Below are 72,089 nucleotides of genomic sequence, written 5' to 3'. Positions count from 1 at the left end.
CAGTTTGGGCCAGTATTATGGAGTAGGAGGATAGTATTATGGAGTGATATGGTGTTTTTCAGTACAGATGATCAGTTTCTCAAATCTCTGGTAGTCTTAGGAGTGGTATGTAAGGGCATCCCAAAATATCTCATCACTCCAAAAGAGGAAAGGATGCCAGAGAGACAGCCTGTGGGCCTAGGGCAAGGAAAGCAGGGTGCACTATCAGCTGGAGGCTGATGAAAACTCAGACATCAGCAGTGAGTGGCTAAACCAAAGAGCAATGTGAGCCAAAAACCAGAAGTCTCTCTCCTGCCCTCACTCCCAGTAGCCTAGCTGTGATACAGGTTTCCCAGAACTTGAATTAGCTCTGGGGAGAATGGTGAAGGGGAAATCCTGGAATGTCAGAAAGCACCAGTTTGACAAAAATTAAGTTCTCTGATACTAGGTAAAATGGGCTTAAAGTAGAGTTTAGGTTGAATAGTAGAAAAGTAAAATGACATTTTCTTTTTTTGCATATCTAAATTCTGAGAAATGTGTACCCACTACATAAGCAGAATAAATAAATCCAATGTCATATTAGAAACTAAAATTAGTAATGAATGAACATTATTCAACTGTATTGAATAACTTTGTTTGTATGGCACTTGAGAGTTGACAAGTGGTTTTGTGTACTTAATCTTATTTGGTCCACTCAATAGCCTGCAAGGTAAGCAAGTCAAAGACCTTTCCTTTACTTGAAAATATAGACAGCTATGAAATACCATCCCTGAATATTCATTGATTCAATTCATCCAAGAAATCAGTGAAATGCCATATACTTACCACCTACTTGACATTTCATTTTCCCTGGAGTGCATTTCCAAGAGGCTGTGAGGGATATAGAGCAGGGTCACAAAAGCATCATGAGAGGTAGGAATGTAGTAAGACCAAAGGGTGGCAATGCCTATAAACAGAAATGGGCATAGAGGTAATAAGGATAAAACAATGAGTTCTTGACATTTTATGTCACTGTTGCAGAAAGGAAGGCAATATGGTTTGGCTGTGTCCCTACCCAAAATCTCATCGTGAATTGTAACTCGAATTATAATCCCCACGTATTGGGGGAAGAACCTCATAGGAGGTGATTAGATCATGGGGGTAGTTCCCCCATGCTGTTCTCATGATTCTCAAGATAGTGAGTTTTCACAAGATTTGGTGGTTTTATAAGAGGTTTTTCCCTGCTTCGCTCTGTACTTCTCCTCCCTGCCATCGCATGAAGAAGGACATATTTACTTCTCTGTCTGCCATGGGTTGTAAGTTTCCTGAGGCGTCCCCAGCCATGCAGAACTGTGAGTCAATTAAACCTCTTTCCTTTATAAATTACCCAGTCTTGGGCAGTTCTTTACAACAGCATGAGAACGGACTAATACAGAAGGGAAACTCTAGTGATATCCTAGTATCTGCTGGTGGTGATTTAGATGGTGTGGAGAAGCAGCAAAAGGTTCACAGGGGAATAGTCTTAGTTATCTGACTGCTGAGCCAGTGGAGGCATCAGTAACCCTGCCAGGTGGTGAGGAAGACGCTGGACAAGGTAAGAAAGGGGCTTGGAGAAATAAAACTGGTTTCAGAGACTGGTCCTTGCATACAAGATGCAAAGAGGTGTGGTGTTCTTGAGCTTGTCCTGTATCTGAATAAGTCCAGACATGCAGATCTGCAGTTATTATCCAGGGAGCAGGTGATACCAAAGCATGGTGGCTGGTCAGTTCCTTCACAGCCAAGACCCAGCCGCTGGCCAGGATATGGAGATTCATTCAAGCAGCTCAGAGATGAGAACAGAGTTTCAATTCCAGCTGCAACTGGAGTCCTGGAGGGAAATCAAGGTTGTAATCCTGACTGCGGTCTAGGGCAAAAGAGAGGAGAGCAGAGAAAGAAATAGTGGAGATGAAATCAATGGCAGCAGGGCCCCTCTCCTGCCACTGTGGGCTGAACTGCTGCTGACCTTCTGACAGGGTCAGGATGAATGTGAACTCAAGGGACCTACACTACAGATGAAGGTCTTCCATGGTGCCAGTGGTGTATAGAGAAGACAGAGATTGAACATCACAGCACCCATACAGGGTAGGTTTTGAGCCAGACTGGAAATCCCAGTCTGACAAAGTACACTAGTCATCAATTTGGCACACTGCTGAGATGTGAAACAGGTAGCTGGAAAACAATACCTTGACTGGTAGGCCATTTATTTAAAGAAAATAAAAAATAATTTTAACCAGATGGCTAAATAATTTTGATAGTAATTTGTAATTTTAACAGGGTTTAGGACATGGGAAAATTTTCCTAGATAAATAGTAAGAAATGTTCCAAGCTGGACTCAAGAATTAAATGAACAGTAAAATAATTCCTGACTACCTCTGTCATATATAGAAGCCCATTCGACTTAACTGTTCATCTGACCAGCCTAGTCTTGTAGAAAACTGGCCAGGCCAGTCCCGTAATTTCTATTTCTCTCTGAAGTCCTTATGTCCTGTCAGTCAATTTTGACAGGATCCTGAGAGAGGCATTTAAGAATACTCAGATTTTTTTTTTTTTTTTTTTGCTTATTTTTTGTTGTGGTTCTATATTTCTGTTTACTTGAAGAGCTTCCATTCTCCATGCACACAGACAAAAAAAGTATAAATCCTGGAATAATAGGAGCAAGCTCTTATACACCTATAACACCTACACTATCTAGTAGAGTTACTACATGGCATTAGAAGCACCCAATGTACCATGTAATTGATCTTTAATTTTATTTATTCCATTTTGTTAGAGAATTTTGAACTAAGATTTCTTTATAAGTGCCTAGTTTTTCCTATGTAGCAGAAATAATAATGATGATAAGAGAAGAATGAACACCTATAGAATGTGTACTGTGTCCTAGGTATCCTTTGAGTTGCTTTGCCAGGATTATCTTATCTGTCTTCACAAACTTATGAGGTAGGTACTGTTATTACCTCCATCTTCCTGGAATCCACAGGATTTTAGATCTGAAAGATAAACATGTTAGCAAAGATGTTGCCTTGTTTTCCAGTTAGCTCTTATGCCATACCAGTGTCTCACACAAATAAGAATGAATTAGACACCAGTGTCTTGCACAAATAAGATGCTGAGGTCCAGACCACTTAAGTCAGTTGCCTAAGGGCTTGCTTTTGTTATATGACAGGCCTGGAATAAATGCAGATCATTTCATGTTCATTTATCTTTCAACTATACCATGCCTTCTCTTAATTATAATTTTAAGAAGTATCTTCTCTTAGAAATACAAATGTATGAAACAGATGAGGTCTGGTCTAATTACCAGAAGTAATTAAATGAAATTCTATGTGAGCTTATTATATATATTTATATATAATGCTGCCTTTAACAAAATATCAGCAAGGAAATAAAAGAATACATAGAGATTTCAAATCTTTGAAAGCTCACCAGACTTCCTGATAACCAAGTTTGTGTCAATGGTCTGGAGCCACTTTCATCTGAGCTTCTACAAAAGATCCAAAGAAGGCACCTATTAAAATTTCATAGGTCATAATTAATGATCCTGCTCATAAATTGCTGCTATTATCTCTGACTCTAGATAGATGGTTTACCTGCAGGGAGAATTTTCTTTGCAGCAACACATGGAAGACCATAAATTGGCCTGGTTCATTAATTTAGTGGGTCTTGGAAAGCTAAAACCTCTTTCTTTCTAAATTAATGATTTCAAAATAAGTTTACTGCAACAAGACATGGAGAGCTTGCTATATATACCCACTTTCTAAATCTACCACCATGGCCTGAGGTTGTGAAAATTTGAGGAAACTTTTGATTTTCAACTCTTATTGCGGTTTCCCCATGTTCATGTCCTTGTGTCTGCAGGGCACGCATCCACAGCTCTGTGGTACACATTGCGAGCACAAGAAAAATCTGCTTCTTTTGTGACCTCTGCTGTATGCAGTACAGTGTGAGGAACAAGGTGTAATTCCGCATTTGTTGAGCCATTGAGACTTTTCTTTTCACCTACTTTGTCCTCTTCCTCTACTGTTTCTTCCTCTCTTTCTTTTCTCCCATCTCAACCGTTACCCCTCTGAAAGATTCTCCCTAAAACAATTTCTTAATTATCAGTGTACAATTGAGCCAAGAAAGCATTTTGTTACCACACTGGCTTCCTCCAACCTCCCCGCCAGAGTGTTTGGTTTTTCCTCCACTGTTAGAGGAAATGAGCTATAGGGATAATACCTTGACTTGAGTGTGCTTCTCAAATGCTTATCAAATTTAATACTTGTTCTTTTGTTGAATTAAAAAAAAATGTAGAGATGGGGTTTTGCCATGTTGGCTGGTCTCAAATTCTTGAGCTCAAGTGATCCACCCACCTTGGCCTCCCAAAGTGCTGGGATTACAGGTGTGAGCCACTGCACTCTAATACTTGTTCTTGAAATGTATAATTATAACGATAAATCTACCAAGGGTAAAAAAGTATTACACTTTAATTTAAACAGTATGACCAATTGTTCCATTTGGCATTTTGGATTATCTGCACCTTCAGGGATTACTGTCTGAACCTAGCATTTTATCTGCAACAGTTTTACATCCTTCACAGACTTGAAATGCAATAAAAGTCATTAGTTGGCAGGAAAGAGCGCTATTAAATTTACTTTAAATAATAGACCCAAGTGACATATCAAAAATGTTGACTTGGTTTTCTAGACCTCATGGAAACAGACTAAACGGGGAGGGAGGAGGGGTGTTGAGTACAAGGGTGAAGATATAATTTACAGTTGGTTATTAACTTAACCAATGTTGTCAATAGTGTATTTCCTTTTGCCTTGGGGCTAGCTGGAAATGGTAAAATTATCTCCAGTCCAATCAACTGGCATCTGCCATTCACGGTGTGAATAATACCACACTTAGAACTTGATAGAACAACCCATCTCATGTAGACTTTGAAACGTCACCACTTGGAAATTGCATCTCAAGAAACCAGAATCAAATATGACACATCGACCTAAAGTGAGGAGGGTCAATAGTCCATTAGCAGTTCCCCAGAGAATTTGTGTTATAAGTGACCTTCCCTTTCTGCTCCCACTCTCATCCAGCTGCATCAAAGCTGCTTGGGGAAGAGACAAACTAATCACTTGCATATACTAAATTTGCTGCAGGCCATTGTATGATAAATTGTCCAATTTCACTAAGCAAGGTAGCTTTGAAAAAGAAAATTCAGTGTCACAGAATATAACATCATTGTGCGGTCAGGTCTTCAGCTGTAATACAGGACTAAAAATATCTACATTTTCTGTAAACTTCTCCCATTGTGCTGGGTGTGTGTGTGGTGCATAGAGGGTGTGACTGTTACAAAACAGTCACCAGATGAGTCTCCTTGGCTAGAAGAACTCGATTTTTTTAAAAATATGTCACCTCATTGATTTGAAGATTGCATTTTTATAATTTTGTTCTTGTAAGAAAGTAAAGCATGAAGTATGAAACCTAAGAGGTCAATTTGGAGTACACTTACATGATGAATCAACTTGACAGCCTCTGAAACAACTTTCAATGGCTTTAAAAATATGAATAATAGTTTGAGTTATAGCAATTTGGGTATTGAGAATGATGACATCATAAATTCTACCGCTTGATTTAAGGATTAGGTAGCTTGGGGGAATTTTGTTTTGCTGCAAAACACACTTATGTTTAACTGTTGTTGCTAATCTTGTCCCAACGTTTCTAGGCAGTAATGTCAGGAATACCAGTTTTTCTGTTGGCCAATTCTGGGCAGGTGGTAGGTGGGACGTTAAGTGGGGCTAAAAAATGGGGTGGCCGTATCTCTTGTCTCTACAAATTGTTCTTGGTCCTCGTTTACTACACTGTTCTATCTCAAATGTTAGTTTCTTTCATTTATGGAGTACCTCAAACGGGATTTGCCAAAGGATATACCTCACAAAACTGGTTATACAGCAAGAAGATAGATGCTACTCCAAAAATGATAGTAAGTTATCATTTAAACTTACTAATAAGTTTAATAAATTGTTTAAAATTATTTAAACAATAAAATAGGTGCTTTTCTCAGAGCTTTAACTTACTAATGTGCATTGTGGCTAACCAAAAGGGATAGATAATAGGTGGCATTTACCAAACTTATTTGTCCAACTATTTATTTCAATCTAGGGGAATTTTGTGGGAGTGACGTTCTGTGGTGCATACTTGGCCAAACACTTAAATTGCTCAATTTCAAATGAAAGCAGTCCTTAAAAATGATCTGCAATACCTACCATATGAACCTACTATAAAATAGAACTATAATAGAGATGGCAGCAGTATAGAAAAATAACAATTCAATGTGAACTGACACTATGAATAGTTTTGAAAAACGCTCAGACTAGCGTACAGAAATTCAAGGGAGAACAGGGGATAACTGCCTCCACCTGCCCTCCTGCAGGTTGCCTGGTCAGTTTTTGAGGGTGACGAGAGATTAAGAGATGCTCCCACATTGTGAAAATTGTGAGGAGCATGAAGGTCTTAGAAGTTTTATTCTCCTGTGACAAAGCAGCTTTGAGAATTGTGACTTGGCTTGGATGGGCAGTTCACCAGGGAAGAAATGTGGCCACAGAGGCATCCATCCCGTTTAGATGGCATGTTACCCTGCAGGAGAGCACAGACCTCTTCTCTCTGGGGCATGCTTAATGAGACTCCCTTTCCCTCTGGAACCAGATACATCCATTACCAATCAGAATTCTCATTGATGTGGTTTATCTTGGTATAGGAAACATGCCTATAAATTGTACTTCTTTATCATTTGTTGATTAAGCTGAATAACTTGAAAAGCCATGTAATTAAAATGCTTAATAGAACAATATAAACTATTTTACTCATTTATTTAAATATTTATAATTTTATTTATTTTTAAAGCCTCTTTTAACAATTACTGTATCAGCTATCTTCTAATCCTTGACCCCTTTCTTTCCACATTTTCTGTTCCTAGCCTTTCCCTGATTTTCCTGCTCCTGCTTCCAGCTCCTGACACATAGCATCAATTGATTTGTAACAATTGTATCTAATATCTTCACAGCAACAAGAATGCAGATAAATCTCCAACCAAAGAAAATGAATAGAACTTCATTCAAGTCAATGAATGAACTTGTAGATCATCTTTGCCCCAAATTTAAGAGTCTATCTATATAACCTGCCACTTCAAAACATCTAATGTTTTTAAAGCCAGAAGCATTTTGTGTATTCAACATTTCTCACCAAATATAAGAACTGCCACAGAAATGCCTAGCTTTTAAAATTCTGTGGCAGAATTAAACAATCTCAAGACTAAGCGGAAAATCAGAATACCGAAGCTAGAAGAAGAAAAGTGAACATAGATTAGTTTGTTTCTGCTGACAAGCCAGTTTGTAGTTCTCTCTTTAGGTCAGTGTTCCTACAAAGCTGGAGGCTTCCAGCGGTTACACTGGAATCTCCAGACTCAGTCGCTGAACTGTTGCAGATCTGAGCACCCCTGCCTTGTCTAAATCACCAGGGAAATCTCAGCTATCCTTCTCTTTGAACATCTGAGGCAGCTCATGGGTCGTCATGGTGAACAGCCAATAAGCTAAAGCCAATACCTCATCATTCCACGATAGAGGGCAATGAAGCCAGGTTGTGGGGATGATTGCCCAAGGTTGCAGAATCACAATTTGTTTTCAGGTCCCTGACATCTAGATTAATAGTTATGTTCAGGCTTCTTTGTGATGCCTCTCAAAACTCTGTAGAAGGTATTAATCCTGCTGTTTTTCAGAAGACAGTTCTTGCTATCTCTATTCAAAATACCTGACCAAATGATCTTAACGTGTTTCATGAAGAAATCGCCTCAAAATGTTTAGGATGTGGGTGATGAGAGGAAGCATAGAGAAGTTGTCTCTTGCCTCATAACAGAGGAGCTGGGAATAGTGCCCAAGCCTGAAAAGAAAGATCTCCAGTGCAGCAGGGCTTGCTAAGGCTTGCAAAGGTCTTAGGGAGATCAACGATGTTTCAAGAACAACAGTTATTTCCAAAGGCAACTTCCTTAAGAAGTACGGCTTCTTGACAACTCTTTCTGATAAAGCCATCTTAGATTTAGAGACTACCACGCAAGTTCCAGATGGTCTAGATTAAGCTTGAGATACCAGTTTCAGAAGAAGAAACTAGTCAAGAATAAAGAATTTTTCTGAAAGAAAAAAAAACTTTCTAGGTCAATTTAAAATGTTCATTATATGTTGGTAATTTTTAAATAATTTCTCTTTGATGCCATTCTGCTAACGTTTTTGGTGTCTAGAAAGAAGCACGATTTTATTAGATCCAATATGTGAGTAGCTTTGGCTGCCTTAACACCTAAAAGATTCTCATTATTATTATAATTATTATTTAGAGATGGCAACTCATTTTAATACGATTGCTTTCTACCATTCTGTGAAGAAACCTCTGGAGTCATGAACTTTTTGAGCAGAAGAAAGTGAGGTCTGATGAGCTCAGTGATTTATCCTCAGAATCAAAATTGAGTCCTTGACTGGGCTGGGATAAACCACAGGTTCTTACTCACATGAAGTATTTATACTTCTTAAAGATTTTAAATAAAATTTTTTGCTTCTCTCCACAATATTCATTAGTTCTGATCATATTATGGTCCCAATGTAGCTATTTTAAAGTGAAATTAAAATGCAGCCCAGCTTTGGAGGGTAAGAGTTATTGAAAGAGGTGTCTGGAGAGCCATTTAAAATTTTCAAGAAAAAAAAGAGAGTGTGTGTGTGTATGTGTGTGAGAGTGAGCTGTTCTTTTCCTTTTAAAAATTAAGAAATCAAATATAGAAATAGTCTAATTTACATTAATGATCTGCAATCCATGAGACAATTTTTAACCATTTTAAAGTGAAAGGCTAGTGATTATGTGGGTGAGTAGATGGCGATAATAACCATAAATCTTTGAAAAGATGTGCTAGGTAATAGTATATAAAAATGAGGTTGGCTGGGTTTCCGGCCTGTGTGAGAACTTTATTTTTCTTTTCTTTCTTTTTTTTTTTTGAAACGGAGTTTTGCTCTTGTTGCCCAGGCTGGAGAGTGCAATGGCACAGTCTCAGCTCACTGCTACCTCTGCCTCCAGGGTTCAAGTGATTCTCCTGCCTCAGCCTCCCCAGTAGCTGGGATTACAGTCACCTGCCATCAAGCCTGGCTAGTTTTTGTATTTTTAGTGGAGATGGGGTTTCACCATGTTGGCCAAGCTGGACTCGAACTCCCAACCGCAGGTGATCCACCCACCTTGGCCTCCCAAAGTGCTGGGATTACAGGCATGAGCCACCATAAGGAAAGCCTAAGCCATTATTCTGAGCCCTTGAGAGGTTGAAACTTACTATTTCTACTTGTCCTTATACTTGAAGGGTTAGCCTTTTCCTTTCTGGCATCTTCTCCACCCCTATGGACACTGTGTAGGATACAGTTAGGTCTACAAGTGAGCACTGGCTCTCCTTAACCCCCATCTCAGGGAGAGTAGGGCTAAGAGCAGTTCAGGAAGTGGGAATACTGGCTGTGCAAAATAAAATACCTGCAGAGTGGCAACTAGCCCAGGTGGACTCCATGGAATTCCCCACGGGTGTTGCTGGGAATCAGCATTCTTTCTCCTAACTTGTATCACGAAAGCATGTTGTGCGTCGACTGCTGAAATTCTGTTCTCTTTACTGCTAGGCCCAGTCCCTCTTAGAGAAATAAACATTATTGCTTCATAGGGGGGGTGGGTGTGGATAAGGGACTGAGGATGGAGGGTGAAGACATGAAAGATGGAGGTGGAAAGGCAGATTTGTCTGAACCTATCAATGAGATGAATGAACCTCAGCTCACATGCAGAGGGAAGATGAGAGTCCATGAGACGGTTCTACTAGGAAACAGAGGCAGTCATGACATGCGCAAATTGCCCAGATGTGCAGATTGAACCGGAGACTTGTTTGAAAATAGAGTCTACTTGCCCTGTTTCCCAGTTCTAGGCCCCACATCATCACTGGGAAAGAACACATCATGGAAATCCACATGTAAATCACAGTCAGAAACAAACTGTGCATTGATGTGGGTATGATTTTAAACATACTCAGTGATACTTTCAAATATGTCATGAACACAGTTTTAAAGAATTCCCCTTTACCACTTAAAACATGTAAGTGCAATGAAAAGTATGCTTGACTGCACTGCAATAAATAGTACGTTTCTTAATAATTTTAATAACTATACCCCCAAGTCTCTTAAGATAAACAGTTAATGGTAATTATTTGTAAATGTTATACTTTAAGGGAAGTCTATTGCATGAATTCGGTTTTATATGACAGGCCAATACTATGAAAAGGATTTCAAAATTTAACCTTATTTTGAGAGACAAAAATGGATTTTTAAAAAATGCCTGTGGAGAATTGGCTCTAGCAATGCCATTATGTGTTATACATGTTAGAGAAGGGGGCATGGCATGGACTCAGAGAGTTTTAGAGGAAATTAGAATGCTACAAATGATTCCCTTTCTTGAACCCTAAAAAATTCCACTTTGATTTAGCACTGGTGGAATTGTTAATAAAAACTTCTTTGCACATGGTGTATAAACAGCACAGCCCAGCCTGTATCAACTTTATGCTCCAATAAACAAGACAATAATGACAAATTATCAAAGCAGGCCTCAGATGTGACCCTCAATTGGGAGAGCAGCAATTTAATGAAGACAAAAGCTAGGTGAAAGCTGCTAATATCATTTACTGATAAACAGATTTTCTCGAGAGGCTCCTAGCTGAATCCCCCAAGGACCCATAAACCTGCATGATTCCATTTAAAATATTGTGCAATTCACTAAATTAGTCTTTGAACATCCTTACTATCCAATTACGAAGCCCCAGCATGGACAGAATAATGAAATTTTTCAAACTGTGGAATGCATGTGGTCTTAACAAACTTATGACAAACACCAAAATTAGCTTTCAATTTTGAGGCCAATGCAGCTCCCTTTAATACCTCAAGTCAGAGAGTGGCAACAATAAAACACTATTGCAGGGCTAAGCAGGACAGAAGAAAAATAAATCTTGACTTACTCAGAATTCTGAACACGGTCTACCTTCAGGAAAAAAAATCATACGAAATTGAATGATGTTTTGCATTTGCAAGCTATTTGGTCGCTTAAAATCTAGTAAAAGCTTTACTGAATAAAGGGTACAAAATACCTCCTGGACAGTTCTATCTTCCAGGCAGGCAGAAAAAGCCGAGAGTTTGAGGAAGTGAAATTTATTTCTGTTCGAGCATTGCAAGCTGCATTATTAAAGTCATTTGTCATGGTTTGAATATTTCTGCCTGATTCACCATTAAATTGGCCTTCTAATTACCAACTTTGTCATGAAAAGTGGTCTGGCTGTTTCATTCACCAGAAAACTTTAATTCTTTAATCGTCACTTGCCACATGAAAATAAAAGAAAAAGAAAAAAAAAAACAGAAAACAACAAACCATATATTTTATCCTAAAATCTTAAAAGAAATGATGTCAACAAAATTATGCTTAAATTATCACATAGCTACACATTTAAAAGATGGTGATAAGTATTTAGGAAGTTAGTTCTTTCATCTTTGTAAAGAAACTTTGTCAACATAAACCTATCATCTGGTTACGTAACTCAGTCTTGCTGTTTGACCGTATAACCTCGTGTGATGGTTTCAAAACCAACGCACACCAACTGTAAACATAGTGTGCCAGGTGAGTTATTTCTCCTTTTCACATTTTCTAGGTTCTTGGCTTTTTAAATGCTATATTTAACTCTATCAATAGGAAAATATCTGGAATCCATGGCTTCTCTCAGCGGCCTGGTGAGGTCATAAAGTTAACTGCTTGTTCCCACTGTAAGGTAGGCAGGGGTAGGGAAGTGTGGCAAGAATCACAGTATCTTTCCTTTTACATTAATTACTGTTGGTTGTGATCAAGTTACAACATGCACTAATATTTTAAACTATGCAGCATAGTTTCTTTCAATGTTGGGGGAAAGAAGATGAACCTATCAACATGACTCCAATAAAGGCTTAGTAATACAACCATATTTGGGAAATATTCATATAGCAAAACAGAGATTGGCAAAAAAAATGTAAAACACCAAATTATGAGAAATTGTAGATAGAGAAACTAAAGCATAGAGGGTTTTGTAAGTTTCCCAGAGGTCATGCAGGTAATAAGAGGCATAATCATAATTTGAATCACTGTCAACCAAATCTTCTGGAGTTCATGAATGGAACCATCTCCCTGGGTGTACGGGAAGCACTTAACACAGTGGCTGGGATGGGTGCATGCATCAGATCTCTGAATGAGCTAATTTTTATGTTTAGGCTGTCTTTAAAAAGAAGTATATGCTTTAGACATTTTCATTTCTAGGCTCCAAATAAAGAGATCAATATTTTAGCTACTGCAAAGGCAACTGGCAATAAACCCAAAGAACTTAAAAGTTACATCACTGGGATTGACATATTAGCATCTTATGATCACCTTTATAGATGCCATGTATTATGAGAGGAATCTTTGGATAAGCATTTTCTGCTGACCTATATGAGAAGCAAAAATGAGTAGAACATCTGAATAAAGTTTATGAATGTTGAAAACTTATTTTTACATATTTTTGTCTTATTTCATTACTAACTTTACTCGAAGGAAACTTGCATCTGCTAATGAGAAGTTTACTCCCAGCATGATTATCTCATAGCTACAAGATAATCATGTATATTTTCTAATTCATTTCCCAGAATTTATCTAAATTGAATCATTGGTTTCATCATGTTTTTTCACATTGAACCAAAATGAGGAAATTTGATTAAGAATCTTGAACATCATAAAATATGAGATTAGTATACACCGTTTAGAAATAAAGAGGACACTTTTGAGAATAAAAGGAGTGTTACTTACAATTATGTCCAAACACTAGAGCTAAACCAAGACTGTTCAAATAAACTGGGACATCTTTTCACTCTAACATTAGAGTATGTATATTCTGTAACTCTCTCTTGAATTATTTCCTACTTTTTCTGAATTATGTAACCTGCAGTGGGTCCCTAAAAAAAAAAAAAGGTAATGGTAGGTAACATTTTTGGAGTCCTAATATGTTTAAATATATATTTATTCTACTCTCAGACCCCACTGAGAATGCTAAATAATACAAAATTTAGGGTTTATGGTCATTTTGCCTTAGAATTTTGAAAGCAATTTTTCCTCTTCTTCTAGTCTCCAATATTGCTTTTGGGAAATTCAATGCCATTCTAATTCTTTATTCTCTATATGCGATCTATTGTTTTGTCCTAGGTTTTTTTCTTATCCCTTTTTTTTCTTTCCTTTCTTTCTTTCTTGAAGTATTTAAGATATTGTGTTTATCCTCAGTGTTCTGAAAATTCATGATAATGTGCCTTGGTAATGCATTGGTTTGGTCTCTCTTTTTTATTAATTGGGCTGGGTACTTGCAATATTCTTATAACCAGGAGACAAATGTCTTGTCTTTCAGTTCTGAATGTTTTTCCTGTTATTTCTTAGGTACTTTCATTTGCTCTATTTCTCTTAATCTCTCTAGACCTTCTATTAATAAAATATGGTGTCTTCTCATTTGACTAATTTTTAAAATTTGTACACTTTCCATTTCTTTGTGTTTTTTTGATATACTTTGAGGACTTTTTCTTACCTTTATCAACCTTTCTGTCAAATTGTCATTTTGCCTTTCTTATTCTTAATTTATAATAGCTCTTTGTGATTCTCTGATAGTTTCTTTTCACAGCACCCCGTTCTTGTTTTATGAACACAATACCTGTTGTTAACTCTCCAAAGATATTTTTAATTCTTCTGTTCTCTGTGTTGTCTTTCTGCTCTGAATTCTTTTCTTGTATTATTGTTTTATAATATTTTCATAATGGAGGCTTTAACCCAATGCCCAGTGATCCCTCGTTGCTTGTTAAGGTTTATGAATGAGGCATTAAAAGCAGATTGGAGGCTCCAAATTTGTGGATGGGACTTGTGCACCTAAGGGCTTGACTGTGGGCTCAACAGGAAGCAACATGACCCTTTCACTGGAAGATCTCTAAAAGTCAGACCAGTTCCACTACAGAAGACTCCTTCAGCTTCCTGCTGGTTGGTGGGGGTATTCTACGAGCCTGCTTTCTCTTAAAGGAATTATTCTGTTATCAGCTCCACACCCCAATCCTGACCGCCTTTGTTTCTATTCTACCTGAATCTGGGAACACTCTGCCCAGTTTCTCCCAGAAAATAAAACTCCAATCTCCTTGGGAGATTCTATGACCATACGTACAATTTTAGCCCAAGCATGTCTTTTTGGCTTTGTACCCATCAGATACCTGATGTTTCCAGTGCAGAATCTCTCAGGGGTTTATTGGGCAATCTAGCTCATCTGTGTTGCTGCCCGCCCTGTGCCAGCAGGTATGTTCTACTTCTACTCTGCTCTACCCTACTCTACTTCCACTCTGGTAAGTCTGTTACCCCGTGGGTTAAATCCATTACCCTCCATCTACTTCCTATCTTTAAAAAATATGATAAAATCTCTCTTCACATTTTTATAATTTCAATATCAGTGGGTAATATGCTCTAAAAATCAGGTCTTGCTCTGATTACTAAATTCAGTGGATGAACAATGCAATGGGTTGGATATCTGCTGATGGCCAAATTTCAGCCATTGTTTCAAGACAACTGAAAACACGGAGTTCAGGCAAAAATTCAGATCTGAGATCTGAAACCAAATACTTTTAACTTCACAAGATCCTTGCTGACGTATCAAAGCAGGCAGCTCCGGCAAACAGGATGTTGCGTATCTTGAATCAGAAAAGAAATTGGAAAAGAGGTGGTGAGTTTGCAGAGAAAAAAAACTAAGTAAAATACAGACCTGCAGTGTTAGCAATTGACATTTAAAAAAAAAAACTTAAATGATGAGCTTGTAGTTTTAATATCACTGCTCTATCCAACCCTCTGAATCTTTTTATCATACCTAAAGAATTGTTCATTTATCTTTCAGGAATACATTAGAGTAGGAGACTTTTCCCATAGGCAAAACCATTATACATATTTGCAAATGTCTTACATAATGATGCAAATACTATGCACAGAGATGTTTTGATGAAAGGTAGAAACAATGCAGCAATTTTCATTTCATTTCATTAGCTATCATAGCTCCAAGTAAAGAGAGTTTTCTTTGTTGTTTATGCTTTTTCAAATGTTAAAAACGCGGATATTTAGAATTCATGGCACTGCCTGTAAAGAGAAAATCAAGTTATCTGATGGAAAATATTTGTTTCTGATCTGATGGAAAATAGATGTTTCATCTCATACTCATATTTGTGGTTACTATTTCTAGTAACTTTATTTAAAATATCTGCTTATTCAGAAATTATAGCTAGGTTTTTATTGGATTTCAAAACTATTTCCAATATATTGTAGAGAGAAAAATATGTATATGTCAGCTGCAGATACAAAATAAAGAGTTGTCTTCTTATTTCTCTTATTTTGGTCAACTCAGGTTTAAACTTTTATTTTTGCAGCAGAAGCTTAAATACAATTACTTACATTGGACCTTAGCTGTCAATGTGAAAAAATAAACAAAAGTCCCAGCCATTTAGTGCCTGCTTTGCATCTACATAAGAATTCCCCTTTCAATACACCCCTGCTCCTGGCAGCTTATTATGGCCATTGTTTAATTTGTGCTCTGTTTTTACAGATGACACTTGTACAGGTCCCTTGGGGCAGCTGATAGAAGTCAGGCTCATCTCTTTCCCTTGTGTCAATTCTTTTGTGAACCTTTATAATTAGCCACTTAACAAATTGAGGGAAATGAACCTTCAGCTGCAAAGTATATTCTGAAGTTAAGTCAACCATATGACAGGCAAAACCGATACACGAAAATCTCCTTAACTCAATTGTTGAGTTGCCTCAAGGGTTAAGAGGGATTCTACCAGTAATAGCCTAAAAGAGAGGCATTAGGAGCAATGTTTTTGATGGTTCTCTACCTAAATGCCTCTTAGCCTTCTCAAGAAACAGCACATATTAGAAAAAGGGACGTATTTAAAAGCATTTTGGCTACTTCTTTTTTAAATCTTTTGTTTGGCAGGAGAAAAATGTCAAAAGCCTGATTTTTGAAAGAAACAAGATCTCTAGGCTTCAACCTTACAGGTTAAATGCAAATAAATAAAGTTTACATCTTCTGGGCTGAAGTATTTGCGTACTGAAAATGATATAATGTAGATTAAGATATTAATGAATTTGTTTTCAGAATCTGTAATAGGGACCCTAAGAGCAGGGTGCTATCATTACAAACTCTTCCCTTTTTATTACTAATTAGACTTCTAAATGTGAGTGTAAATGTACCTCAGAGAGTATGTATTAAAAAGTTGCATATGCATAAGAGATCATTTCAAATTCATTTTCCAACAAAAACTTCAACTTTGATATTTTCTCATGTTCCCATTTATATCACATTAACGTAATCTTTTGTATTTAATTTATAAATTCCGTTGTGATCATTCAATCAAGGTATTTACTTTGGGGAACTATCTGATATCTTAATCCCCAGTTCAACAACCAACAGTCAAGTATTATCTATTTAATGTATCCAATTATTTATCAGTGATTCTTTTTCAAGTTATACGTGTATTTTCTCAAAAGTGTATAATAAAATATATCTGGTTTAGTGGCATACCCAAATCAAAAATATATATGGTACCTTTTATGCAGAGCTGGGGAGATATAAGTGAGGGTTTAGAGTATTAGAAGATCAAAAATTTTAATATGCTGTGTAACATTAAGATACTAGAATTCTTTGTATCTTGAGAATAATAAAACAGAGCACAATAATATTTTTGTATTGGTCAGTGAGATTAAGAAAAAAAGACAAAGTTTCACTTCACATAAGCTCAGAGTGTTACTGTAAACAAAACCTTTATTTTTATTATGATATAGATCTCAAATATCTTAATTATAGCTTATAGCAACCTGTCATTTGTTTTGTAGACTATCAAATTGTCTGTAGTCTATTGAAGTTATGTTTGATATTGCTCAATGAAGGCTGCATCTATAGTAGGACTGTTAATTTATGCATGTCTATCTTTTTAATAGATGATATGATGAGAAGAACCCCTTATTATATAATCGACAGTATGTCAGGCACTGTTCTAGGCACTTTACACGTATTAATTCATGCATTCCTCATTGAAACCCTATTGAGGGTATGTGATACGGTTTAGCTGTGTCTCCATCCACATCTCATCTTGAATTCCCATGTGTTGTGGGAGGGACCAGTGGGAAGTAATTGAATCATGGGGCAAGTCTTTCTCATGCTGTTCTTGTGATAGTGAATAAGTCTCACAAGATCTGATGGTTTTAAAAGGAGGAGTTCTCCTGTGCAAGCTCTCTCTCTTTGCCTGCTGCCATCTATGTAAGACACGACTGGCTCTTCCTTGCCTTCCAGAATGATTGTGAGGCTTCCCCAGCCACGTGGAACTTTAAGTCCAATTAAACCTCTTCCTCTTGTAGATTGCCCAGTATGTCTTCATCAGCAGCGTGAAAACAGACTAATACAGTGAATTGGTACTGAGAGTGGGGCATTGCTGAAAAGATACCCGAGAACGTGGAAGCAACTTTGGAACTGGATAATAGGCAGAGGTTGGAACAGTTTGGAGGGCTCAGAAGAAGACAGAAAAATGTTGGAAAGTTTGGAACTTACTAGAGACTTGTTGAATGGCTTTGACAAAAATGCTGATAGTGATATGAACAGTAAGGTCCCAGCTGAGGTCGTCCCAGATGGAGATGAGGAACTTGTTGGGAACTGGAGCAAAGGTGACTCTTGTTACATTTTAGCAAAGAGACTGGTGGCATTTTGCCCCTGCCCTAGAGATTTGTGGAACTTTGAACTTGGGAGAGATGATTTAGGGTGTCTGGTGACAGAAATTTCTAAGTAGCAAAGTATTCAAGAGGTGACTTGGATGCTGTTAAAAGTATTCAGTTTTATAAGGGAAACAGAGCATAAAAGTTTGGAAAATTTGAAGCCTGAAAATGCGATAGAAAAGAAAATCCCTTTTTCTGAGAAGCAATTCAAACTGGCAGCAGATATTTACTTAAGTAACGAGGAGTCAAATGTTGATCCCCAAGACAACAGGGAAAATGTCTCTAGGGCATGTCAGAGGTCTTCATGTTAGCCCCTCCCTTCACAGGCCCAAGGCCTAGGAGGAAAAAGTGGTTTCATCGGCTGCATCCAGGTTCCCCATGCTGTGTGCAGCCTAGGGACTTGGTGCCCTGCGTCCCAGCTGCTCCAACTGTGGCTGAAAGGGGCCACTTCAAGTCCAATTAAACCTCTTCTTTTGTAAGTTGCTCAGTCTTGGGTATGTCTTTATTAGCAATGTGAAAATGGACTGATACAGTATGAGATAGGTACTCTTATCATTCCCACTTTACAGATGAGGAAACTGAGACTAGGGAGGACAAGGTCACATGAGCAGAAAGTGGCAGCACTGGAATGTGAACCTGAGAGCCTGGCCCCAGAGTCTGTGCTCTCGACCACTGGGCTATGGTAATTCATTTCCCTGATGTATTAATAGCTCTGCTGATCAAACTGTGTTTAGTATCACATAATTAGCTCCAGAAACCCCTATAGCAGTTCTCCTTGGTTAGAAACATTTTAACCTATCAGAAGCCTTCCTTCCCAAATAGTTGATAAGAATAGATAGCTATTATCCAAGGGTGAAGTCAGCTAGTAGTAATGTGACCATATAATTTATTGTGTCAGCGGGGCACTTTTAAGAAGAAAGTAAGGTGCTGTTAATAATTACACACCTGGGCAACTGACAAAAACTGGGACTGTCCTGATCAAATCTGGGCATATAATCAGCCTAGTAGCATACCTCAAAGTCAGAAGCTCAGCTTTCTTATAATGCAGACAGAAGGACAGGTGGCAATCCTGCCAATTCTCCTGATGGCCTTACAAAATAAGTGCAAATACTATATGAAGATAGAGTCACCTCACTGACCTTCTACTTTGTACATCACAATTCTATTTTAAATTTAGCTTGAGAGTCCTAGGTAGGCCTACCTCTTAGAAATTGTCAAAATGAGCCAGCACTCTGGCCACCCTTAAAAGAAGTCTTAGTCTCTCAGTTTACCAGTGGGAAAACATTTAACAATCTTTGCAGGGTGAGGGGCTCAGGAGGGGGTAGTTATTTGGTCAGTGAATGTCCCCTGCTATCTCCTTGTTAGTATCATCTACCACTCACTGGTCATAGCCTTGGATGATTATCTTAGTCCATTAACTATCATCATAGTCACTAGGTGATAAGGGATACTAAGTACCATTCCCCTCAACTCACTGGAGCTGCTGATGGCTTCGCAGAAAGCAGGATACCTAGTACTTGTTTAACCCTGATTGCTGATTATGCATGCATAAATGAATGAATAAACATGGGGAAAAGACTATTGCCTCCTTGACATTATTAGTAGCAGTAACACACTGAGCTGCTAACAGGATTATAGGTGGTGCTTTCATAGCCTTTCATGTTTAAGGAAATAGGTTATAAAATATTTGAACTGAAAGTCAAGTTGCCCATATAAAATAGAAAATCTACAATATTTATGCCTATGTGGCCTATGTGGCCTATTAGAATAAATTAATTTTGGTGGTAAGGCTGCTAAGACACCTATAATTTGATGATAATATTCCTTATGTTCAAAATGTTGTTCCAACTTTGATGGCTTGAAGAAGGAAAAGTCCAATTCCACAAACAGTGAGCGTGCCTAAAATGTTTCCACCTCTGGACTTTTGTTGGTTCCTCCCTGCTTAGAATGTCTTTGCTGACTTTCCTTGGGACTCAGGTTCAAGTTTAACTTCTTTTGTGGTTGTTTCCTCCATTACCACAATCCATGATAAATTCTCATCCACTGGAATCCTGTAACATATTTTGTCTGTTCCACAGTAAAAGACACAATATGTGCTGCTTGAATTGGTAGGCACATATTTATTTGTATAATAAGTTCTATAATGAGGTTTTCACAGAACAGGTTATGTGTGTGTGTGTGTTCCTGCTTACTGATAGATATTGAGAAGTGTTGCAGGATTAATTATTGCTTTCATTGTAACAAATCATCAGATAGCAATGGTGAGGGAGAAAAATTTTAGCTTACACCTACCTCTAACTATTAGAAGCTTTGTGTATCTACCTAGAAGAACTTAGTAATTGCAAATGCCTAAATGGGCTCAGATAAGTAACAAGACTATTACTAAAAGACACAGGGACTTAGTGTTATAATTTTTATTAATAATGCTATGTGATTGCTCGGTTTATATGTGAGTGCTAGATTTATATAGTTTATTTCTATTAATGGCTGACAGAACATATGCATAAATTATATATATTTACAGCATTTATTATATAAATAAATGCAATCTTTTATAGTAATTCAAGGCAGCATATGTGTTGTTAATCAGAACGACGTGGATAATAGGAAATATAGGAGTGCAGATAAGTGATAGATTACTATGAAGTTTAAAGTTCTTTTCTGCTACTAAAGCAACCTCTAAGGATATAAGAATACCCACTTAATATGAGGGTGAATAATTAATATGAGCTAATAATTTTATACTAATTATAGTGCTAAATATAGCCCTCGGGCTCTAAAAGGATTAAAGGATCTCTATGTGAGTCCAATATACACCAGTACTCAAGTGAAATAATCTGTTTGTTTGTTTGGTTTTTTTTCCCCTTGGCTCTCCAGTTATGCTAGGTAAGAAAGAATAAAAGGATAAACTGAGGCACAAGGATGTGTGTTACTTTCAAAAGGGAAACAGAGAGAGGGTTCCTGATTCCCAGGGCAGTGGTGTTTTTTTTTTTTTTTTTTTTTTTGAGGATGTTGCATAATGCATTTAAATATTTTAATGGGCAAAGTTCACAGAGGACATTGGCAGGAGGATGTACCCCCATGTTTCCCCCTTGGGCCCCTCGATGCTAACTGTCCCTAAGGGGTGATAGTTGAATTTAAAATAGTATAATGATATTGTGTGTTATTAGTTTTTCTTGTAACAACTCCACAATACTTTTCACATACAGATACTCAATAAATATTTTCTGGTGCTGCTTATGAAGAATTAATATTCAAAAGAAAAGTGATTTGGTGAGGCATGAATGAAAACCATGCTCTTCTTCTCTAATAACTTCTTTTCTGAATGGTGCTGCAGGGGACAGTGAGAAATTTTTCAGCCTAGGCACAGAGACAGTCTCTTTTGTGTTGGTAAATACACAATATAGTGTACAGGTGTGCTGTTCCAACAAATTAATACAAATGAATAATACATCCAAGGTATTACATTGTCCATGGTAAACCAGGAGGCAAGAACATGTATCTTTTACAAATATTATGCCCATATAGAAATTCTAGAAATTCTTTCGCTAATTTTACATATCATTCTTCACAGTGACAAGTTGAGATTTTAAGCATATTGTTCTTAACTATGTGATCATGATGAATAGAAACAAATTACACATATTACTCTATGTAGCAGGCAGTATTGACCTATTCTAAAATGCATTATTGGACCAATTTTAAAACAGAAGAATCAAAGTAATTGGTGGTGGTGGGATTGTTCTCCCATCAATATTTACGTGTATTTTGAATTCTCTATATGCAGTTAAGCAAACCTAACTGAAGTCACATACACATGATTGTTGATGCAACAAAAATAGAAAAAATATTCTGAAGGAAAAATTTTAAAGCTACATCTCTTTACTATTTTATTCAAATAAAAATTAAAAGTCCTTGCTGACATTAGTATAAAATAATTTTTTATCTTTGAAAATAATTTGTAAAGTAGGCTATTTCTCACCTTGAGAAAATTTTAGAAAAATTTCCAAAGTGAGTTTTGAATAAGAATAACAAATATGTAAGACCAATTTTAGACAGCCAGAACTTTAAGAATGTAAAAGAAGAATGTAAGAATGCAAAATTTAAGGATGTAGAATTTTGAATGATAATTTTGTTAATCTCTACAAGAATCACTACTTTAATTCCAGCTTTTATATAAAATATGCTAAATAAATACATATTTATTGTTTCTACTGCTTTTTCATTTAGCATATCCTGACATATTATGGTATCTATACCTTAATTTCCTTATAATGTTCAAGTTACTTTTGCTAAAAGTGTCACAAAGAGCAAGCAAATGATTTCTTTTCATTCAGCTGAAACCAACCAAAGGGAAAGTCAAGACACATCTACTTGCATATGTCCAGTCCTTAATGCCCTTGCATACAAAACAGCCATGAGGCAGATTGAGAAATGAAATCAAGCTTCACATGAATTGCAGAGAAAATTCTCCTTTAATGAAAATTCACTGATTACTGTCATGGATGCCTTGCTTTTCAATTGCCCCTTGTATTGCTTTCATGGTTGAGAGATACTCATTTTTCTTAAGCAAATTTGGGGGTCTACTAAGCACATAGCAACATAATTGACTAATATAAGTCTATTTGTTGATCTCTTAAAGCTCAGTGCACACTGATGGAAGTAATCCAAACTATTTTTCTCCACCCTTCACTTAACAAGCATAATAATAAATGAATATTTAAAGTAGCAGCAAATATATTAACGGGAAACAAATAGCTTTTATTTGTAACAAGTGCACACAGGTTAATTAACAAGAAGGAGGTTTTGTGTTGAAACAAGGCTCCCGGATGCTGTTCGGGCAGGTGCCGTTAAGGGCCAATTGAGCTCTATAGGATAATTATGAAGTACCAGTGTGTTCTTCCGTTTGTTAACAAAGTGCTGCCCACAATTTGCCTAAACCTATAAACCATCATCTGTGATCCTTGGTAGCAATTAAATGACAAACATCTCCTCATCAGAGACTTGGGGAAACAAAAAGAGACATGATTGCATTTAAGTAGCCAGATGGATTTTTTTGAACACTAATTTTGAAGACCTCTTTTCAATAACAGAATATTAGATGAAAACATATTTAGTACTATGTGAAAGAGGAAACTCCATGGTATTCTTTATGGGAAATTAAAGTGGGCATATTGAATAATTGAAGCAGTGCATATTTGAATAGCTTTGGTTTTAAAATCCTGGAGTGTTCAGCAAACTTAATAGAAGATGGAAACCTAACTCATCTCCTCAAAGCACCATTGAAACACTTTGCTCTTACTATTCTAGCTGCTCACTTACATTTGAGGAGGGGCTATGAAGAACATAGTAAAACTTCTCAGGCAGCATGATGGTGAAAGTCTAACCAATCTCATGCACTTTCTCTAGGATATGAGTTACTAATTAGTTCTTTTTTATAAAAAAAATAGCTTATTACTGAAATCCTCTATCAGCACAAAAAAAGTAATTTTAGACCTAAAGATCGCCTTCTATCACAAACTAACTGATCTAGAAGTTTTAAGGATGTAACATTTAAAATGCTTCTGGAAGCGTAGCAATAGTTCCAGGAGCTATAAACCTTATAAAGGCTCTGCTGAGTTAGTTAAATTAATTGTCTGATTGGAAGAATCTCCAAAACTTGCAGTAGCTCTTGTTTTTATAGTTAAGGATCTTCCAGGCATTTAGTTGCTTACATTAAACAATGTTGTCTAACTGGTTTGCATAATTGATAGAGCTAAATGGCTATTCTATAACATTAAAAAATACAATTATAAATGTATGAGTTTCCCTCAGTCAGAAGGTGATGATTTTTTTTCCAATGCCAAAATAACAGTATTTACAAATGTTTTCATGAACCATGAGAAGCTACTGCTCAGTGTGTTTTAATGTAGTAGTAGGTCAACAGCTCTCTTGAAAGAACAAAACCAACCTAGGGCCAAACAGGCAGACAGGCCTAATTAAGCACTCCAGAGTAAGAAAACCTCTCAGAGAACTACAACTAACTCGACCCCTGCTTTGTACTTCACCAGGTTTCTCTATACCTTTGCCACTTTCCTCTGGATTTATTTTTTATGAATTATTTAAACATGGCCATTTCACATCCACAATTAATTTTCAAAGAAAAGGCAACAAGAGAAAATAATCACAAGTTAAAACAGTTTGAGAACGACTCTAGTTTTGGCAGAACGTAAAAGGCCTGAGTCTCTGTTTCAGAGCCTGCCTTTGGAGGTGGCCTCCCAAATCCTCGTTTGTTTAAGTCCCTAAGATTCAGTCTACCTGACAGCCCAAACCCCTATTTCCACCAGGGAGGAAAAGCAAATTCAAGAGAGTCTCTTTTCTAGGTTACGTGCCTGTGTTTCTTTTATTTAAATGAATGGGAATTAATGATTATAATTTGAATAGTGGAAAAAAATAGCCTACAAAGAATGATAAATTTTTCATTATCATTAAGGAGTAACAATCCATTGAAAAATGGAAGTATTTGCGCAGCTAACCAATTGCAAAAATGAAAGTGCTTGACAATTGTTTTATTCTAGTTATCCTTTCCCATCAGCACATGATACTCTGTCCTGTTATAGCAGGGAATGGCCTCCAAAAATGATGGTATCTTGATACCTTATTCTCCATTACAGAACCATTCAATTGGAATAGAAATCAAGGGATCATTAAATTCATCCTTCTGCATTCAGGTATGGCTACACTCTGCTGGAACTCATCATATTAAAATATAATATAAATATGACATGATATGATATAATATGAAATAATTTCATCTAAAAACTTGTCCAGTGTAGGAGCTGAGGCTCAGTCATTTGCTATTACCAGAATACCCCTAACATGGTATATCCCTAAAATGTCTGTACAGAAAGAAATTAAATCTCTAAACATGCAAAATATATATTTCTTTTGGAGAAAAGAAAAACCTTTGAGAAAAAAACAGACTTTAAAATTCACTTGCCCATTTTTTTCTGGCCATTTTGATGTTTCATAATACCCGCTCTGGCGGTGTTCTTTACAGCTAAAAAAAAAGCATCAGTTTCCATTTTATTGTTATAGGCCAGTGAAGAAATTATCTTGAAAATAAATTTTTCTAAAATGTTAATAGACTCAATAGTGCCGTTTGTATTTAAAATTGAAAAAAGTCATTAATTTATTATATGGCTTAAAACCAAATTGCTAAAATACATGACTAGAAATAGTTCTATTTGATATAACATTAAAACTATTTAAGATTATAAGTGGCATTTATTAAAGAGCCAACATTTGCCAGGTCCTCAATAAAAGATTATTACTAAAACTCAACACTATTACAAAGTAAGTTTTGTCATTCCCAACTGACAAGTGTGGAAGCTAAAGCTCAGGGAGGCTAGGTAACTGTCCCAAGGTCACGCAGCAAGGAAGGAGAGTAGAGGGGCCAGCGTCCTGAGGCTACACCACATGCTGGTTGTCTGACTCGAGGTTGGACCACTGAAACCAATTTCTTCTCTGTGACTAAGTAAGCCCTGAATTAGGGATTGGACTTTTCTTCTCTAATTTAGAGGCCCATATCCACAAGTAGTTAATGACCATGGCCAAGTTAACTGGAATGGGAAGGGTAGCACCAGTCCCAAAGTGGCTCACACCATTTCACCTATAATACAGTAGCATGCCATGCACACTATGTCAGGGTATCACAAACACCAACATGACATGCACAAGATCCCAGGATACATGTGTCTCCCATGAAGAGAGCTCAACAGGACCCTCTCTCTTCATTGCTTCGGGAATGACTTGCAACCACGGCAAGAAAGGTGATGTTCTGTTCCTACCATCTGCCAACATGGAGCCAGCACATGAGGCAGTGCGGTTCCTTCTCCAACTTTTTCCTCCTGGTGACAAATCTTTAGTCAATCCCCTGCTCAATAGTATTTACACGAGATGAGGTAACAGGAGAGGAGAAAAAAATCCAAATAGGCACAATTTAAAGTTTTTCTGTTTGCTAGTAAAGCATCTCTGATGAAAGTGATGTAGCCAAAACTTGGATTTTAAAACCAATTGCTTATTTAAAAATTTCATGGAATACTAGTCATAACATAAATGTCATTATTTTATGCACTGACAATTGGGGCAGAAATCTGATATGTTAGCAGAACCTATTTTAAAGTGATTGCTAGAATATCTACAATTCTAAATGACATTTCAAGAAGACCAGAGGCTTCTGGGTTTTGGATTAAAGGGGAAGGAAAATTCCATGGACTGCCACACTCACAAGAAGCCAGAGCTGCAGCAAGGACAGTGTATTCCCTTTTCTTCAACTTTTAAAATCTCTGTTGTTTTCTGAGCCTAGGGGTGAATAGAAGAAGATCAAGAGGCAGTGATGTGTCATTATGATCTCCATTTCATACACAAAGAACGGAGCTTCACAGTGGTTAAGTAACTTGGCTGAACTTACACCAGCATGAAGATTCAAATTCCAGTCCAAAACTTATGGAAATATCTATTAGAGAAGCCTGTATTAGTTCTCTACCAGATATATTTTCCTAGGTAAGCCACCTTTTTTCTTACCTCTCTCTCTCTTTCTTCAGTGTCCTCTGAGAGCTCCTAACTAAATGTTTTATACACAGTGCATGCTTTGGTTGAGTGAAATAATGTTTTTTTGAGAAAATCAAAACCATAGTTATGTGTCGCTTAATGACAGCGATATGTTATGGGAAATGCATTGTTAGGTGATTTCATTGTTCTCATATCATACAGTGGACTTAAACAAACCTAGATGTTATAGCCTACTACACCCCAAGCTATAGGGTATAGCCTATTGCTCCTGGGCTACAAACCTATACAGCATGTTACTATGCTCAATACCGTATGTGTGAATCTAAACATATCTAAACACAGAAAAGGTAATGCATTGCACTATAACATTATGACAACTCATATTCCTGTCACTAAGTGATAGGAATTTTCCTGCTCTATTGTAATCTTATGGTACCACTATCAGATAGGTAGTCCTTCATTGACCAAAACGTCATTATGTGGTCCATGACTGTACCTGATTATGAGTATTTCCTCCTTGCTGACCCTTATAATAAAAATATACCTTAAAAAATAATGCTAATATGTGAATTTATACTGTGAAAATTATATTCCATACAAGATAGCTGTCAAACATTATGAAATAAAATACTACAGAACTTAGAACCAGAGGCTACTAACCTAATTAGTATACTAAGCAGGAAATATAAATGCTTATGCTATATTGTGAAAAAATAATTGAAAATAATGGCTAGCCACATTTTAGAATTCTACAAATGATAAAATTATTTTATCTGATAAATGTTAAGGTGACAGGAATATTGTTAAGCAAATGAATTAAAAAGATGAATTTTAGGGAATTCTATAATTTCAATATTACCTGCTAGAATTGAGCATAAAGCTTTGAGTATAGTTTAAATTAGCTACTTTAGGGTTGACTAGGAAAGGCAAAGTTTGCCTTATACTGCACAGTAGTTTGTTCCAAGTATGTTCTTCTTGTAGCTTAATAAAGACAGCAAGTTTAGGAGTCCTAGGGAGAGGTTAAGAGGCGCAAATAAATAAAAGGGCAGACCAACTACAACTTGCAGTGGTCTTTAAATGTGGCCCAATTTTGAGTGTTAGAAACAATAGGAAACAAACAAAAAAGCCACAGAGACCCCAGAATGAGAATGTTGTATAAAGACAGAAACCACATCTTTTGGTCATATGTGCCTCAAACTTGTGCAGCATCTGACCTAAAGCAGTCATTTAGTGAGGAAACAGTCAATAAATCAAAGAACTAGACAGGGAGGCTGAGCAGCATAGAACCTTCTAATAAACCTAAGCACATCACAGTCTTGCTTAAAACCTTCACGGTTTCCCATCACCAAGTAACAGAATTCAAATTCTATAGTTGGGCAAACAGTTTCTGACATAGCGCCTACCTCCTCTGCCGTTGCATCCCTGACCACTGCCCCAGTGCTCCAGCAATAGTGGGTCACTGGGAGATCCCTCCATAAACTGCCCACCTGCTACCCCCCAGTGTTTTCAATCTCCCCACCAACTTCTGCCTGCATAATATACTTCTGTTCCTTTGCCAAGACTCCTCCTATTTTTCCCCCTCCGTTTTTCTACCTTTGTTACACTTATGAAACATACATACTCTCCTAGAATTAGCTATGTATGTTTTCGCCTGGGAGCTGAGTCTGACTTATCTTTGAATGCCCAGAAATTCACAGGGTCTGGTTGCAAATGGGGCACAATAAAAGATTTTTGAATAAAAGAATAAAGTGCTGGAAAGAAAAGAGAAAATGTGAGACTCAAACAGGAAAGGAACTGATGTACAGCTGGATATGCAAAGAGGGTACTCTGAAAAGACATGATTTCCCAATTCTGTCTTCAGTGTTTCAAGTTGAGTCTGCATAAGACTAAAACAACTTGCTTTTTAAATAAAAAATTAGTTACCTGTTATTTGGCAAAGGAACAGGTACTCATTATGAGCCAAAAGATGTGGCAGTGTCATCCTGTTTTTACTGATTATTTTCTTTTACTTTTTGAAAATGTTAGACTTGTAGAAAAGTTGCAAGAATAATACAAATAATTCTCATATCCTAATATTAACATTTATCATGTATTTTTATAAATAATGTAAGAATTGTAGGGATGAAAACTCCTTCCCTTTAAATACTTCAGTTTGCAATTCTTAAAAACAGAAAATGCTCTTATCTAACTACAATACAATTAATAAAGTCAGGAGACTAACACTGAGACAATACAATTACCTAAACAACCAACTTATATTCAGATTTTGCTAATTGACTTGATGTCTTTTATAAGAAAAAAAACACAAAGTCACACTTAACCATCGGGTCTCTTTAGTCTTTTAAAATCTAGAACAGTATTTACTATTTCTTTGTGGCTCATGACAGGGACATTTTATAAGCCAATTATAAGGTTGGTCTAATGTTTCTTCATGATGTTAGATTTAGGATTTGGGCTTTTGGTAGGAATAACACAAAAGCAATACTTAATTATCAGTGCTTTCTCTCAGGAAGCACAAACTAGATTTGTGCATTTGTTGGTGATGTTAACTTTGAGCACTTGGTTAAAGGGAGATTTACCACGATCCTCTACTTTCAAGTCTTTAAAAGTGGAGAGAAACTATGATATTATATCAATAATTCTTCTCAAAATTTATCCACTGGTTGTAGTCCATTAATGATACTTTCCTGAGTCAATTATTATTATTAGGGCTGCCAAATGGTGGTTTTTCTAATTTCATAATTTCTTTAACATTTATTACAAATGTTGCCTTCCTATTGTTAGAAAACTTCCTTCTCATTCATATGTTTGTTTATATGTTTATATTAACATGAACTCATGGAGTTTTACCCTATCCAGTGGGTACAAACTTTTACTGTCATTATTTATTTTGATTCTAAATGGTCCCAGACTTGTCTGGTGGGGGCCCCTCAAGCTGGCTCCTAAATTTCATTTATTTCATTTTATTTTGAGACAGAGTCTCACTGTGTCACCCAGGCTGGAGTGCAGTGGCAAGATCTCGGCTCACTGCAGTCTCTGCCTCCTGGGTTCAAGCAATTCTCCTGTCTCAGCCTCCCAAGTAGCTGGGATTACAGGCGCCTGCCACCATGCCCAGATAATTTTTGTATTTTTAGTAGAGACGGGGTTTCACTGCATTGGCCAGGCTGGTCTCAAACTCCTGTCTTCAGGTGATCCACCTGCCTTGGCCTCCCAAAGTGCTGGGATTCAGGTGTGAACCACCATGCCTGGACAAATTTCACTGATATTTAATCAATTTTCAAGTGGTTTTCTTTGCATCTTATATTCACATCCCTACCAACCTCACACTTTGATCTTGTTGTTCTTTTAGTTTTGTAAACACTGCAAAGCAGCCATGTATACCCTTCAATGAAGAAGGATAAGTAATCACAAATTAGGATACTCTTAAAAAACTTGTCTTTGAAGACTTTATTCTTCATAATCAAATTTTACATAAAGCCAATCCCAATATCAATTTAGGGTGATAATGTAGGACAGTAACAGCAGCTGAATTTTGTGTTTTAAAGCAAACCTGCATTTTGATTTTTTTCCGATTATTTCATTCTCGATCACTTTATTTGCAGATTCAGAAAAGCCTGAATTTGCAAAAAGTTTGTTTCGATCATCATAGGCAAGGTGAAATAGAAAGTCGAAGAAATCATCTCGGTCATTACGGTAAAGTACCACTTCTTTCTGTGGGTAAAAGTATTCTTGGTTTTCTGTTTGTTTTCAGGGCTGAGAGTGTATGTGTGGGTGCAGAGGGTGGGCAGTGTGGGCGTCAGATGGAATAGGGGAAGAGGGAGAAGGTAGTGTGGGAGAGGGCCACCTACCCTACCCAAGAAACTTAGCAGGCTACAATGATAAAGTGTAAAGAACAATTACTCAATTAAGATTACTCTGTCTCTGTAAATCTACTTGCCTCTTTAGACACATTTAAAATATTATAGGATTTTAAGGTTTCCAGGGCTAATTTTAAGACACAAACCCCTAAGCAATGCACATGAAAAAAACAATACCTTTCCTTTGGGACTACCTTTTCAAACTCCAGTGTTTCAAATACAAATTACAGCAGATACATTTATGAAATGAGTGGCCATGGATCCTCTAGAAGTCCTTCAGCTAGGATGCTCAGCTTGGTGGCAAAGGTATGTTAGCATCCAGCCAGGACTCCAAAAGCCGTGATCCCATAATTGATCCGACTGAGACTGTGGAGGAATTTAAGCATAACATAATCCCTCAAATCATCTTTTGGCCCCAATTGCATGTTAACAGTTGCACAGAAATTAGGCTACACGTGTATTTATTATTTTGCAGCTTTGCAGACACAACAGTATATTCCCCCATCTGATTTATTTGATTGACAGAGGCCTTGTTTCGGTTGCTGGAGCTCCATTTCTCTGGCTCTAAGAAATTCAGAAAGTGGCAACCAGGGAAAAGACAAGCAACCAAATCTCCTGCTTTCACAACTGCAGTGCTGTCTGAGCTTGTGTCTGGACTATCATATACCATTACAGTTGATCAAGCTTAAAAAGCAAACTCAGATTTTCAAGCAAAGCAGTCACTGGAGTACATTTATGGATCGTGTTCTCATTCCAATACAGTCCCCAGGGGAGAAAGTGAACAGCACCAGGAATGGATCTGCTGTTTCCCTTCAATATAAGTTTTGCATAATACAGAAATGCTAGTCTGTAAACAATATGAACACCTGTCATACACATGACAACCAGAAGGTGGCACAGTCTTAACATTGACCAAGTTCTGTCAGCTCTACTGTTGAATCCAAGCAGATTTGTGATAACTGCTGATTGCACTATATACATTCATTTATGCATTTGTGTCTGTCCTCAACTACATATAAACAAACCTCTTCCTATGCCTGAAAACTGAGAACTCTTTGCTTGTTTCCATTTTCTTTTTATCCCCTCTCCCCTCCCCACCTATACAATTAATATTGTTTTGGTTTAAGCTTCAGAGGACTTGAATATTGCTCTGTATTTATCTTCCTGTTAGAAGCACTTGGTTCATGAAACCTAAATGGAGCCTCATGATTTGCATCTTTCTTATGTCTTATTTGTAACCGATTGCCATCATGAGAAGATCTTAATTTTATATTCATTCATTAGTAGAGTTTCATTCAAATAGTAATTAACTCTTTGATCAAAACTAACAAAATGAATTACTAGTATTGAGTGGTGTGCATTCATATAATTCAAAAGGAAATTATAAATTTCTGATGCGTTAAACATTAGATTTATATTGCAGGTTCCATTATAAAGAAAAGGCCATGAATTCACTAGTATTTTTCTTTCTTTAAGAGAAAAGAGAGCATGCCTTTGTATTTTATGAAACTGGATTTATTAAGATTCATGAGAGGCCTTAATGGTAAAAATGAACAGTGTGTAAAAAAGTTGGCAACATTTCATCACAACCTGTGAGTGCTGGCAATTGGCATCATTTTTATACCCAAAACGTACACTTCTCATGGCCACCAAGTAAACTCTTTAAAATTAGTTACCCTTCAATTGTGAATAAAACCAATTTCCCTGATGTGAATTCTTGTATTTATTATTTCTTGTTCATTTAGGTGGAAGGTCTAGATTGAAAATGGACCTCCTGTTTTCCAATATTTGGGACAGCTCCCTTCCACATTATCCCTCCATGCTTCCATGCTCACACCTCTCCACAAATGGGGGAGTTCCCTGTAAATTGTTCCTTTCACTTGGCCTTCTATGCATTCTCTCCTTCTGCCTCTGCCATCTGGCAGCCTTCCTGCCCCCACATGATGTCCTCTGTCCTTAGTCCAATATGCCTGTCAGAATGCTTATTGGGAGGGCAACCCTCTCCAACTGGGAAGCATACTTAGCCCCTACGTATAGGCGGCATCTAACATTGGTTGAACTAAACCATCACTTAGTCATGGGGAGTTCAAATAGCAACACAGAGAAAAGTCTATATTTACTTTTTAATAAGCATAAATCCTGAAGCGATGACTCATTCCTATGAGCACCCTTCCCTACTAAGTCCCCCTTAAAAAAAAAGGCACCACTTAAAAACCAGATTCTAGATATTTCTCTTTACAGAATATGAAGAAAGTAGGCTTAAGTGAAGCCAAGTGGGTAATATATACAAATATACATCTTTTTCCTTGTTGGACATTTTTGAAGGCTATTTTACAGGTATAAATAGGTCACACCTCAGAGAACCTAAACGTTTTATCTTATATGCCCTAACCTCAACCTTCTAGGCTTTAGAATCAATAATGGCATTTTTTTGTCCCCTCCGGTTCCATTTCTACTTAAGCCATAAACCACAGAAATGGAAGCTTAACCTCATACTGGCTGTGTGACATTTTGACTCTCCCCTCAGGGTCCTGAAATATCCCAGCATATGCCCATTCTGGCATAAATCAGAGAACGGCAAGCTCAGGGGACACCATATGGCCAAACGCCTGCATGTTACATTGGGGCATGCTGAGGCTTCAGGTACGCCCAGCTAGGCTTAGATCTGGTGTTGGTCTCATGGGCCAGAATTGAATTCTAAGAAGTCCTCTGGGGAGGACAGTCCAGCCTATGGAGGGCTGAGAATAGCTACTTCAACCTGGAAATGTTTCAAGAATCTACGCTAATTGAGATTGAATTGTCATCCTCTCATGTGAATCATCAACTACAGTCCTCTTCTGCTCAAGGATAAGTGGTGAAGTGAAGATTTACTTCTATAGGGGCCAAGTGGAGACAGTGCTCCACTCCTCCCTGACATAGCCTGGGTGCTTTAGGAACCAGGAGGTTTTCCTCCTCTCCAACTGAATAACACCATAGTAGGTCTAACAGATAAACGATAAAGCCTCAGGATTCTCATGCCAGTATACAGTAGGTGCTAAATAATGTTAAAGCGAACAAATAAGCTCTCAGGTTCCATGAAATTAAACGTAGGTGGTAGAAATAAATCTTGAAACTTTCCTTCTGCTCCCTCTTCTCTCTTCCCTGTGTCTTATAGATTCTGATTTTCTATTTAGCTCCAGAGTCTACATCAGAAGTTGTAGATTTCTTTTTGTGGAGATGTTGTTGAGGGTGTGATAAAGAAGGCTGGCTTGCAACAAAAGTCAGGAGAGCCCTTATGCTGTTTCCTTAATAAAGTATAATAATTCAAATCAATTAAATTTAAACTTCTTAGTAGTATAATATAATCAATTATGTACGTGAAAAATGAGGAAGACAAAGTAGATACAGAAAGGAGAATTTGGGGCCAGGTGCGGCAGCTCACACCTGTAATCCCAGCACTTTGGGAGGCCAAGGTGGCAGGATCACTTGAGGTCAGGAGTTCAAGACCAGCCTGGCCAACATGGTGAAATCCCATCGCTTCTAAAAAATACAAAAGTTAGCTGAGTGTGGTGGCATGTGCCTGTAATCCCAGCTATTCAGGAGGCTGAGGCAGGAGAATCGCTTGAACCCTGAAGCCAGAGGTTGCAGTGAACTGAGATCGCACCACTGCACTCCCACCTGGGTGACAGAGTGAGACTGTCTCATAAAAAAAGGAGAATTTGGAAAGGAATGGAAAAATAGAAAAAAATGTGAGGATGAGAAAGTGGGAAAGAGGTAGAGAGTAGGCTGTGATAATGTGTACCAAAGAAAAACAAACACGCAATTAGTTAGGCCAGTGATGTTTTTGAAGGATTGCTTTCCTCACTGTGCTTGAGTGCCCTCATTTGTAAATGTGTACTTTCTTCTGAAAACTGTTGTGGAGATAATATGAGTTTGGTGGTGAAAATACCTGGTATTGGCACATGGCATATGGCAAGCCCTCACAAAACTTAGCCATTATTTTTCTTTCCTTATGGGTAAATCAATATGATAAGGATGGCACATCTTTACAATTTAATTTTTAGATTTAAGGAAATTACAACAAAGATCCCAGTGGGTTTGGAGTGGAGGGAGATAATACAAGTATTAAATTCATTCAAAAGAATAAAACAAATAATTAAGAACCCTTCAAAAAATAAAAAGGATTCAGGTGTTTGTTTTTTGAGACAAAATGTCTCGCTCTGTCACTCAGTCTGGAATGCAGTGGCGGGATCTCCGCTCACTGCAAGCTCTGCCTCCCGGGTTCAAGTGATTCTCCTGCCTCAGCCTCCTGAGTAGCTGGGATTACAGGTGTGCACCACCATGCCCAGCTAATTTTTGTATTTTTAGTAGAGATGGGGTTGCACCATGTTGGCCAGGCTGGTCTTCAGGGGACTTCTTTTACTTGTTATAAAACAGACTAATAAAACTGCAGCAGTGGAGGAAGAATTACAGAAAAATCAGCAAATTGAAGATATAGTCTTTCAGCAGACCTAGGATAACTTCTTTTCTAATAAGAAAGTATCACATACCAAATGATGTTTAAAAACAATTGTTTGGAAAGACCTCAGTGTCCTTTTATGTCACTCACTATTATGTGAAGCATTTTATGAAGTCTCATTTCTTCCCCACTGTCAGGTAGTCGTATCTTTTGGTTTGCAGGTGAGGAGATGGAACTTCACTCGTGTGATACTCCCTCTACTGTTTGAGGTCCCTCCTTATTTTACTCTCAGTTAGCCTTTCCTTTTACAGATGAAATCATTTTAGTTAATACTCAACTGGCACTATGAGCCACAATAAGTATAAAATAAATTGGTGACTTAAATGTAAAACCTGAAACCAAAACAAGCTAAGAAAATACAGTGACTATTTAATTGATCTCAAGTATGTAAAGGACTTTTAAGCACAAAAGGAAGGAAAAGGAAAATAGATATTTTAAGTGAAAAAAATTAACTCTTGTATGTAAAAGAGTCATAAAAAATAAAAAGACCGTTGGCAAATTGGGAGAAATACTTGCAGTGAATGTAACAGACACAGAACTACCATCCTAAATGAATAAGAAATATTTGAGGCTAGTTAGAAAATCCTCAATGTGCCAATAGAAAAGTAGGCAACAACTATTAACAATTAAGAAACAAAATAGTTAATATAATGGACAATAAAGATATAAAAATTACTCAGTAGTAATCAAATAAAGTTAAAATGATTTTTTCAATTACTTGTTATTAAAGATTTTTCAATTTCATAATGAACGTGGGACAGCCCTGTGTTCTAATGTTCAGCAGATAAGAATGCAACATAAATAGACTTTCTTTTCTGTTATTGTTATTTGTTTTGAGATGGAGTCTTGCTCTGTCTCCCAGGCTGGAGTGCAGTGGTGTGATCTCGGCTCACTGCAACCTCTGCCTCCTAGGTTCAAGTGATTCTTTTGCCTCAGCCTCCTGAGTAGCTGAGACTACAGGTGTGCACCATCACGCCTGGCTAATTTTTTTTTTTTGTATTTGTAGTAGAGACGGGGTTTCACCACGTTGGCCTGACTGGTCTTGAACTCATGACCTCAGATGATCCTCCTGCCTTGGCCTCCCAAAGTGCTGGGATTACAGGTGTGAGCCACCACCCCAGGCCAGAAATGGACTTTCTAAAAGCTGTTTGGCAATACATGTTGTCAGATGTATTTTTAATATTCTTAATTTTTGAGCCAGTAATTTCACTTTGAGAAACAAACTCCAGAGAATTAATTACATTTTGGGGCAAAGACTTTTTTTTATAAAATGAAAAATAAGCTAGATATAATTTCAATGTTTATACATGGAATAAATACATTAATATGTGGAATATTATATTTGAACTAAAAATAATGTTTTCAAATAATTTTGAAAAAATGATAATAAGATAAGGTTAATAGAAGAGTGTGCAACATGATTTCTGTTATGAAACATATAATCACAAAGAAAAGCTAGAGAGAGGACTGGATCATTTTGATTTTCTGTTACTTTTTTTTGAAAATTCTATAAGAAATTTATTTTACTTTCATAATTTAAAAAGGCGTTGATTTTTTTGTTGTGGTCTTACTTTTTCTAACTCCACACACTTAAGACACAAGAAACATGCAGAGATAAAAAAATAAAAGTGAATAAGATTGAATATTAGGATGATGAGAAAATTACTGGAGATCATTTGCATGAATAGGGCAGAAATACATTTAATTATGAAGCATGGGAGGGAAAAGAGAAGAGTTAGGAACAAAAGAGAAGAAGATACAGAGGCAGACTGAGACACTGAAGGCTTTAATGTAAGTAATTTTCCAGAGTCATACCCCAAAATTTACTGAGACCCTGGACTTCACAAGGCATCTGCATTAAAAAGTGACTAGGTTACCACTTTGCTCTCTTGTTATTTAAATCCTTACAGTTAAGCTGAACTCTGAGTAGATTTTTCAGAGTAGCAGAGAGGGTGCAAAGTATGCTCTGGTTTGAAGCAGCCATACCAAAGCTACCTCACCCTGGAGGCGAGAAGAAGCTAGTTCAGGGCTTCCCTGGCCAGAGGGTCCAGCTATGTCAACATTCATTTTCATCTTTGGTCTGAAAATCAGAAGACTGCTCCATCCTGAAACCACTCACCTGAAAATTGTTCCCAAGAGGCCATCATGTTTAGGTGCTATTCTGATGGCTTATGAGCTGTACATGCCATTTGTGGCAAACTGTGGTAAACTAATGAGAACTGGACCCATGGTGTCCATTTCAAAGATGGCGGCCATTACTAAGCTCCAGCAGCTGCTTCCATGTTGAAAGGTGAACTCAGCGTTGCCTAATCTCCTAATTGCTGTTCTGTTTGTTTGTTAAATATTGAGCTAGGATTCTGGATTTCGAAAAATGATAAGTCTGTCAATTCTTAAATTTGGCAATTATTTGAAAATATTAAAGCCCTGTGCTGGGCAATTTTTCGTGGGTTGAACAGAATATGCCTGCTGGTCCCAAAGACTGCAATTTGAGACTTCTGTTCTATAATGTTGAGTGTGACTTAACGGGCTCTATTCTAAAAATAATGCATGAGACTCTGAACAACCAGAGGTGGAAAGATGGAAAAAACACATTTTCTGCCCTTAGGGAGTTTCATGTCTTGTGTAGGAGAAAGACCTTTAAGAGGGCAGGTCACAGTACAGCAGTGTGGTATTATTATAGAAAACAGAACAAAGTACTGTCTAATGTAAGGAGGTAGTTTTGTCCCAGGGAATAAAGAGAGGCTTAATGAGGGAGGTGTCACTAGAGCTGGTGTGTTCCGTGATTCCCAAACATAAAGGACCCTACAAAGTTTGGTTTGCTTCCTGAGGGAAAGAGGTCATTTGAACTGAAGCCAAAAGCCAACTGTTTTCTGATCAATGGCAGTTTTCTTAGGGGAGAAAAATAGTTCAATCCTCTAAGTAAAAACAGGAATTAAGGAATAATAGACCAAAAAAAAAAAAAAGAAAAAAGAAATGGACAGTGTTGATATGACGGATAATAATAATAATAGAAAATATAAAAGAAAAAGAAGCTCCAGGACGCTGAACATGTGCATCAGAAGAAATTTAGAAAATGACAAGTGAGCTTATAATGACTTTTAGAAATGCCTTAAATCGCTGGGATTATTTGACATTTGGTTCCTTGCAGAGGAAAGGTGAGCATTGTGGTTAATGAAGGGTGACTCAGAGTCAACTTCCTACTTTTTCTAGCAAGGAGGAACTGATGATCAAAAATACATGTCTGTATAAATATATGTATAAATTATATATAAAATACATGTCTGTATAAATATACACACACACATATATACACACACACACATATACACACACACACACATATACATGTAAAATACCTATATAGCTTTCTCGCAGGATATAGACTGTATACAATTAGTGGTTCATTGCAAACTCTAAATGCATAGTAAGCATAATTATAATGCTATCATGTTTCCCATATTGAGTTATTTGGGGGATAAACTTTTTACTTAATGTCTTACTTATGAAACCCCAATAAAATATCTGTGGCATGTATCCTTTTGATCACTCTACAAGTCTTCCAGAAGGTATATTATCCCTGACTGGATCAGCCTGTGTGCTACACACTCAGCAGAGAGAAAAGAAGAGTTATGAATAAAAGTGGTTACATTATTCTTGCACACAATTAGCTCATAATTATCCTTCAAAGCAAATATGATTACCCTTTTCATTCCACACATAATTCTTATGTTGAATATCGCCAAATTGGGACTTTGAATTCCATTTCAAGGCTTCCCTTGATGCTAATTTTAACCTGAATTCATTTAGATAAAAATGTCCGTGGGACAAGAAAGGGACATGCAGCATGATTTGCCCTGAACATCACTCTTCTAGAAAAGAAATAATACCAGTACCCAAGGACATTATACTGGTTAGGATAGGCTAAGTTATGTTGCAGTAACAAATAATCCTAAGACATCAGTGCCTTAATATAACAAAAGTTTATTTCTCACATTTTATATGACAAATTTTTCATTCACACATCCTTCCTTAATCACTGCAGCAAGAGGAAGGGGATGGGTCAAATTATGAACTATTTTTTAAAGCTTCTGTCCAGAGGTCATCCAATCCTTTCTATTTCATTAACTGAATCAAGTCATGCCCACCTAACTTTGAAATGGGTAAGGAAGTGTAATCCTACAATACACCTGAAAAGAGAGAAGAACTGTAATATTTATGAACAATTCTGGGGGTTATTATAGGTATAATCCTTTGTGAGAGAAATTTTCTCTTTAGATTATTTCAGAGTATAAGTTAATAGCTACCAGCCAATGAGATGAGCTGCTTGACTCACGTCTTTACTCATGACTCAAGAGGACACACGCATGACTTAGAAGTACAAAGATGAAAAGATTATCCTTTTTCTCAAGAATCTTGCAGGCCAGTGATGAGGAAAGAGGTAATGATATGCATGTGAGGAGAGGCAATGTCTCAAAATAATTTCTGAGTTGGAGGGAAGCACCAGAAGCAATGGGATTATGGGAAAGAGGAAAGACTTAAGAGATATAGAGAGGATAGAACTTAAAGCACTTGATGACCAATTAGTTACTGGGCACAATACAAAAGTCTTTGATGCTTCCTAGACTTCTGATTTGGTTAATTGTAAAGACATTAGTATATTATTCAAGAAAGGAATGGCAGAGTCAAGGACAATCTTGAGCAATAGAAAGGAAAATATAGGAATTTAATTTTATCCAAGTCCTTAAGTACTGATGGGCGGATTTAAACAGTGGCGTCCAGTAGATGTCTAAAAGCACAGAGGTCTGGGCTAACAGCTATTTATGTTTAGTTGAACAACTATTTATTGAGTGACCACTGTATGAAGTACTTTGCAAGGTGCTTTGGCTACAAAGTTAGATAAAATATAACCCATGCCACTGAAGAATTACGTTTAGTGGAAGTACAACAGATATCAATCAGGTAATGATCCTGCAAGGTGTCCTCTATTATAAGATGCGCAGGGTAGTCTGGGAGACCAGTAGAGAGGCCTCTAACTGAGCTTAGAAGGGTGATTGTCTTTATTATTCAAGGATGTTTTCTTTTTTCCTTTTTTTTTTTTTTTTTTTTTTTTTTTGAGATGGAGTCTCGCTCTGTCACCCAGGCTGGAGTGCAGTGGCGCGATCTCGGCTCACTGCAAGCTCTGCCTCCTGGGTTCAAGCCATTCTCCTGCCTCAGCCTCCCGAGTAGCTGGGACTACAGGTGCCCACCACCACGCCTGGCTAGTTTTTTTTTTTTTATTTTTAGTAGAGACAGGGTCTCACTGTGTTAGCCAGGATGGGCTCAGTCTCCTGACCTCGTGATCTGCCCGCCTCAGTCTCCCAAAGAGCTGGGATTACAGGCATGAGCCACCATGCCCGGTCTATTCAAAGATGTTTTCTTAAAGGTGATTTCTGAGCTGAGTGTGGAAAGTTGGATAGAAGATCTTTGGATACTATAAAGTATGGTAATTTGCAGTTTCTGGAGTTATAATGTCTGGTTTAGGTTTTGGGCTTATTATTTTCTTTTGTAAGTCACTTAAACTTTTCTGTTCCTTGGTTTTCTCATCTCTAAAATGGTGATTATAGTAGTTCTACAATACCTATCTCAACGTAGTTCTGAGGATTAAATGCAAGGGTCCCTATCAAGACAAAGCTATTGCTAGACATAGTAAGTGCTCAATAAACATCAACTATTATAATTATTATTTGTAGAGGCAGGATGGGGGAAGACTATTACAGACAACAGATATAAAACAAATGTTTATGAAATCATAACCACAGGGTTATTTTGGATAATTATAAGTAGTTTACTACTGTTAGAGTTTAAAACGTGAGGCAGGGAGTGGCAAGAAAGGAGCCTGGAAGGACTGCCAGAGAGGAAATAACACAGAGCTAGGAATTATTTCATAGAGAGTAGCAGCTAATTATAAGTTTGAAGAAAATAATAGATAATCATATTTCTATTGCTAAGAACTCTACATAGGAACTGTTTGGAATTGTAGGGGAAAAAGAAAGGAAGCTCATAGTAGGGGTATATTGCAATTTTGTAGGTCAGAAATGGATTAAGATTGAATTAAACAATAAGAGTACAACAGACAGAAACAGTGACTTGAGAAATACTTAGGAAGTAAAACCAGCAAATCTATGTGACAAGATAGGGCCAGGGTAAGAAAGAGGGATGATTTTATCAAGTTTTTTCCTAGGGTCTCAGGAGCATGATAGTACCACAAACTGTGTATTTTATAATGCAAAAAGAGAATCAGGTTTAGGGGTGTTAGTGGTGTATTTTTAAGACTTTTAAGTGGAAATACTCAAATGAGGATTTGAAAATTTTTAGACCTACAGATAAATAATTTAAATGTCAATAGCATATAGCCTTTAAGCCAAATTAGGAGAGTAAGTAATATTCAGGAGATTGTGTTGAAAAGGAAGACCAGTAGGCTGATGATAAAACTCTGGTGAACACCAACAATTAATGGGTGGGGAAAGCAAGAGGAACCCATATGGGAAATGTAGAAAAATGGCCAAAAGGATTTTCATTTCTTAAAAAGAAAATTTTGTTTACATGGGAGCTAAGGGAGTAGCCATTCACTAATTTAAATAATAAACGTATTGAACATCTAATTCTACCCAGTACTGTGGCCACCAGAAACATATTCAGAAAAGAATATTAATAATGTGAACTAAAAATTGTCCATTGCCTTTAGCCATAAAGAGTTTCACTGACCAACTGAATTAGAGCAACTTCTGTGGATTGTTGGAAGCAAAAGCATAAAAGCCATAGTATAAAGAATGAATGGTAGGTATAGAGAAAAAGATAGTAGGAGTAGATAAGTTGTGTATAAGCTTACATATGAAAATATGTAGTAAAATGAGAAGAAATCAATGACAAAAATGAGATCTTGGTGGAAGAAGAAAAAACAGTGAGGAGGACAGAGAAGGATCTACCAGATTCAGATTGAAAATGTGAGAGGAGTTGCACAGTAGAAGGCAAATTGTGAGAATTTAAAAAAATAAGTTATAAGATTTATTTCAGATAGTTGCAATATTTTTTACTTATGATTTCTATTTCTCTATTGATAACTTTCATATTTCTACTCAAGAATGTTTGCCTTTATCTGATGGAACATACTTATAATAGATGCTTTAAAGTCTTTGATAATTCTAACATCTGGATCATCTCAAGATTGGCACTTATTGATAATCTTTCCCTTTGGAATTTGTCACAATTTTTGAGTACTTTGTAAATTGAATACTTTTGTATTGCAACCTAGACATTTTAAATATGTTGTTTACATTCTAGGTTCTATTAAAATCCTCAGGAAAATATACTTTTTTTTTTTTTTTTTTGGTGGTTGTGGTGGTTTGCTTGGCATTCACCAAGTTAGGTTCAGATTGCAATTTCTGTCTCACTTTATGGAAATGATTGTTCCAATGTCAGTTCAATTAGCGAAGCCTTTGATATGCCATTTGGGGTCCACTGTGAGCATGTACCACTCAGAGGTTAGTGTAAGACCTAGGTGATATTTTAAAATTGAGGTTCCACTATCAAAACTTTTGCTGTGCACTTTTGGATCTATCCTGCACAAGTACACTTCGAGAGTAAACCCAGAAGCTAAACTTGTTTATTCGCAGAATTAGGGGACTCCTTTCTCCAAATCTCTCATCTCCAGGATTTCCCCCACACTTTTCAGTTGGAAGGGACCTCTTTCCCTGATCTTCAGGCCAAAAATATGGAATTTAACTTGGGGCTAAATTCCTTGCTGCCTTTGCATACTGAATAACTCCAATGATTGTGGCCATCTCAGGCAAGAACAAAGACAGAAAATGGGACTCATCCTAATACTCTCCTGATTGAAGAGTCCCCTATAACCTATTCATCAAGCCAGAAGGATATGGTTTCTATTGGAGTGTAAGCTTTATAGCACTGCCCACAATATGGACACCACTGGAAGTATCATTTCCACTCTTATCAAGCCATGAGAGAAAAAAATAAAGGATGATTCCCCTCATGTTCTCTTGCTCATAGAGGCCTATATCTTAGCCTTCTAGAGATAAAGACAGAATTATCTCAACATGTTAGATGCCCATAGTGATGTTGTGTCAGGTTCACTGGAAGCCTGTCTTGGCTCAAGTCCATGATAGAAAAAAGAGAAAATAAAAGGGAAATTAACTTACATATAAATCATTTTTAAATGCCTTGACATCCTTCCCCAATGTACCTGCTTTTGTTTATTTTTCAGAGTCCTCAAGTAGTTGCTTTTTGTACTTTGAATAAAGACTTTAGTCATAGTAGGAGAGATAGACTGTAATGGACTTACTTCACGATGGCTGCACCAGAGGTTCCAAGAACGAGTAAGTTTTGGGGTACTAGGAGAAACCCCAAGTGAAATGTAAAGCCTGAAAATTATTTACTGGACATGGCTGTGAGGAAACCATTTGAGACTTACACATATTTAGTGGGGCATAGGGCCAGAAACTGCAGTGGGGTGAGGAGTGAATAGGGAGTGGAAAAGTGGGGATGGGTGTGGACTATTAAGTTTGGTTGTGGAGGAAAGTTAGAAAAAGGGCAATAATCGGGGGGATGAAGATTGAGAAACATTTAAAAGTAAAGAGGATAGAATGTGTGCCCAAAGATAAAGGTCAGTTGGTAGATTTGCTGGTGGTAAGATGAGCTAGTTCTCTTTGATTTTCTATTTTTCTCTGTGACATAATATGTGAATTATTAGCTGAGAATCAAAAGAAGAGGAGTTGAAGGCTCAAAAAGAGAAATGTACAAAATTATCTTGATAAGAAAGAAAGTTAACATTCCAGTGAAAGATTGTAAGATTGAGAAGCAGTGTTGGGGGGAGCCACTTTTATGTAGTTTTAACCTGAAAATCAATTTCATCCAATCTTCTAGCTCAATACTTTCTTGTCTTCTTGTCCTCTAGTGGCTTTCAACTTCAACCCACATCTAAAACACACCACTGTAGCCACACCCTACACCCTGTGGTTATCCAGTTGTGAGTCCTATTGGAGAGATGAGGTACGTCCACTGGGGAAAACCTAAGGATGAGAGGTACAGAGGTTAGATGAAAACATGAAGATACTATCCTCAAGGTTATTCAGAGAGTCATAGAGAAAAGAAGAAAGCGATAGTTAATAAGGAGACTTAGGTTCCTTAGAAGGAAATTAACCAGCCATCAAACTGATGATGTTTAGATTGGAAACACAAATGGATGATGAGTTAACCAACAGAACTAAATCAGATCAGGAGTATAAAACTGAGGAGTGAGGAGGGAAGCCTGACAAGTGAGGAGGTACAAAATGGCCACCCATGGGCATCTAGTTGATCATTATTTCTACATAAGCTACTGTACAACTCACAGAGTGAGGATGGATGCTTACAAATAACAGACTGGAATGAGCAACTCAGAATTGCTGCACCTCTAAAATCAAATCACAATACTCCATGCTCTGCCTATAACCTACTATCCTTTGCTATTATTGTGTTTGCTATTCATCTGCATCAATTCTTTTAATTCTATGAATTTTGTTCCCATCAATTGTTCCTAATCGATCAGCCCATTCTGGTTTAACTTTTGTTTTGTTCCCTTCCTGAACACTGGTCTTTCATTTCAATCTTTCTTCCTGGGCACCCACAAATCTCTCAATCCATTTTCTTCCTTATGTCTGTCCTTAAAACAACTTCCCTCCACCTTCAGATTAATCTAATCCTCTGACCTCTACTCTCCTACTCAAACTATTAAACACAGCTGAAATGCCTTCTATTTTAGGCTGTTACTCACATCTTCCATCCCAGCAGCTTATTCATACCACCATCTTCCGTCACCAGGATCACCACCACTAGCCTTATACACTTGACTATCACTCATACCTATTAGAATCAATTCTCTACACATCAGACAAACTGAGCTTTATAAAACACAAATCAGTTTGCATTACTTCTTTGCTATAAACATTCAAAGACTTGTCATTTCCATTAGGACTCTGGCCTACACAGGCCCCCATGATCTGACCCTGCCTGCCTCTTCCACCTTTGCCATAACAATCTCCTCCTCTTTCCTGGCCTTCTTGCCATTTCTTAAAAATGACATGCTTATTCCTATTTCAGGCTGTTACACTTGCTCTTGTCTGCCCAGAATTCCACACACCTTCTCCATCTTACGCAGGTCAAGCTCAAATGTCACCTGTTTGTCTCTGTAAAAAATGGAATCCCTCCTTCATTATTATCTTTGCCTTTATTCTGCTTTTTTTTTCCCCTAGTGCTTATCACTCTCTGAAACTATGTTATTTGTTTGCTTATTTCTTTGCTGTAGCCCACACCAGATCAGGAACTCCTCAAAAGCAAGACCTTAAAACTATCTTATTTGGCTACCATATCCATAACTTATAAAACAGTACTCAGCATACAATAGACACCAGGTAAATAGTTGTTGGATCTGTTGAATTATCACCATGAAAGCTAAAATCCTCTAGGATAATGGTGGGAGTCAGGGTGAGAGTGAGGTGTCAATGTCACCTGATGAGTTGAAGAAAAGATAATTTTACTATTTGAGAGAAAGGACTGAAATATGATATGCTAAGGAGTTGTTGCTGAATTTAAATTTTTTTAGGGAATCTATATTAAAATATGCTGTATATTTGATATTAGACCTAGAGGTCAGTGTAACCCATTCACAGGGTTTGCAAGTATCATTTGTGTCATCCTCAGTTTTGCAAATAAAATGTTGCACTTTTAAAAGATAAATGTAAGTAGCTTAAGCAGAAGTAGTTAGGTATATTTTTTCACTTTTTCTTTTTGGTCCAGATCTGGCATGGTTCCTAGACATGTGAAATTAGTGATGTGGAAAAATGTAAATATATAGCTAATGCAATAAGCTTCACAAAAATATTTTGTTCTATACAGTGTTCAGCATTTTAACCAGCTCCATGGATTTCAGTAGGAAGTCTCAAAAATGTATCATGCCTTTTCTGTATTTTATAGGAAGAATATCATGAATTTAGCTGGTATTAGAAAGTAGAACTTGGAAAATAGAGTGTAACTGGAAAATGAAGGGACTTAACTGAGACAAACAGCCTCTTCTTATCCATTTTTAAAATGTTCAGATTTAACTAGATGACCATGACCATGAAGAACTTCTCAAGCTCTTTGGTTCTACAGGTGTATGACAGTTTCCTGGAGGGGGTCATATGGATCTACTACTACCTTCCCACTGACATTAGGCAGATGTTCATTAGATTGGTTTGATAGATGTAATGGTTAATATTGAGTGTCAACTTGATTGGATTGAAGGATGCAAAGTATTGTTCCTGGGTGCGTCTGTGAGGGTGTTGCCAAAGGAGATTAACATTTGAATCATTGGACTGGGAGAGGCAGACCCACCCTCAATCTGGGTGGGCACAATCTAATCAGCTGCCAGCATGGCCAGCATAAAAGCAGGCAGAAGAATGTGGAAGGAGTAGACTGGCTCAGTCTCCTGGCCTACATCTTTCTCCCACGCTGCATGCTTCCTGCCCTCGAACATTGGACTCCAAGTTCTTCAGTTTTGGGACTCTTGAACCTTTGACCACAGACTGAAGGCTACACTGTTGACTTCCCTACTTTTGAGCTTTTAGGACTCGGACTGGCTTCCTTGTTCCTCAGCTTGCAGACGGCCTATTGTGGGACCTCACTTTGTGATCATGTGAGTCAATACTCCTTAATAAACTCTCCTTTAAATATACATCTATCTTGTTAGTTCTGTCCCTCTAGAGAACCTTGACTAATACGATAGGGAAGCCATAGTGACTGTCACTAATATTCTAATAAAAGAATTATTATCTATGCCAACTCTGGAGAGCCACAGGTAAGCTATACATAGATCAAAGTGTAAACCAGGGGTTCTCTGAGTGTGATTCCTGGACCAGCAGTATGTGGTGACATTTGAAATGCAAATTCTTGGGCCCCACCTCAGACCACTGAATTAGAAACTCCAGAGGTGGAGCTCAGCAGTTTGTTTTAACTAGTTCTCCAGGTGATGCTGAGGCACATCACAGTTGGAAATGGTGAGGTAAGTAAGGAATTTCAGCAGTTCAACTGCTGAAATGTAGATCTTAACAAAGTGCTAAATGAATAGAGGAAAAAGGGATAATTATCTGAGACATTTGGATCTTGTTTCACGAATAGGAGTTCAGATGAAGTTAGGGAGGTCTTTTGAAGTATAGGAAACAAGACATGCAAAGACTGGGGAGGTTAGGAAGACCAGACCTATTTCAAGATATACAATGGCCTAGTGGGGCTTGAGGTAGCAGGGTGCATTCTTTTTCTTAGATATGCTTCCTCCTCTCTGCTCCATGGTGCCACACATGATGCTGGTGATAAAGGAGACTGAGCGAGGGTAAAGATTCACAGTGCCAGCAAGGGCTTGGACATTGGCAGCCTATGGATCAAATTGTGCTTGCAGATGGGCTGTATTTGGTATTTTATTGTACAAACACTATGTATTTGGCATAGCATTATACAAATAAATGTGAACTAACATTTAATAATCAGTTTGGATGTATATATGTGTATATATATTATGTATAAATAACATATATGCTAACACAAAAATATATGTGCTATATTTATATTCTATACAAATAACATATAAATATATGTTAACATATAAAAATATATGTAATATATTTATATTATATATCTTTAAAATCTTCATTTTGGCTTTTCATCTTCATTTTTGGCTTTTCTCAAAGACACGGATGACTTCACCCACATTTTTAACAGTAACAATTTGCTGATTCTAGGAGCAGCTGCTGCTTTTTGCTGGGTCACGTCTTCCCCATTTCTCCGCAATCCCTACAACTCCCTTTTATGTCCACAGTAATTATTACACTCGGACTCTTCTTTTCATACAGTAAAGAAATCGTTCTCCATTTTCATGTCAAAGTCAAAGGTGAGAAAATACAAGAAGGATCAAGAGTGCTGCCTACCTCTTTCAAAACAAATGGGAAAGAGTATAATTTTAGGTGGAGGTCAGGAAAAGAATATTTCTACATGCTTGTTAATAACTCCAAAGAAACTTGTAAATAGAATTTAATAGGAGTAAAAATGAAAAAATGATAAACTCTGACTTGGAAAAACTTCACAAATTAAGTAATAACGGAAAAGGGTATTCAAGAGTGAATAGGAGTTTTTCCAGATGAAAATTAACCCCTTAGATAGTCATCCATTCAATAAAATGTGGAGTCTGAGGCAATTAATCATTTTAGAAGTGTTTAGCTTTTTTTCTGTAATTAAATTAATAATCTCTCATTACGGTGCCACATATCATCTAGCCATGTTGTTCAGGGCTACATTTTAATTACCCTGGCCTGAGGCCCTCCTTGAGCCCAAAGGTGCCTGGAAGTCCTTTTTAATAAGGAATTCATGCTCAAGGCTTGCTGCGATGCCATAGCTATTCACATTTGAAAATGAGCAGTGGAGATACATTCTGTAAATCCAAAGCCTGAGGAAAAATAGTTAACCCAACATGTTCTGAGCTTGTTCATGCTTCCTTGAGGGGGTTTATTGTGAATGAATACTTGGCTATGTCACTAAAATATTTAAAAGAGAAAAGCAAAAAGCACCAGAACCTAACCTTGAATGCATGTGTGTAGACATTCCTTTGAAAGACTAAGGCGAAGTAACCTTTCTTAAGAATCTTGTCTGGCCACTTAAACAGAAGCAGAGCTGGTAGATACTCCTGCCATTCACTAATTGAGAGACTTCTCCAGTTTCAGCAGTGGCTTCCTGTCCTGAAGTGGAGTTTGCAGTTCAGATCCAAATGGACACAAATTCCTTATCGGGGTGCCCAAATATGGGTCCTGATGGCCTGCGCCAAGTGCGGCATGACTCAGTGCACACCTGCTGGAGAGGTCCCCGTGCCAGGGACAGGCTCAAGCACCGCTTAGCCTTGACTGCTTGTGCATTTGTTGTCAAGTGCTTTGCGACTAGACAGGGAGAGTGTAATGGCGTCCCTCATAGCTGGAGGCCTGGAAAGAGGATGTAAGTGTGATTACTGCTGACAGCTAATGCAGCATCACCGTCAGAGCCAGTGGTGGAGATGCTGCTTTTGCATCCCAGGTACTTTGGTTCCCATCCCGGAAAATTTCTCATAGGGAACTGATTGATCTTTCAAACAAAATGACTAAATTAACCAAGTTGTTTCTATCTCTTGTATTTCAGTTCCTCACCCCTAAAACACAAAGACAAATGGCAGTTTGGAGGTAAAATGTTTGCTGAGCAACACAAAGCTTTAGAGTGAATGCCCAAAGATCTTTGCCATCACCTTCTCTTCTGCAGATAATGCAGTGACTGGGAGAGGAGAAGGGGGAAATGTGAGCTGTCACTTATGATTTGCATGCATCTGAATACACATTGTATACACACTAACTCAAAGTGGTTCACGAGATATTCCCATTAACTCGCGGTGATGGCATCTGCATTTTATAATGTCAAAGGAGCTCACTGGAAATAATAGACTTGAGAATAACGTAAGTGTAGAAGAATAAAATAAAAATAAAAAATAAGAAGTAGTGTGGCCAGCTTGTCTACAGCCCCTACCTTTTTGTGCTTTCTCTCCTGAGGCATCCTGGGTCATGCTTCCTTCATGGTCCCTGGATCTGGAAATCTTCACACTGTTCCACATGTAAGCCTCTATTGAGCCATTTAGTTCTAGTTTCAGCTCAGAAAACTTTTCCCTGAAATTTATGCTAATTATGATATCATAATTATTCAAATCTGTAACTGAGTCTGCGACAGTGACTCTCTTATCTTCACGCATAAATTCAACTTGCATTCATTAAGCAGTTATGTGTCAGGCCATATTCCAAGTACAGGAAGTACACGGATAAAGGGAGAAAATAGTAAACAAGTAAACAAGAAATGATCATTTCAAGTATCAAGTGCTGTGATAGAGTAATTAGGGACTAAGAGGTGAAACAGAGGCAGAAGAGGCTTCAGAGGAAATTGAGTACTGCCCATTAGGTAGGAGTATTCCAGAAAAGAAAGTGTGTGAAGAAGAAAAGAGTGCTCAGTTTCATCATCTGCAGTCTGCTTGTGAACTTGGGCAAGGGGGAAGCCAACAGAGACCTTAATAAGAATATTTGGATGGAATGGTGGGAACAAAGGCTTTTCCTGGGGGGAGAATGCAGAAAATAAAAGGACAGGCATCCTGTTTCATTCATCTTTGTACCATTTTTGTACCTCCATTGTCTAATATATAGTAGTCATTTAATAAATGTTGCCTGAATATACAAATTTCCTCGTCCTTTACCCTAGCCCATGTAGACTTGAATTTCATTGTTGGACCCCATGATGTCTTACATAAGTATCTTCCACAGCAATGACATGTGCAGCATTAATTTATTTACTTGGATATCTGCCTGCTACCAAACCATACAATCTTTGAGTGAAGGATTTTATCATATTCGTTGTTGTATCCTGAGACCTCAACACTGTTTCTGGAATATAGGAGTCATTCAGTTAATAAATATTGGATGGATAAATATTTATCAGATAACAATATTTGCATTTTTTTTCTAAAATTAGCTAAAATTTTCAGGCCCAACTAAAGAATAGCCTAAGCCTTGGATATATAGAAAGGAGATTTTAAACACATGTAAGCCTTGAAAAATATAATAAAAATTTTATAAAGGAGAGGCATAGAAAAGCAAAGTTTAGACTTGTTACTTTTAGGAATTGAGTTCATAAACAGACTTTTACTCTAAGAAGAGTGGCTAACATTTATTAAATGCTTTTTTTTTATAGAAACTGTGCTAAATGATGTACTTACATGGACTAGTTTAATTTTCAGAGCAATCTTTTTAGATAAGTAACATTATTAGTCCCATTCTACAGATGAGAAAACTAAGGCTTGGAGAAGATTTACACTTGACACATTTAAAGCCATGTGTGACTCAAGAATGTGAGCTTTTGCCCTGTGCTCATCTTTGAGATACAATTTTTAATGATGTGGACAGGAGAATGCTTCACTCAAGTCTCTATTCAAACTGTTATGAACCTTAGTTTTATTATCAAAAGTCACAAATAGAACAATAATGAAGGAACTATCAGTTACTGTTCACTTATTGGATCCCATACACTGTGCTAAGCACTTACATCCATTAACTCTGTTCTCTGTAGGATAAATATCATTGTCCCCACATACAGATGAGAAAAGTGAGGCACTGGGAAGTTATATACATGTCTTCTAATACTACAGAGATTATTACTGGTTAGGAGGGAATTTTTATCTTTTCAGATCCCCAAGTCCACGAATTTCTACTTTCATGTTATTTTCCCTTATACTGAATTATAGCAGTACCACAAGTACCAAAAAACAAACAAAAACAAAGCAAAACAAAACACAACAGCACCTTAACTTGGGTGAGAAATATCACCAAATGGAACCAAGCGCTGTCCAATAAAGAAGTCTAGAGTCTGTTTTTAAGCAACCAATTTTGCAAAGGTTCTCAGTGTGTCCAAGAAATAAGACAATAGAAAAGTAGATCTATATATGTATAAGGCAATCTCTCTCTCTCTGTCTCTCTTTGTGTCTCTCTCTCTCTTTCCCTTACTCTCTCCCTCTCATGCCCCTCCCTCCTGCTCCGATAGCCAGCTTGGTTCATTTATTTATTTTCCATGTTCTGGACACCTTTGATGAGCCACCCAGCACTGACTCAGCGGAGCTGGACCTTCACTTGGGGCCCAGTTCTCGGCAGCTGCTGCAGCTCTGCGTTTGCCTACAGCGATGTGCCAGCTGTCTCTGACTGCATTACACCACAGTAATGTGAACAACTGGAAGCAATAATGTGTCTCCCCATTTGCCTAACAATACCAACATGGACAATAACTCAGAAGACTGAAGATTTGTGCTGTAATTTAATAAACCCCATGCACATTTCTACAATTGAGTATCACATCTGTGCAATGGATCCTAGAAGTGTAATATTCTTTTATAAGGGACCATTAACCAATCTTAAGTTTATAGGTTTCCTTAAATCTTTTTCATCAGCTGTTAAACTACAGTAAAGAGAAAATTGCCTCTTATGAGACAAGGGATAGTAAAATACAAAGACTGTGATTAAACATCAATCAATTAAGGATTATAATATAATAAAATGCTGACTGATGATTAAAATGAGCACTTTCTAGGAGAATTGTATAAGCAATATTAAGAATTAGTTTTAAAGTCAGTAGAATAAACTTCAATTAGATAACATTATATATGAGTCCTTGCTCTATTAAAACAAGATTCGTAAGAATTATTCCTCAGGTACAAAGATCCCAAAATTGGCATTGAACTTCTGTACTAAAAAGTATTTTTTAGCTTCTCATTTTAATATTCCCTAGTCTACAGAATTTTAAATTTGTTTCTGAACAGAATAAATAACAGCATTTTTGCTTCAGCTAGTTTTCCACCAGTGTATGCAGCTGGGCAACAGTTTATGAAAATGGGTTGTGTAGTAAAACCACCAAACAAACAAACAACATTGCAATTGAGGTAACAAAACACTGACTAGAACTTAGGGCCCCAAAAAGGAGCTTTGGGGCTGTTTATAAAACTTAGCAATCTAAGCTTTCCTGAAATGGTCCCTTATAGAATTTTTCCCTTGAAGGCCAGAACACATGTCTGTCTAGGAAGAGTTACAAGTAATCTAAAACTATTCACTTTATTCATTTTCTGCCTTCCATCCATCACATCTGTAGCCATCATCTTCTCTGCTTTGGGCTGGAGTTATGTTAGAAGATCCAGGCTAATTAGGTCATGTTTGGCAGGGTAGCATGCAAGGAAGACTAACAGAGGCTTTTCCTCTTTGCTCTTGCTGCCATATTTTTTCTCCCAGTTCTCTATTATCCTCCTCTCACTAATATTACTGGCAAAAGTCCTTTTTTCTTTTTTCTGTACTGAGCTACTCCTTCCTCAGACCTTCTCTCCCCTATTGTCTTCCCAAAGCAATTTTCCTGCTACACTGCTTGTACTTGGTCCCTTTGCAACTCTGAGGGCATTCCAACTCCTGCCAGTTTGCAGGAAGCATTTTGAAGCTTGTTGCAACAGCTGGCTTATATGAGCCTTGAAGGACAAGCATGCATACATGTGGCAGCATATTTGAAGCACTAAAGCATCTGGTAAAGTAGGCAGAGACCAAAAGGTGCAGGTAACTCACAGCTTTCCTAGAAACTGCGCTGGAGGAGACTGGCACAACAGTCAGTGACAGAAGCATAATTAATGAACAAATCCCAGTGCAGCCTGGCTTCTGCCCTTATCACTCTATGGAAACTACTCTGGTGAAGGTCACCGCTGACCTTCTAATTACTCAATGCAATAGATGCTTTTCAGTCAATGCTTTTACTAGGCATCTCTGCTGGACGCAGCAGGACAGCTGAGTGACAGGCAGAACATCACACACTCACTAACTTACAAAGCAGGAATTTAAAACAGGTAGGTTTAAGCCCAAGTTCAGGATATTTCTGTTAAACCAAGTTACCTCTCGACAGTTCACAGATATAATTTAAAAGAAGAATGAAATGATGGGGAAATGATGGATTGACTAAACACTTATTTTTTCTTCTTTGTAGAACAGATCTAACGTGACAGTAATGGTATTTTAAGAAGGTATATAGCCACCAGGACCAAGAGAATGGCAGACAACACAGTAAAGAAAAGAGATTTTTTAAAAGACAGAAAGAGGCAAGAACCTAAAGTGCATGCAGGGATTAAACGGAAACCTAAAAATCTGTGATTAGCATCTTAAGAGAGGTAAAATCTGTGCAGACATATGTTGTTTATTGTGCTTCACTTCATTGCACTTCACAAATTTGTGCTTTTTGAAAATTGAAAGTTTGTGGCAACTGTTAAGCAAGTCTAATTGGTGTCATTTTCCCAATAGCATGTGCTCACTTTGTGTCTCTGTGTCATATTTTGGTAAATCTCTCCTTATTTCAAACTTTTCATTATTATTATATCTGTTATGGTGATCAGTGATCAGTCATCTTTGATGTTACTACTGTAATTGTTTTGGGGCATGGTGAACTGCACCTGTATACAATGGCAAACATAATCAGTACATGTGTGTTTTCTTGAGTGCTCCACAGACTGGCTGTTCCCCATCTCTCTCCTACTCTTCAGGCCTCCCTCTTCTCTGAGACACAACAATATTAAAATTAGTCAAATTAATAACCCTATAATGGCCTCTACATGCTTAAGTGAAAGGAAGAGTCACTAGTCTCTCATTGTACAGCAAAAGCTAGAAATAATTAATTTTAGGAAGATGTGTTGAAGGCTGAGACAGGTTGAAAGCGAGGGTTGTTGCTCCAAACAGTTAGCCAAGCTGTGAATGCAAAGGAAAACTGAAAGAAATTAAAAGTCCTTCTCCTGCAAATACATACATGAATGATTAAAAAAAAAAGTAAAATAGCCTTATTGCTAATAAGGAGAAAATTTGAGTGATCTGGATAGAAGATCAAACCAGCCACAACATTTTCTTAAGTCAAAGCCTAAGCCAGAGCAAGGCCCTAACTCTTCTCAATCCTATGAAGGCTGCAAGAGGTAAGGAAGCTGCAGAAGAAAAGTTTGATAGCAGAGGTTTGTTCAAGAGGTTTAAGGAAAGGAGTCATCTCTATAACATAAAAGTGCAAGGTGAATAAGCAAGTGCTGATGGAAAAGTGCAGCAAGTTATCTGGAAGATCTAACTCAGATCATTGATGAAAGTGGCTACACTAAACATGTTCAATGTAGACAAAACAGCCTTCTACTGGAGGAAGATGCCATCTAGGACTTACATAGCTAGAGAGGAAAAGTCAACATCTGACTTCAAAGCTTCAAAGGACATGTTGACTCTTCTTAGGCTAATACAACTGGTGACTTTAAGTTAGCCAGTGATTTTTCCCATTCCGAAAAATCCCAGGGCCCTTAAGAAGTATGCTAAATTTATTCTGCCTGAGCTCTATAACTAGAACTATGAAGTCTGGATGACAGAACATCTGTTTTTACAGCATAGTTTGCTGAATATGTTAAGCCCATTATTGAGACCTATTGCTCAGAAAAAAACATTCCTTTCAAATTATTATTGCTTATTCACAATGCACTTAGTATCCCAAGAGCTTTAATGGAGATGTACAAGAAGATTAATGTTTTTATGCCTGCTAATACAATGTCTATTCTGCAGCCCATGGATCAAAGAATAATTTCCAATTTCAAGCCTTATAATTTAAGAAATACATTTCATAAGACTACAGCGGCCATAGGTAGTGATTTGTGTGACAGATTTGGGAAAAGTAAATTGAAAACTTTCTGGAAAGGATTCACCATTCTAGATGTCATTAAGAACATTCATGATTCATGAGAGGAGGTCATAGTATCAACAGGAGTTTGGAAGAAATTGATTCCAATCCTCATGGTTGACTTGGAGGGACTCAAGGCTCCAGTGGAGGAAGTAACTACAGATGTGGTAGAAAAAGCAAGATAACTAGAACGGGAAGTAGAGCCTGGAGATGTGACCGAATTGCTGTAATCTTATGATAAACCTTGAATGCATGAGGAGTTGCCTCTTATTAATGAGCAAAGAAAGTGGTTTCTTGAGATGGAATCTCACCTGTAAAGATTCTGTGAATATTGTTGAAATAACATCAATGGATTTAGAATACTACATAAACTTAATTGATAAAGCAACAGCAGGGTTTGAGAGGATTGACTCCAACTTTCAAAGACGTTTGACTGTGGATAAAATGCTATTAAACAGCTACACATACTACAGAGAAATCTTTCATGAAAGAAAGAATACATTAACGTGGCAAACTTCATTGTCTTGTTTTAAAAAATTGCCACGGCCACCTCAACCTTCAACAACCACCACCATGGTCATTCAGCACCATCAACATCAAGGCAACACTCTCCACCTGCAAAAAGCTTACAACTCACAAAAGGCTCAGATTATCAGTATTTTTAAGTAATAAAGTATTTTTAAATTAAGACATGTACATCATTTTAGACACAATGCTCTTGCATACCTAATAGACTGCAGTATAGCATAAACAAAACTTTTATATGCACTGGGAAATCAAAAAGTTTGTATGACTTGCCTTATTGGAATATTTATTTCATGCTGGTGATCTAGAGTTTACCTCACAATATCTCCGAGGTATGCTTGTATATACTGCAAAAACAGGGTAAAAACACCCAACAACAACTTGCCTAGCAGAATAGACCTAGGGGACACCAAGTCATGTGGGAAGTACAGGTGAGACTTGGATGAAAAGAATCAATGTCGGTTGAAAGCCTATACACAGAGGAGTCCTGGATCCCCACTCCTTCCCTACAAAATGAAGTCACAATTTCTTTTCACCATCCTAAGAAAAATGGGAAGTTTAGTCACCAAACAAATCCAGCCAGAAAAGCTTCAGACTTGAGGTACGGAAATGAGTAAAACTGGGAGCTGAAGATGAGGAGTGTTCAAATTCTACACAATCAATGGTAGAATACCCCACCTTGCCACCCTGTTCTCCAGTTCTATTTCCAGAACCCCTATAGTCAGAAGTTCTGCTCTTCGCCCCACCCCCTTCAATTCCTAGATTCGTTTTTTTGTTTGTTTGTTTTTGTTTTTTGTTTGGAGAGCCTGAAATGCCACAAAGACAGAGCTTCCAGATACTGACATGAGACAGCCAGGTTGCTGCCTTGTCACCGTACAGTGAAGCTGATATGACTCACTCATGCAGACAGAGCTTCCAATCAGGTACAATAGTAGTTTTGCCTTTTAATTATGAGTGAATGGATATTGACTAATTCCTTGAAAATGAAAAGGCAAAAAACAGAACAAGGAAATTTTGAAATGTCTATCAAGACAAGGAGAAAAAGAAAAGTTAATGTTCTCGGAGAGGTAAGAAAATATTCCACTCATGAAATAAAACTCCCGTATAACAGAAAAAATTATTGAAAATTGAAAATTAAATAGCTACACTGAGAAATGCATTAGAAGGGTTAGAAGACAGCAAATATGAGAGAATAATTATTAGAAAATTAGTAATGTGTTACATTGAGGAGGGACAAAATAACTATAATAAAAAACATGGAGGAGGGAAGGCTGTCAAATTAATAAAGTAACATTTTTCCTAAAACTGTTAAACATGAGTTTCTATTATAAAATGGAAGGGCCCACCAATTCTTCAATGCAAAATTCACCAACACAAAAAACGGAAAATAAATCCTAACCTAGACCCATCACCATGAAATTTTAGAATCCTAGAGATAAATAAGTAATATTAAAAGTGTTAGGCCAGGTGTGGTGGCTCACACCTGTAATCCCAGCCCTTTGGGAGACTGAGGTGGGTGGATCACTTGAGGTCAGGCGTTGGAGACCAGCCTGGCCAACGTGGTGAAACCCTGTCTCTTCTAAAAATACAAAAATTAGCTGGGTGTGGTGGTGTGTGCCTGTAATCCCAACTACTCAGGAGTCTGAGGCAGGAGAATCACTTGAATCTGGGAGGTGGAGGTTGCAGTGAGCTGAGATTGTGCCACTGCACTCCAGCCTGGGCAATAGAGCAAGAATGCGTCTCAAACAAACAAACGAAAGTGTTGAGAGAGAAAGAAAAAAAAGACAACGTAAAAAAAAAATCAGGAATCAACACTGCATCAGCCTTCCTAACAGCAACACAGGAAGCTAATAGACAAAATGTCGCTTTCAAAATTCTGAAGGGAAATGATTTCCAAATCAGAATTTTCTAACCAGTCATGTCTGAGAGCAAACTTAAGACATTTTTACATGTGGCAGGATTTTCTTAGATGCTGGAGCATGTGTTCCAGCAAAGTGAGGAAGTAAATCAAATTCAAACATACAAGAAGAATATCAGAATTTTTCCAGAATATGGAACAGTTCCAAGCAATAGCTCTGTGGCAATGCCAGAAAGCAGAAGAGAGAAGAGGCTGTAAGAGTGAAGTCTCCAAGAGGAAATAATGGAAGCAATACCGTATCCATTTCAATACTTTGAGACAATATTAATAGACATCAGATAGATATATTGAACCACCTGGAAAAAATAAATAAGCATTGGATTTGTAGAAAATTAAGCAAATGAAAAATAATGTGATATTTACTCAGGGAAAAACAAAAGTTGAACTAGAAAATGTCATCATTAAAGTTTACTCCTTGGCTCAAGAATGAAGAATATTCACATTTCATATTAATATAAATGTGGCCTATGGATTTTAACAAAAATGTTACAAATCTATCATAGAAAAGTTCAGAAAACTTTCATCTACCTAACAAGAAATTAAGGAGATAATGTCTACAATATCAGCATGTTATGTAGAAATATTAGGGTAAATATTAAACACCCAAAAGACTTAACAGTGTCGGCCTCTGGGATGGTGTCCTGGGGCACAACAAAAAATATGGCAAGGGAAAAAGATTTGGCGAAGATAGCAGAATAGGAACAGCTCCGGTCTGCAGCTCCCAGTGAGACCAATGCAGAAGGTGAGTGATTTCTGCATTTCTTACTCAGGTAGCCAGTTCATTTCATCAGGACTGGTTAGCCAGTGGATGCAGCCCACGGAGGGTGAGCAGAAGTTGGGTGGGCGGTGGGGGTGTTGCCTCACCCAGGAAGTGCAAGGGGCCGTGGAACTCCCTCTCCTAGCCAAGGGAAGCCGCAAGGGACTGTGCTGTGAGGAACGGTGTGGTGCACTCCAGCCTAGGTATCACGCTTTTCCCACGGTCTTCACAACACTCCTCGGCAAATGCAAAAGAACGAAAATTATAACAAACAGTCTCTCAGACCACAGTGCAATCAAATTTGAGCTCAGGATTAAGAAGCTCACTCAAAATTGCACAACTACATGGAAACTGAACAACCTGCTCCTGAATGACTACTGGGTAAATAACGAAATTAAGGCAGAAATAAAGAAGTTCTTTGAAACCAATGAGAACCACGACACAACATACCAGAAGTTGGGACACAGCTAAAGCAGTGTTTAGAGGGAAATTTAGAGCACTAAATTCCCACAGGAGAAAGTGGGAAAGATCTAAAATCGACACCCTAACATCACAATTAAAAGAACTAGAGAAGCAAGAGCAAACAAATTCAAACACTAGCAGAAGACAAGAAATAACTAAGATCAGAGCAGAACTGAAGAAGATAGAGACATGATAAACCCTTCAAAAAATCATTGAATCCAGGAGCTGGTTTTTGGAAAAGATTAACAAAATAGATAGACAGCTAGCAAGACTAATAACGAAGAAAAGAGAGAAGAATCAAATAGACACAATAAAAAATGATAAAGGGGACATCACCACTGATCCCACAGAAATACAAACTACCATCAGAATACTATAAACACCTCTATGCAAATAAACTAGAAAATCTGGAAGAAATGGATAAATTCCTGGAAACATACACCCTCCCAAGACTAAACCAGGAAGAAGTTGAATCCCTGAATACACCAATAAAAAGTTTGGAAATTGAGGCAGTAATTAATAGCCTAACAAATCAATAAAAGCCCAGGACCAGACGGATTCACAGCCAAATTCTACCAGAGGTACAAAGAGGAGCTGGTACCATTCCTTCTGAAGCTATTCCAAACAATAGAAAAAGAAGGACTCCTCCCTAACCCATTTTATGAGGCCAGCATCATCCTGATACCAAAACCTGGCAGAGACACAACAAAAAAAGAAAATTTCAGGCCAATATCCCTGATGAACATCAGTGCGAAAATCCTCTATAAAATACTAGTAAACCGAATTCAGGAGCACATTAAAAAGCTTATCCACCACAATCAAGTCAGCCTCATCCCTGGGATGCAAGGCTGGTTCAACATATACAAATCAATAAACATAATTCATCACATAAACAGAACCAATGACAAAAACCACATAATTATCTCAATAGATGCAGAAAAGTCCTTTGATAAAATTCAACACCTCTTCATGCTAAAAACTGTCAATAAACTAGGTATTGATGGAACATATCTCAAAATAGTAAGAGCTATTTATGACAAACCCACAGCCAATATCATACTGAATGGACAAAAGCTGGAAGCATTCCCTTTGAAAACCAGCACAACACAGCGACACCCTCTCTAACCACTCCTATTCAACATAGTATTGGAAGTTCTGGCCAGAGCAATCAGGCAAGAGAAAGAAATTAAGGGTATTCAAATAGGAAGAGAGGGAGTCAAATTATTGCTGTTTGCAGATGACATGATTGTACATTTAGAAAACCCCATCATCTCAGCCCAAAAATTCCTTAAGCTGATAAGCAACTTCAGTAAAGTCTCAGGATACAAAAATCAATGTGCAAAAATCACAGGCATTTCTATACACCAATAATAGACAAACAAAAAGCCAAATCATATGTGAACTCCCATTCACAACTGCTACAAAGAGAATAAAATACCTAGAAATACAACTTACAAGGGATGTGAAGGACCTCTTCAAGGAGAACTACAAACCACTGCTCAAGGAAATAAGAGAGGACACAAACAAATGGAAAAAGATTCCATGCTCATGGATATGAAGAATCAATATCATGAAAATGGCCATACTGCCCAAAGTAATTTACAGATTCAGTGCCATTCCCATCAAGCTACCACTGACTTTCTTCACAAAATTAGAAAAAAACTACTTTAGATGTCATATGGAACCAAAAAAGAGCTTGTATAGCCAAGACAATCCTAAGCAAAAAGAACAAAGCTGGAGACATCACACTACCTGACTTCAAACTATAATACAAGGCTACAGTAACCAAAACAGCATGGTACTGGTACCAAAATAGTATATAGACCAATGGAACATAACAGAGGCCTCAGAAATAACACCACACATCTACAACCATCTGATATTTGACAAACCTGACAAAAACAAGCAATGGGGAAAGGATTCCCTATTTAATAAATGGTGTTGGGAAAACCGACTAGCCATATGCAAAAAACTGAAACCAGACGCCTTCCTTACACCTTATACAAAAATTAACTCAAGATGGATTAAAGATTTAAATGTAAGACCTAAAACCATAAAAACCCTGGAAGAAAGCCTAGGCAATACCATTCAGGACATAAGCATGGGCAAAGACTTCATGACTAAAACACCAAAAGCAACTGCAACAATAGCCAAAATTGACAAACAGGATCTAATTAAACTAAAGAGCTTCTGCACAGCAAAAGAAACTATCATAAGAGTGAATGGGCAACCTACAGAATGGGAGAAAAATTTTGCAATCTATCCATCTGACAAAGGGCTCAGGACTCATATCCAGAATTTACAAGGAACTTAAAGGAATTTACAAGAAAAAAACAACCCCATCAAATAGTGGGGGAAGGATATGAACAGACACTTCTCAAAAGAAGACATTTATGCAGGCAACAAGCATATGAAAAAAAGCTTATCATCACTGGTCATTAGAGAAATGCAAATCAAAACCACAATGAGATACCATCTCACACCAGTTAGAATGGTGATCATTAAAAAGTCACAAAGCAACAGATGCTGGAGAGGATGTGGAGAAATAGGAACACTTTTACGCTGTTGGTGGGAGTGTAAATTAGTTCAACAATTGTGGAAGACAGTGTGGCGATGCCTCATGGATCTAGAACTAGAAATACCATTTGACCCAGCAATCCCATTACTGGGTATATACCCAAAGGATTATAAATTATTCTACTATAAAGACACATGCACACATATGTTTCTGCAGCGCTATTCACAATAGCAAAGACTTGGAACCAACCCAAATGCCCATCAGTGACAGACTGGATAAAGAATATGTGGCACATATACACCTTGGAATGCTATGCAGCCATAAAAAAGAATGAGATCATGTCCTTTGCAGGGACATGGATGAAGCTGGAAACCATCATTCTCAGCAAAGTAACACAGGAACAGAAAACCAAACACTACATGTTCTCACTCATAAGTGGGAGTTGAACAATGAGAACACATGGACACAGGGAGGGGAACATCACACACCAGGGCCAGTCAGTGGGTGGGGGGCAAGGGGAGGGATAGCATTAGGAGAAATACCTAATGTAGATGACGGGTTGATGGGTGCAGCAAACCACCATGGCACGTGTATACCTAAGTAACAAACCTGCACGTTCTGCACATGTATCCCAGAACTTAAAAAAAGAGAAACACTAATGCTTTACAGGTTATTTTGCTATATCCGTTCCAGCTGGACCTGCTCTCACCTCCTCTGGCTGGGAATCACTAGGCTTTAGGAAGTAATGCACTGATCATTAGCCATTGGGGATTTGGCCTCTTCGACAGTTACTTTGCAATCTCTATTAATAATTTAGTATTCAAGTTTGTGTGTGTGTGTGTCTGTGTGTGTGTGCATGCATGCACGCCTACATGCATATATAGAGTTCAGTAAATAACCAGATCTGGGAACCTAGAAGAAAGATGAGCTTAAAGTTGTACCAGGATTTCTAGTTTAAGTACTTGGCTTCTACCATTTTCTGATTCTTTGTTATTCAATATAAATACAGTTGGCTTACTCATGGCAGTAATATTTCTTTATCCTAGTTATTTCAGGAAATAACTAGGATAATCACTGAAGTGTGTTTTTCTGAAAACCTTTTATTATTGTAAAATACAACTCACATCAAGAAAAGTGCATAAACTATAAAGAAAAGTTTAACAAATTATCACAAAGTGAATCTCAGAGTAACCAGCACTCAAGTCAAGAAATACAGTATTGCCGGCCACCGTGGGTGTCTTCTGCACTCACCTTTTTAATCATAACCCCTCCCCTCCTTCCTAAACATAATTGCCATCCTGACTTTTATGGAAATTTCCTTTCTGCTTTCTTCATGGTTTTATCACTGAAGTATGGATTTAATTTCACTAAGTTCAGGCTTGTTTGGGAGCTTTAGCAAATTGGAGTGTCTACTTGGTTAAATGGAACCAGGGTGCGGTAGCGGTGGTTTGGCAGGGAAAGTGAGGTACTCCTACCCCTCAAGAGACCTTAACTACTTTAGATTAGGGTCTTGTAACCTCAGCAGTATTGACATTTTGGGTTGAATAATTCTTTGTTCTGGGAAGCTGTCTCGCATTGTAGGATGTTTAACAGCACCCCTGGTATCTACCCAGTAGCTACCAGTAGCATCCCTCTTCCCATTATAGCAACCACAGATGTCCAAAGATATTGCCAAATAACCCCTGGGGAGAGGGCAAAACCATCCACAGCTGAAGGCCACCACTTTAGACTAATGTTAGGAGTATTATTGTCCAAAATGGCACTTGACTCAAGTGAGAGAATGCCCAGCAGCTTTCTCAAAGGGTCAGCAAATGAAAGGGGTTCTCTTTTCATATCTCAAACCTTCCAAGATTGCCAGCTTATTTAGGTGGTTTATTTGCCACTGTATGTCAAAGAACCTGAATATCAACTGTAATATATGTGCACACATATATTTATAAACACATTATATACATTGGAATATAATATGTAAGTGTTAGAGATTATAATCTAAAAACAGAGTAGATGATAAAAAAAGTCCCAAATCTGATATTTACATGCTATTCAACCTTGAGCATGTCCCTTAACCTCTCTGAATCTCAGTTTTCTCATTCACACTACAAAACTCACCAAGTGCCCCTCTGAGGGTAGTTTTTTGATCCAGGGAGGTCAGAAAATGTAAAAATGTATTATAAATAATAAGGTGCAATATTAATGATTGCATTAAATTCTAAAGACTCAACGAGAAAAAGAGCTTCAAAGTTTACTGAAAATTAATAATAGTGTAGAATCTGTCTCAATAATGTGTTTTTGCTGGACTTATGGGCCAATAGTAGAATAAGAATTGACTGCTATACTTTAGGACTCTTGGACTTTAGATTTGAGGCAGAACTCACGTTAAGAGAATTCAATGCAGGAATAAAAAGATTCATATTCTGATCATCTTGGTGTTGCACGCTCTGTCATGGTGTTAATTTTCCTGATTTTTGCAATCTTGTTACTTCCATTAACTACATATTTTGCTTTAAAATTAAGTATTTAACTATATAATTTAGTATATAAGTATTTATTGGATTTTTAAATAAGTCTCAGATGCCATTGTTCATTCCATGTTGCAGACTCCTATGGTCAGGGGCTTATGTCACTTGTTAAACGCAGTGACTAACACAGCATCACATGCAATGAGTTACCTAATGAAGCCATCAAAGAATTAGAGAAAGAAGTTCTGAAGGAAGGAAAGTGAGGATTCCTGGGTTGAAGGTGAGAATCGGAATCCTCTGTTGGTATAGAGAGTGACTGTAGAGCAAGAGGTCAGAGAGTATTTTCATAGGGTAGCCAGGGAAGGCCTCTAAGTAGGTAATATTTGAGAGGAGAAATGAGTGATGAAAAGACAAACAGTCATTATATATTTTGAGTCCATGTTATTAAGAGCATATATCATTTATGTAAAATTATAGATATTATTATTACTGTATTATGTGGTCAATATTCATTTAGACTTACCTATTTTTCCTTTCCATTACTCTTCGTTTTTTTCCTGCCCCATTTTATGCTGCCTTCTGGAATTCTCTCTCTAACTAAATAAATCCTTTCAATTTTTCTTTTAGTTTGGGCTATTGGTAACAAATTCTCTCTGTCTGTCTGAAACCATCTGTATTTCACATGTACTTTTGAAGCATTTCATTTTATATTCATTTTCACATTCCTTTGACTTTTAGGTTAGTTAGTTATTTCTTTTAGAATTTTAAGACGCTATTGCCCTGATATCTGCCTCTTCTATTGAAAACTCCACTGTTGAGTATTAAGATTTTTCTCTTCCTTTTTCATTCTTTAGCAGTTTATTACGGTGTGTCTAGTTATACATATCTTTGAATTTACCCTCCTTAACGTTTGTAGAGATTCTTGCATCTGATCCTAAGTGACTTTGCATCTGTTTTGGAAAATTCTTAGTCAACATCTTTTCAAATGTTGGCTATGTTCCATTCCCTTTCTTCTCTCTTTTGTAACTCCAACATGTTAGACTTTCTCACCATGTCCTATATTTTTTGTATGCTCTTTTCTGTGTATTCTACCCTTTTTATTCTTTGTGCTTCATTTTAGATATTTTGGGCTAACTTATCTTCCAATTCACTAATCTCTTCTACTGTTTCTAATCCGCTGCTAGATCCACCTATTGATTATTTCTTCAATTTTTTTGTATCTAAAATTCCCATCGGATTCTTTTGTTTGATTACAGTTCTTTGATGAAATTCTCCATTTTGCCATCTATTTTCTTGAATATATTAATTATAGTTATTTAAAAATTTACATCAGATAATGTCAATATCTGGATCTCCTGTGGTGGGTTATTATCTATTATTTTCTGTTTTTAGCATTTGGCCCCGTATACTAACAACCTGGCATTTTGTGTTGGGATGCCAGAAATTATATATGAAAAATATAACAGTTCTGTATTATGTGATCTTTTAATTTTCTTCTGGCAGGACTTTGGAGAAGGAGCCAACTTGATCCAATGAGGGGTGAGATAATTTGACTGGGTTCAGTCTTCACAGAGCTGATCTATTTCTTGTTTGTTTTTACTTCCAGGTCATATCTTTTTAGAGGTTTCAGCTAAAAGCCTGGAAAGTTTAACATGAATCCCCCACCTTGGCAGGCCCTGAAATCAAACTTCTATCTTCTTAGCATTGTGAAATTGTCAAAAGTTCTGCTCAGATTTTTACTCTTAATGTGTATCTTTTTTTCCTTTTTCTAAGAAGGTCTTGCTCTGTTACCCAGGCTGGAGTGCAGTGGCACACTGTTCACCGTGACCTCAAATTCCCGGGCTCAAGAGAGCCTCCTGCTTTGCCTTTCAACTAGCTAGGATTACAGGCATATGCCACCACACCCAGCTAATTTTTAAAATTTCTGTTGAGACCAGGCCTCTCCATGTTGGCCACGCTGGTCTCAAACTTCTGGCCTCAAGCGGTCCTTTCACCTTTGCCTCCCAAAGTATTGGGGTTACAGACAGGAGCCACTGAATTGAGCCTTAATTTGTACTTCATTGTTGGTGTTTCTAAACCTCTCAACCACTGCAATTTAAGAACTGGCAGATATGTTGAGGAAAAAAGTAGCATAGAATGTTGAGCTCACATTTCTGAAGTTTCCTTTTCTTGAAGACTTATACCTCTTATTTGTGGAGTTAATAGTAAGGTCTGAATAAATTTCAGGCCTTACTAACCCTGAAATACACTTTTTTGTCTCTGAAGTTCCATGAGGCTGCTGAATGCTCCAAGCCACTGCTTTTAACTTGGCTTCTGAACACGTGCCACAAATCAGCAACTGTTTCAAGGGGAAAGGCAGCATAAATTACTGCCTCCTGCTAGAGACTGAATTGTGCTCCTGTATCCCCGATTCATACGTAGATGGCCTAACCCACAATGTGACTGTGTTTGGAGATGAACTTTTAAGAGATAATTAAGGTTAGGCTGGGTGCCGTGGCTCATGCCTGTATTCCTAGCACTTTGGGAGGTCAGGAGTTTGAGACCAGCCGTAGCCAACATCGTGAAACCTCGTCTCTACTAAAAATAGAAAAAAATCAGCCAGGCATGGTGGCTCACACCTGTAATCCAAGCTACTTTGGAGGCTGAGGGGGGAGAATTGTTTGAATCTGGAGGCAGAGGTTGCAGTGAGCCAAGATTGCACCACTGTACTACAGCCTGGGTGACAGAGCGAGACCCTGTCTCAAAAAAAAAAAAAAAAAAAAAAGAGAGAGAGAATTAAGGTTAAATGGAGTCATAAGTGTGGGGTCCTAATCCAATGGGATTGGTGGCTTTATAAAAAAAATCAATCTTGGCCGGGCACGGTGGCTCACGCCTGTAACGCCAGCATTTTGGGAGGCTGAGGCAGGCGGATCACCTGAGGTCAGGAGTTCGAGACCAGACTGGCCAAAATGGCAAAACCCCGTCTTTACTAAAAATACAAAAATTATCTGGGCATGGTGGTGGGTGCCTATAATCTCAGCTACTCAGGAGGCTGAGGCAGGAGAATTGCTTGAACCTGGGAGTTGGAGTTTGCAGTGAGCTGAGACCGCACCATTGCACTCTAGCCTGAGTGACAAGAGTGAAACTGTCAAAAAAAAAAAAAAAAGAAAGAAAGAGAGAGAAGGAAAGAAAATCAACCTTTCTATGTCCCTATCCTATGAAGACACTGCAAGAAATGCAGCCATCTACAAGCCACGAAGAGAACCCTCATCAGGAAGTTAATTGGTTAGGATTTTGATCTTAGATTTCTCAGTCTCCAGATCTGTGAGAAATAAATTTCTTTATAAATTACCTTGTCTCAGGTATTTCTTTATAGCAGTGTGAGGAAAAAAATATATATGTATACATATGAATGAAATGGATCATTAGCAACACAGGAGTAGACATGGAATGTTAGGAGGCTATTGTAGGAATCCAGGTGGGAGAAGATTTGGCTAAGGTAGTAGCCAAGAAGGCAGTGAACACAGGTTAGATCTCTGCTATATTGCATGTAGCAGGACTTGCTGATAGTTTGAGTATTTATTATATTGGGGGAAAAAGCAGTCTAAGATGACTTGGATATTTTTTCAGCTTGACTAACAGATAATAGAAAATTCTGAGGAAAAGCTATTGTTTTGGAGGACTAGTTAGGGGCTCTCTTAAGTTTGAGGTGTATGTTAGACCACTGTGATGGATAATTTTATGTGTCAGCTTAGTTAGACTATGGTGATCTGCTTTTTGGTCAAACAGTAGTCTAGATGTTGCTGTAAAAAAATTGTAAAAGATGTAATTCACATTTACAATGAGTTGCTTTAAGTAAAACAAATTATCTGGGAGGGCTCATCCAATCAACTGAAGGTCTTAAGAGCAAAGATTGAGATTTCTCAATGAAGAAGGTATTCAGCCCTCAGACTGCAACAGTGAAACTCTGCCTGAATTTCAAGTCTTCAGCCGCAACAGTGCAACATCAACCCTTATCTGTATCCCCAGCCTGCTGGCTTGCCCTATAGATTCCAAACTTGCCAGGTATCATTTTACATGAGCGAATTCCATTAAAATTAATGTCTCATATCTATGAGATTTCTCTCACATATATGAAACCTCTCATATTTTGACCAAATAGCTGTTGAATTCTGTTTCTCTGGAAAACCCTGACTAGTATCACAACTAAGCGGAAGTATCAAGAAGGCAGCTGCATACATGAGATCTGAAGCTTAGGCAAAAAGCTGGGTACAAATCTGAACTGAAGTGACTATCATAAAATTATAATGATACATAGTTGTAGTAGTTTCCTTGCACTGCCACAACAACTTATCACAAACTGGGTGGCTTAAAACAACAGAAATTTCTTCCTCTCACAGTTCTGGAGGCAAGAATTCTGAAATGAAGATGGCAACAGTGTTGGTTTCTTCTGGATGTGCCAAGACTTTTCCCAGTTCCTGGGGGCTGCCGGCAACCCTTGGTGCTCTGTGGCTTGCAGGCACATCACTCTGATCTCTGCCTCTGTCTTCACAGGGTCTACTCACCAGTGTCTCTGTGTCTTCTCCTTTTTTGTCTCTTATAAGACACTGCCATGGGATTTAGGGCTTGTCCTAATCCAGGATGATCTCCTCTCAAAATCCTTACATTAAATTTATCTGCAAAGGCCCTTATTCCAGATAAGTTTAAATTTGGAGTTTCCAGGTAGACAAATATTTTGGGGGACACTATTCAACCCAATGCAAAAATATTTTAAAAATGTAATATTCATACTATTTCTACTGTTAATAACTGATATAAGTAGCACTACAAGATCCTGTTTGCTTTACATTATCACCCTTATAGAGAATTACACTCACCACAGAATTACATAATCTGTTGTCAACCAAGTTACCCTTTTATAAATCACAAAAATTACCTGGGACTGTTACCCACATTTTAATTTTAACTTTATGCTCAAAGCAAAATTATATCAAGGTTGTATGTCCCAGAGGGTAGGCACTGTGTCACTTTCATCAGCTTTGCTGTAGACACAGTGGAAGCTTTGTTCAATAATAATGTTTCAATCCATAAAACTGACTCAAGCATCTGATGGATTGGTGCGTATAGTTTGCATCAGCTTAAGTTTCCATCTTTCAGAGGGTGAAGAAAGTTAGATGATAAATAGTCTTGACCTGCTGGTTCTGCTCAACTTTTATGCCTGCCTACCCATGGAGATATGCCTTTTTTTTTTTTCTTCCACTGAAAGATCTGCAAAGTGTCTGGACCAAAGTGACTAGAATTGCCCTCATTTGCAAAAGGCCCCAGAGAGCAGATTAAAGACCAGTTCCCCTCCTCCACTGCCTTTTCATCTGACTCCTGTGGTCATTTCTGCTGATGTCAGCTCCACTCTCTTCAGCTTTCACCGTCATCTTCCTGCAGAGATGGATGGCTGAGCAGACTGCTGGAGTAGCTATCCATCACTCATGCCTATGGATGATCAAGGCCACGTCTGTGGTCCCAAATTTGGCAGCAATTAAGTGTGGGTTGCATCTAGTAAAACAGTTCTCTTGTGCTACCCACAGAGAATCAGAAAGGTTTTCTGCTTATTTCAGAATGCTGCCAACAGCTCACCCACTGAGACTGAAAAGTGGAAATGAAGATCCGAGGAAAAACGAAAAAGAAGTGAGAAAACAGAATAAAGATATTCCAAAACTAAGGCTGTGGGATCTAGTGTGTCTTTGAGCTTGTTGATTTTGCGGGAAGCATTTTGTTATGTGGGCCAAGGATAGTACACAAACAGTAGTGCCTCTGTGGGTCAAAGGAACTAGATGCATTGAACTAGCCATAAACCTGGGAGTGCAAAAGGTGGATTGCTGCTCACAGACATGGAAAAATGTGTTTTCTTGATGGCCCTCTAATCTTAAAAACCAAGATATAGTGACAGCTTAATAAAAACTCCCTTCAGCAGGATCTGGTTCATTCTCTAGGGTATGAATTTGTTGCAGTCATTCATTTAGCATTTATTAGGTAGGCACTATTACCAATTCACTGGTGAAATGCCAAGAGACGTAGTGAATGCATTGTGCAACCTTAAGTAAAGAACTATTTGAGAACAAGCATTCAGATGTTTAACTCCAAGTCACTTAAGACCCATTTAAAAATAGAAAAAGAAATAATCATGAAAAATACAGATTAAATTTAACATATGAAAAATGTGAATATTTTCTTCTAAGTGAACCTGGAAAAGTTTTTAGGACCCACATAAGTCATCATGCTCTCCAGGGATTTTCCTCTCTTCTTTTAAGACAGTCATTCAGAAAATACTAACAGAGCATCTACTGTTTGGGTACAGGCAAAAGATACTGCATTCTAGGAGTTTGTGGTCTGTCTGAAGATGCTGAACTCATGTATCCTCATTTTATTTTCCTTTTGAAATATGCTAACTTATGCTTCTCATTCTCTAAGCTGGGAACTTTGCGTCTTTTGGGGAGGCAAATAGAAGATATAATAATCTCATGCATGTTAATGTTGGAATCATAGAGAATACTCCAAAGGCCTCCTATGTCCTTTGAGGTACTGGGAGCAGTTGACAGGTGACCTCTGGAGACAATCTCATGGCTTGTGTTCAGGTACCATCTTCCCTGAGTTGTTAAATTCCCACTACAAAAAATGAAGAGACCTACATGAAACAAGTTAGGAAGATATTTTTAAGAGGCTTATACTCTTCCTATTTAATTGTCTGGTGCTGGATCACAAGGTAACTTTTTAAATTTGATTTTATATATTTATATAAATGATATACATTATATACCGGTGTGTTTTACACATTGAATTAGTCAAAGTCATATCTGCTTTAAAGTTCTCTGTATTTACTGAGACTCATTAGAGAAAGAGATAGTTGAAATGCTATGAAAAAACACATCAGCATTACAAGTACAGCTAGCACCATTTTTCATTCAGTATAATGCTGTTCTGATTGGAAATCCATAATCTGCTGTTAACCCTGAAATTTTCCTTCCAACCAGTGGACAAACAAAATGATCTTTTTTCTCTTTAGAATTACTGTTCTCTGGAGCCTCCTATCCTAAAATGTGCAGAGTTTAACTCTTTATTCTTATCACAATGTATTGTGCCTGCAAGAATGTTGCAAGATTTAAAGGCCCACAGTAGACAGATGTCTTTCAGGGGCTTAAGCTGCTGCTGCTCATTACTTTGCACACATACTTTATTCAATATGAGGAAGAAGATTTGGGGGATCTTCTCTCAATACTTACCATTCCAAGACTGGATCAACATATCCTGACATTTGGTAAAATATGTCATTTATTCTGTCTCTGTTGCATCTCTAGGACTTGAGAATTCAAAGTACCCACCTGGGAGGTGAGTGGGGGCTGGAATCCAGCTTTCACTCCCCAAGTTGTGTGCCCTGCATGATGCTGAATACACTCAGAGGAAGGGCCATCCAATTCTAATTTGCACCAAGGCATCAGATCATCTGCTAGCAGACCTGTGCAAAGCAGGATTCACACAAACCAAGCTTAGGGGACCAATTCAGCCTTCATGCTTTTAGATGCTCCCTTGCCTTCCTAAGCACATAGCTCATTCTTGCCATCTGTAGAATCAGGCCTCAAATAAATCCATGACATCTCTTAATTTCAACTAGTTTGGAGGAGTACAAGTTTTTATGTTGCCCTTACATTTGAAACTCTTTTTGATGGCTTGAATTTGCTATTACAGTATGGCATGGCTTATCCATATTCCGTAGCATTTCAAGTTTAGGACAATTAGTGCAGTATAGCTAGCACTAGGTTAGATGCTACTAGGAATGGAAAAAGAAAAAGAATTGTAGGCATGTATGTCTATATGCATCACACAGATGTTTGTGTCTGTGCACACTTGGCAGTTTTGTTCTTGCTTTTGCTTTATTTTGACTCTAATTTGAATAATTAGAATACTTTTCCTATCTCTTTCATTTGCTGCATAATAAATTGTTCATTTTTCAAGGCCCAACTTAAACCTCACTTCCTCTGGGTAGCCTTCACTACCACCACCATGGGGAAGCTCCACATATTTATTATAGACTTTACCACTAGTAGTTTTTATTTGCCTGCTCTATTGGGACAGCCTAGCTGTGAATGAGTTATTTGAAGGGAAGGACTTCACTTAATTCAGGTTTGTAGCTCCACAGTCAGTAGAGGATCTTGCATATCTCAGTTATTCTGGAAATGCTAAATGAGTCCATAGTGAATGATATAATTCTTGCAGTGTGATCACTAATCTTTGAGGGTTATGACTTTGAAAATGTTACAAATTCTCTCCCCAGCACAACCACCACCAAACAGTCATATGCTGTACATGAAACATTTGCATGAAATTTTAGGCTGTTCTTGGACC

At 37.6% G+C, this 72,089-nt stretch overlaps 1 long non-coding RNA gene across 1 annotated transcript; it reads left to right on the top strand.

Annotated features, from left to right (window-relative positions):
* Nucleotides 1–26,203: 26,203 nt before the first annotated feature.
* On the top strand, nt 26,204–46,498 carry LOC105370273 (uncharacterized). The gene is made up of 5 exons (XR_942108.4): nt 26,204–26,388; nt 30,000–30,090; nt 43,013–43,124; nt 43,703–43,797; nt 45,882–46,498. It is a non-coding gene; the product is annotated as an uncharacterized LOC105370273 (long non-coding RNA).
* The last annotated feature ends 25,591 nt before the right edge of the window (nt 46,499–72,089 follow it).

The sequence above is a fragment of the Homo sapiens genome, chromosome 13 (assembly GCF_000001405.40).
Source record: "Homo sapiens chromosome 13, GRCh38.p14 Primary Assembly".
In the NCBI taxonomy this organism is placed as follows: domain Eukaryota; kingdom Metazoa; phylum Chordata; class Mammalia; order Primates; family Hominidae; genus Homo; species Homo sapiens.
Note: the sequence above shows the minus strand (reverse complement) of the source record. Positions and strands in the feature narration are given on the sequence as shown.